The 72,089-nt window shown below is 33.3% G+C and overlaps 4 protein-coding genes across 6 annotated transcripts; all 4 read left to right on the forward strand.

Annotated features, from left to right (window-relative positions):
* Nucleotides 1–17,606: 17,606 nt before the first annotated feature.
* LOC116132007 lies at nt 17,607–26,027 on the forward strand. Of its 2 annotated transcripts, XM_031417687.1 has the most exons (5): nt 17,607–19,294; nt 19,627–19,932; nt 20,338–20,429; nt 23,379–24,239; nt 25,911–26,027. In XM_031417687.1, the coding sequence occupies exons 1-5, from the start codon at nt 18,323–18,325 to the stop codon at nt 25,915–25,917; spliced, it is 2,238 nt and encodes a 745-aa protein (XP_031273547.1). In that variant the 5' UTR covers nt 17,607–18,322; the 3' UTR covers nt 25,918–26,027. The 2 variants fall into 2 exon arrangements, with proteins under 2 accessions (XP_031273547.1, XP_031273548.1); XM_031417688.1 differs by lacking the exon at nt 25,911–26,027 and having other exon boundaries at nt 17,612–19,294; nt 23,379–25,022.
* Nucleotides 25,697–32,315, forward strand: LOC116132008 (calreticulin-3). Its single transcript, XM_031417689.1, has 14 exons — nt 25,697–25,848; nt 25,948–26,055; nt 27,318–27,510; nt 27,815–28,073; nt 28,349–28,405; nt 28,503–28,550; nt 28,897–28,983; nt 29,068–29,125; nt 29,871–29,938; nt 30,137–30,232; nt 30,350–30,406; nt 30,509–30,592; nt 31,314–31,343; nt 32,017–32,315. Exons 1-14 carry the CDS (start codon nt 25,740–25,742, stop codon nt 32,026–32,028), a joined length of 1,266 nt encoding a protein of 421 aa, XP_031273549.1. The 5' UTR covers nt 25,697–25,739; the 3' UTR covers nt 32,029–32,315.
* Nucleotides 32,316–37,882: 5,567 nt separating this feature from the next.
* LOC116132033 (probable hydroxyacylglutathione hydrolase 2, chloroplastic) lies at nt 37,883–41,434 on the forward strand. The gene is made up of 7 exons (XM_031417715.1): nt 37,883–38,087; nt 38,633–38,836; nt 39,237–39,360; nt 39,967–40,067; nt 40,358–40,432; nt 40,548–40,646; nt 40,991–41,434. The coding sequence occupies exons 1-7, from the start codon at nt 37,974–37,976 to the stop codon at nt 41,135–41,137; spliced, it is 864 nt and encodes a 287-aa protein (XP_031273575.1). The 5' UTR covers nt 37,883–37,973; the 3' UTR covers nt 41,138–41,434.
* A 2,534-nt stretch (nt 41,435–43,968) lies between these two features.
* LOC116132027 (3beta-hydroxysteroid-dehydrogenase/decarboxylase) lies at nt 43,969–50,346 on the forward strand. Of its 2 annotated transcripts, XM_031417706.1 has the most exons (12): nt 43,969–44,334; nt 44,822–44,911; nt 45,199–45,332; nt 45,424–45,594; nt 45,944–46,060; nt 46,152–46,231; nt 46,705–46,903; nt 48,066–48,183; nt 48,749–48,923; nt 49,289–49,445; nt 49,726–49,795; nt 49,885–50,346. In XM_031417706.1, exons 1-12 carry the CDS (start codon nt 44,082–44,084, stop codon nt 50,088–50,090), a joined length of 1,770 nt encoding a protein of 589 aa, XP_031273566.1. In that variant the 5' UTR covers nt 43,969–44,081; the 3' UTR covers nt 50,091–50,346. The 2 variants fall into 2 exon arrangements, with proteins under 2 accessions (XP_031273566.1, XP_031273567.1); XM_031417707.1 differs by lacking the exon at nt 49,726–49,795 and having other exon boundaries at nt 49,885–50,070.
* The last annotated feature ends 21,743 nt before the right edge of the window (nt 50,347–72,089 follow it).

The raw sequence follows: 72,089 nt of genomic DNA on the forward strand, positions 1-72,089 counted from the left end.
TTCGGCCATATTTTTAATTCATTTCATTTAATGTTACAAATATTTATTATAACAGAATGTATGTTGTTGTAATATTTATATGGATAAACATGTTTCACACACAATAAAAAAAATAATCCATTTTATAGATGTTTTCTACTTTATTCCACATAATATTATTTCATTAAAAATTTTAATATACATATCACACCATAAATTATATATAATAAGATTAATATTAAGCAAAATATATTGGTTGTATGGTGATGCATGAACCGACATTTTAATTGGGTAGAGATGCTTGTGTTGAATAAAATAGATCATTGATTTTATTAGACCCTACAAATCTTTTTAATAAAATTTTGCAAGACCCCACTGCTATAAACACTTAATTTTGAGATCCCACATGCTTCATTATTAATTAATTTAAACATGCTTGATAATTACATAGGTTTGTGTCTGAGTGATTTTGCTTTTTCTATTTTAGTTTCCTTTTATTAAAACAATATTTTTCTTCATATTCCATCAAACAATAATTTTTACTCTCATATTATTTGAAATAAATTTCATGACCCAGGTAACATTTTCCGTGTACTGTAATATGACCCAAGTAACGGTCTCCCTGTACCGTCATATGACACAAGTAACGTTACTCCGATACTATAATATGACCTAGTTAAAATTATCCTTGTTCCATAATATATGAACCGAGTAACATTATCCCTCTACTATAATATAATCAAGGTAACGTTCTTTCTCATAATATGATCTAGGTAACATTGGCTTGATACCGTAATATAACTCTAAATGAAATTACCCTTATATTGTAGTATGATTTATCAAAATAATTACCACGTACTGTAGTATAACTCAAATAACATTATCCTTATACTATAGTATGATTCAGTTAAAGTAATTACCCCTATACTATAATACAACTTAAATAATGTCATCCTTGTATTGTAATATGACCCAAATAACATTATCCATATACTATGACGTTGCCCCTAGTACTGTAATATAGTCGAAGTAAAGTTGTCCATATGTAATGTAATATAACCTATATAACGTTGCCGTTGTATTGCAATTATATACTCCATGTAACATTATCCATGTACTATGATATGACTCAAATAATATTTACCCTTATACTATAATATGACCCAAGTAATGTTATCCTTGTATTGTAAAATGACATTGATGACATTATTTGGCCCAATACTATAACATTGCCCCTAGTACAGTAATATAATCGAGAGTAAACGACATTTTCCCACCCAAGGTTTGGTGAATCTGCAAGTTCCCACCCTTGGTTTCATAAATTGTAGATTCTCACTCTTAAATTAACAGAAATTTGTTTAATTTAACAGTTAAAAGGGTAAAATGGTCATTTCAAATATGAAAAAAATTAAAATAACCCTTCGTTTCTCAAATTCACCCCACCGAAAAATTTCAAAATAACCCTTGACTTCTCAAATTCACCCCATTGGTGATTTCAGGTCATCTCAACCTGTTCCCAACGCAGTCGACCTCTCCCGACACCACCATTATAATCCCCTCAACCTCTACATCAAAACCCCTAACCTCCTCACTTGATTGAACCCCCAATCGTCGGTCGCCGCTCTTAGTTTTAGTCAGTGTTTCATCCAAATTTCGGCATGTCCTAGCACTAGAATCCACCTCCAACACCACCAATAGCATTACCGGCTTTCCCCATCAAAACCCCCAACATCGCCAACCGCAATTGCTCGTCGATCGTCGCCGCCTCTCCCTTAGGTTTCGCGTTTTGTCGTATCTTTCCAGCCAAATTCCAGTACCTCGCCATGGTGCAATTAGGTGAAAAAATTAGGGGTTTTGGTGAGGAAGATAAGGGGATGCTGATGGTGGTGTCGGGGAGGTCCAATGGTGTCAAAATCAAGTCAGATTTTTGGCTTGATCGGGATCCTCTCGAGGTTATTTGAGAGAAATTTTAGATGTATGGATTATTTTAAGAGAAAACTAATTGTGTTAATTTAAGAGTTGGAATCTGAAATTTATGAAACCAGGGGCGGAAACTTACAGATTCGCCAAACCTTAGGTGGGAAAATGTCGTTTACTCTATAATCGAAGTAAAGTTGCTCATCACCGTAATATGACCCACGTAACATTGTTGTTAAACTATAATATGGTCCAAGTAACGCTACCCATGTACTATAATATAATTCGGATAGTGATACCCTAATTCTGTAACATGAACCAACAAAGAGTCTTAAATACTACACATGTAATGTAAGGCCATTTTCGACTGATAGGTTACAACCACCATCTCTTCATAAATGTACAAATAGGTACCTTTCAGGTAAAGCGAATGTTAAGCCTCAAAAGTCTCTATAATCACATGCTCTCTCGCCTTTCAGCTTTTATTGTGACGTATCATCGTGGACCGCTCACCTATTATCACAGAAATTGACATCACAATATTTAGTCTACGTGTCACAATCACAGTAGCTGACATATGCTTCTAGAGCTCATTACAATCTTCACTGACTTGAAATATACATTTCCAAGGATTTAATTGCACACAAAAAGGGCTTTAAGTATTCCAATTTTGGGTGTTATAATTCTTTACTCATCTTATAAGGCCAATTCAAGGTCATACTAGAGTACCAAATCAATAACATTATCGATTTGATACAGTTTTTACATTCAAAATCGAAGTACCCACTTTATAAGTAAATAAATAAAAAGGGGAAAAAAACAAAAAATGGTTTTGAAAATCGTTCTCTCATTAATATCGATAACATTTTATTAAATCAGACTGATAATATTGTGAAGTGAGGTATTGATTATTAGGGTATGCAGGTTTTCAATATTCAAAAGGTTTTGAGTTTTTTATTTTTGACATTAATTATCTTATTTAACACATTTATAACATTCTCAAACCATTAGGTCTTCAATTATTTTCAAATACTGTATTAAGAGACTGATTTATGAAGCTATTCCACTCAAATTCATGTAGGTTTTTCTAAATTCAAAACATTTTGAAATTTTGTTTTGCCATTAATTAATATTACTGAAAACATTGAAAACATTTTGTTTTTAGTTATAGAAATCTCATTTATGGAAATACTCAAATCAAATGTGCTTTATTAAGAATTTTTTTTTCCCTCCCTTCCTCTTATTTCAAGATAATGAATGTTTATTTGAATTATATAGATATGAAGTACAATTTCAATGAAAAATTACCCCAAATTATGAAAAACGTTGAATTATATTTAGTCAATTCTTGATTAAAATCATTATTCTTGACTTATAATTGATCACTTTTTTACCTTTTCTGACTCTATATTACTATTATTTTTATTTATTTAAAATAACTATCAAATAGTTACTTTATTAAACATGTTTTGCTGCCAACAGATTAAATTAGCAAGATCCCATATAATTTAATAACTAATACGTTTAACCAATTTTAGTTATACTGAAATGATATCAATATTATAATTCTAAATATAAATATTAACTATAAAGTTTTGTGGCATTGAAAGGACATCTTATAAAATATTTTTAAGGCCAAACGATTTGCGCATACCCAAGGTTTGCTGCGTCAACAAAGTGGTACCTAAAAGGTTTGGAAACGACAAACAGGTACCTTTCGTCATGTGCTGTTAGTGATTTCTGTTTGTTAATAGTGAAAAGACTAAAATGCCCTTGAAAGTTTGATATTTTAGTTTTTTTATAAATTTAAAAATTTCTAAAAAAACCCCTTAGGTTTGCTAATTTAACTAAACACCCCCATATATAAAAAGTTTGTTAAATGACAAAAATACCCCCACCACCTACAGTGCCAGATTTCGGCCACCACCACCGGAATCTGGCTAGAAATCGTGTTACGACACAGACCTGTCAGATCTGTGTCGTAACGCATCGATCTAGCTGATTTGGTCGGAAAAGACCAAATCTACGACCAGATTTGGCAGTCGACACCGCAGATGGAGTTTTGCGACCTCGGCTAGATCTGGCCTTTTTCGATCAGATCAACCACGGATCTGGCCGGAAAAGGCCAGATCGACATGTTACGACACAGATCCGACGGGTCTGTGTCGTAACACAATTTCCGGCCATATTCCGGCGGTGGTGGCCAGAATCTGGCACTGCAGGTGGTGGGAGTGTTTTTGTCATTTAACAAACTTTCTATATATGGGGGTGTTTAGTTAAATTAGCAAACCTATGAGATTTTTTAGAAATTTTTAAATTCATAAAAAACTAAAAATCAAACTTTCAAGGGCATTTTAGTCTTTTCATTATTAACAAACAGAAATCACTAACCGCACATGACGGAAGGTACCTGTTTATTATTTCCAAACCTTTTAGGTATAAATTTGTAGTTGTGGCAAACCTTGGGTATGCGCAGTCGTTCGGCCATATTTTTAATTCATTTCATTTAATGTTACAAATATTTATTATAACAGAATGTATGTTGTTGTAATATTTATATGGATAAAAATGTTTCACATACAATAAAAAAATCGTCCATTTTATATATGTTTTCTACTTTATTCCACATAATATTATTTCATTAAAAATTTTAATATACATATCACACCATAAATTATATATAATAAGATTAATATTAAGCAATATATATTGGTTGTATGGTGATGCATGAACCGACATTTTAATTGGGTAGAGATGCTTGTGTTGAATAAAATAGATCATTGATTTTATTAGACCCTACAAATCTTTTTTATAAAATTTTGCAAGACCCCACTGCTATAAACACTTAATTTTGAGATCCCACATGCTTCATTATTAATTAATTTAAACATGCTTGATAATTACATAGGTTTGTGTCTGAGTGATTTTGCTTTTTCTATTTTAGTTTCCTTTTATTAAAACAATATTTTTCTTCATATTCCATCAAACAATAATTTTTACTCTCATATTATTTGAAATAAATTTCATGACCCAGGTAACATTTTCCGTGTACTGTAATATGACCCAAGTAACGGTCTCCCTGTACCGTCATATGACACAAGTAACGTTACTCCGATACTATAATATGACCTAGTTAAAATTATCGTTGTTCTATAATATATGACCCGAGTAACATTATCCCTCTACTATAATATAATCAAGGTAACGTTCTTTCTCATAATATGATCTAGGTAACATTGTCTTGATACCGTAATATAACTCTAAATAAAATTACCCTTATATTGTAGTATAATTTATCAAAATAATTACCACGTACTGTAGTATAACTCAAATAACATCATCCTTATACTATAGTATGATTCAGTTACAGTAATTACCCCTATACTATAATACGACATAAATAATGTCATCCTTGTATTATAATATGACCCATATAACATTATCCATATACTATGACATTGCCCCTAGTACTGTAATATAGTCGAAGTAAAGTTGTCCATATGTAATGTAATATAACCTATATAACGTTGCCGTTGTATTGCAATTATATACTCCATGTAACATTATCCATGTACTATGATATGACTCAAATAATATTTACCCTTATACTATAATATGACCCAAGTAAGGTTATCCTTGTACTGTAAAATGACATAGATGGCATTATTTGGCCCAATACTATAACATTGCCCCTAGTGCAGTAATATAATCGAGAGTAAACGACATTTTCCCACCCAAGGTTTGGTGAATCTGTAAGTTCCTATCCTTGGTTTCATAAATTGTAGATTTTTACTCTTAAATTAACAGAAAATTGTTTAATCTGACAGTTAAAAAGGTAAAATGGTCATTTCAAATATGAAAATTTTAAAATAATCCTTCGTTTCTCAAATTTACCCCACCAAAAAATTTTAAAATAACTCTTGACTTCTCAAATTCACCCCATTGGTGATTTCAGGTCATTCCAACATGTTCCCAACGCAGTCGACCTCTCCCGATACCACCATTATAATCCCCTCAACCCTTACATCAAAACCCCTAAGCTCCTCACTTGATTGAACCCCTAATCGTCGCTCGCCGACTCACCGCTCTTAGTTTTAGTCGGTGTTTCATCCAAATTCCGGCAGGTCCCAACACTGGAATCCACCTCCAACACCACCAATAGCATCATCGACTTTCCCCCCGTCAAAACCCCCAACATCGCCAACCGCAATTGCTCGTCGATCGCCACCGCCTCTCCCTTAGGTTTTCGCGTTTTGTCATATCTTTCTAGCCAAATTCTGGCACCTCGCCGAGGTGCAATCGGGTGAAAAAGTTAGGGATTTTGGTGAGGAAGATAAAGGGATGTTGATGGTGGTGTCGGAGAGGTCCAATGGTATCGAAATCAAGTTGGATTTTTGGCTTGGTCGAGATCTTGTGAGGGTTATTTGAGAGAAATTTGAGATATAAGGATTATTTTAAGAGAAAAATAATTGTGTTAATTTAAAAGTGAGAATCTAAAATTTATGAAACCAAGGGCGGGAACTTACAGATTCACCAAACCTTAGGTGGGAAAATGTCATTTACTCTATAATCGAAGTAAAGTTGCTCATCACCGTAATATGACCCTCGTAACATTGTTGTTAAACTATAATATGGTCCAAGTAACGCTACCCATGTACTATAATATAATTCGGATAGTGATACCCTTATTCTGTAACATGAACCAACAAAGAGTCTTAAATGCTACACATGTAATGTAACGCCATTTTCAATTAATAGATTACAACCACCATCTCTTCATAAATGTACAAATAGGTACCTTTCAGGTAAAGCTAATTTTAAACCTCAAAAGTCTCTATAATCACATGCTCTCTCGCCTTTCAGCTTTTATTGTGACGTATCATCGTGGACCGCTCACCTATTATCACAGAAATTGACATCACAATATTTAGTCTACGTGTCACAATCACAGTAGCTGACATATGCTTCTTCTGTTGACCCATCACTGCCGTTTATCTTTGACCCCGATGTAAGAGGATTTTTGCACTCAAATTTGGATGTCGATGCATACAAATATTATTTATTTGATCAGGTGCATCCTTACAAATATTATTTATTTATCAAATATATTAACAATAATACATTTTTTATTCAGTTTGTGCTCTTAATATATAGTTTTAAACCCATGTTTTAAAAGAATAATTTGAGTATACAATGTGATAAATTCGGATCTTCCATTCTATTAGCAATACAAATCAATCGATAAGGACTCTTGGGTGTATTACTTAATAAGTCCTGAGTTCGAGTTGCTTCTCAATTGCTAATAAGGGTGGTCGTTAGAGTTTTTATCCGACCAATAATTTCGAAGTCTCGAAGGATTAGTTGAGGTGTGTGTAAGCTGGCTTGAACACCTCCGATCATAAAAAAATTGTCTTTTAACCATGTATATATATTGTATGAAGTCTGCATTATAGATTTGTATTTAAAAATTTTCACTCCACCGCATAAAATAATGCAATACAAATTTATAAAATATATTAAATAAAGTGGGAATATTATAGATTTGTATTTAAAAATTTTCACTCCACCGCATAAAATAATGCAATACAAATTTATAAAATATATTAAATAAAGTGGGAATTTGATATAATATTATAGTATAATTCATATTAAAATAGTAGAATAATTATGATAAAATCACAAATTTCTTAAATTTTTTTGTTTAAATCAAAGAAAATGTTAGAATAAATAATGTGAACAAATGAACAAAATCTTTTAAGTTGAAAATAAGAAGATATTGTATTAAAATAATTAAATGTGAGATTGACCCTTTATACTTTGGGAGATTGCTTGCTAACCACACCAAAACTTCTTTGCTTTATCTTTAATTAATCCACCAAATAAGGGCAACCACTTTAGTATATTCCATAATTATCTAGTAATTACTTTAATTATTCTATTGTTTTGAAGAAGATTAAGTGGAACAATTTCCAAGCATAAAATATGATTAGGTAATTAGTCACTAATTAATTGATGTGTTGGCAAGCTTACCCATTTTATTTACCAAAAAAAGAAGAAATCATCTTGTCTTTGCTTTCTTCATTTTTGTTTTTGTTTTCTAATTGAAATTTGACTTATCCAACATTCATGATTTTTTTCAACAAAAATGCATATAAAAATATGTTTTTCTAAAATAAGAATAATATTATATTTTATATTTTTAAGATTTTAGATTAATATATACCATAATTTTAATTCAAAAAATGAATTTTGAATTAAATACTATCCAAAATCTTATAAAGACGAAAAAATAAAAGATTTATCATATATATATATTTTTTTATCTAAGTTCTTGAATTAGAAGATTTTCTTTTATCTAAGTTTTCACGAGTTTCTATAATAAACATATACGGTTGAGATTTGTTTCTGTTTTTCTTGTGTAGAAAGATGCCATCAGAAATCCCATCGTTTCTTCTTTTTGAGTTATTCACGTCTTCTCTTTTTGAGTAAACAACTTTTTCCCACCCAAGGTTTGCTTTAATGACACTTTTCTATTCAAAAAGTTTTAAAATATCACTTTTCCAACCCAACATTTATATTCTGTTAATACTCAAAATACATTTCACTTTCTTGACCGACGTTTGGCGAGTTACCAGGAGCCAAGATAAGAGGATTCTTTTAGAGTGGAGGCCGGATTGAATAGTGGTGACTGATTAAATATTCGTCATTAGAATCAACCAAAAATTAGTTAAAAACCAGAAACCCTAACTTTGTAGTGGTCAACAATCGACGATAATTTAGGTGCCAAAATAAGAGGGGGGACCAGAGGTTTAAATAGTGGTAACAAAGAGAATTTTCGCCGCCAAAATCTACCAAAATCGGCTTTAGGTAGTAATAAGATATTAACTTTGGATGAAAAAAATAGTATTTTGAAACTTTTTGGGTGAAAAAATGTCATTAAGGCAAGCCGTGGGAGAAAGTCGTTTACTCTATGTTTTTTTCGTTTTTCTTAATCCTTCTCTTAATGGCTTGTTCAAACCCCTAATCAGTGCAATTAACTTGTATCAAATCGTTTAACTAATTAAAAAATGAGCTTTCTTGGGTAATAGGGTAGCAATAGTAAATAATATGTACAAGAATCAACACACAATTATGATACTTAATTAAGTTGTTTTAACTTTTCATAACTTTAACCCAATTAAATTTGTTTAAGTCAACATAATCCAACAACCATGATCTTAATTACACTATTTAATGAATTATCATTTGGAATGCTAGATTTTGTGTTGTTTGACTTGGTCATGTCAACTAGAAAGTAAGCACACAAAATATTGTTCATGATGTGGGTTTACTTAGAGTTGACTTTGAAATTTAATGTGTTTTTGCTTTTAATTTTGTTGTTTCTACTTTCTCCCCAAGAAATTGCATATGACAAAGGTGCTTGCCTCACTTTTTATTTTTTATTTTTCCAAATATACAAGTTAGGATTGCTTAAAAATAATTATTTAAAGAAGATATTTACGATGCAATTACTATATCGATATTTTTTCTTAAGTTTACTAGTGTTACATTTTTTTATAAGTTTATCGTTGAATTTACAAAATTCTAATAGTAGACTTGTAACTAAAAATGTATGAACAGCAATGACGAACTTATAGTGATAAACGACAAACTTATGATGAACTTATACTAGTGAACAATATTGTTCAAATGTTAATTAATATAGATTTTATATAAAACTAAATGATAAATTTGTAATATTCAATGATGATTTATTTTAAAAAAAAAAAATTCTTCAAAAGAATAAAAAAATTATAGGCAAATCCTTATTATAAATTATCTTACATGAACTATTGAATATATTATTGATTCGATATCACATTGTGACAATCATTTGAATATTGAATTGATATAATTTTTATATTTAAAAAAAAAAAAAAATTAACACTACATGTGTTTAATAATAAATTTGACTCTTTATGCATGTGAACCACAACTATACTCATGTGTCATGTTCAACTTAAACAATTAATAATACATCATGTTAGGTTAAACCCAATCTATTTTATTTTTTATAAGTCAATTCATAAGCTTTATGAAATAGAATATATACTTATTTGCTTATAGAAAAGTCTATTATAATTTTTATACATTCAATTTCAAAAATTTGCCCTATTTGAGACTGCTTAGTATGAAACGTGTTTACTGTTATTAAAAAGTATTAAGTATTTTATTGAAGGACTTTTCATTCTTTTATATGAGGACCTTTTTCTTTTTTTAATTTTGTAGGAGGGATTTTTATATTTTCATGGGACTTTTGATAATTCTAAATGGGTAATGATGGTGATTTACATGAAGCAATCTCAAGTGAGATAAATGAAATAAACCTTCCAAATTTAAGTGTTGCTTATTTGCTTATAGAAAGGCTATTATCGTTTTAATACATTCAAATTCAACTTCAAGATTTATTCCATTTGCCCCATATGAGATTGCTTAGTATGAAACGTGTTTACTGTTATTAAAAATTGTTAAGTATTTTATCGAAGAATTTTTTATACTTTTATATGAGGATTTTTATATATATATATATACTTTTAGGAGGGATTTTTATATTTTCACAGGATTTTTGATAATCCTAAATAGGTAATGATGGTGATTTACATAAAGCGATCTCAAGCGGGATAAATGAAATAAACCTTCCAAATTTAAGTATTAAAATCTCTAATCTTAACATAGAAGATTTGGAATAATCAAATCTTACTTGGAGGGTTAATATAATTAATACTTATTATAGTTCATTTATATATTAAAAAGGAAAAAGATAATGTTTATGACTTGGCATAGTAAAAAAACTTGTGTTACACAAAGGGAATTGGAGAAATCTCTACTTGAAAGCAAATAATTGAAACAACTTTTTACCTTTCTAAACTTTTTATGAGAGAGATGGAGGAGCTCTTAATTGTCATAGGGAAAGTGAAAATGACCATAAATCTTTCCAACCAAGTGATTCATCTTGCTCTCATAATCTACAATATTGATGACTTCTAGGTTACATAACTAGGGTTTATTCTTTCATGTTTTGGGGGAAAAAATAAATTCCATAACCTCAATTTTCAAAGGAAAATCATTAGATTTTTTTTTTTTTCCGAAAAGATTATTTAATGTGACATGGGTTCAATTTTAAATTTTAAAATTAGATATGATAGAAATTTGTTTAGTTAAAAGTATATCATAGTACCCTCCCACAGTACTGATCGGAATTCGATTCCCTGGATGCACAATTCTTATTATTTAACCACCCCTGGGTGGCTGGATGAGACGATAGGGACTTTTGTGTGTATTATTCAAGAGGTTTTGAATTCGATTCCCCTCAATTGCTAATAGGGGTAGCCACTAGAGGGTTTACCCAGTTGTTAACTTCAGAAACTCAGGAGATTAGTTGAGATGCGTGCAAACTGGCCCGGACACCCCCGGTTACCCAAAAAAAAAAGTTTGAGCATGAGACATTGGATCTAATATCATGTTAGATTAATATTTGATTCAAAAGTTAAAGTTAAAAAATTTAGAATAAAATATTTTGTTTTAGATATTGTAAATGTGTAACATGGGTTGGTTTTAAATTTTAGAAATATATATGGTAGAAACTAGTTGATTAAGTACTAACTAAGTTTGAACACTAGACATTGGATTTGATATCGTGTTAAATTAATATTTGATTTAAAAGCCGAAACTTAAAGATATTTAAACTCTAACAATCACTAAATTGATTTAAAGATTCATTTGAAAGTGTATTTGACGTTTGTTTGAAATATTTTTGAACTATAACTAAAAGCACTTTTTTACCGGTATTATTATATGCTCGATTGAAATAGACAAGATAAAAGTTGAAAGTTATAAAAATGTTTGGAAAATGATTAATGTTTTCTTAAAATACAATTTCTAAAGTGCTTTTATATGAAACTTTTAACTTAATAACACTTTTTTAAACATGTACTTTAATTAATGGGTCAAGAAATAATAAATCATTTATTCTTATCAATTCAATAATATGAAGAAAGAAGTTAAAATATAGTTATTTTTAATATCAATTTAGTATCTTTAGACATTATTGAATTGACGAGGATAAACAACTCACAAACAGTGTCAATAAATTAAGTAAAAAACTGAAGCCGTAACACCCCAAGTCCCAACGACCCAACTTGTAATTAATACTTATACCCTAATCTATCCGACTCTTCTCTGGAAAGAATCGAATAAATGAGAAATATAAAATAAAAAAGGTCGAACCATCATCTTTTTTAGAATATAATTAGACTGATGATTGGCAAAAAAAACAAAAAAAAAAAAATTTCCAAGCTTGGTGTCTAAATTATTTGCATTTACATATAGGCCAAACTTTGTGGGTGGGTCTAAGACTAACCACCCAAAACCCTAATTCAAAATATTAAAATAGGCAACTAGCTCTATTATAAAGTCCTTTTTTAAAATAAAGTATTTTAATCATAATATGTCAATTATTCTTCTTCTAAAAGTTAACAAATAAATATAAAGTAATGGACTAATGACAAATTGAGATGGCCCCAAATCATTGGCTTGCAATGTGGAAATATTGGTGGATGATTTGGATTGGTTGATTATTGGGATCCAAAGTGGCCTAAACTTTCCAACTTATTTGATCTAATAAAAACAATTGGAAATTAATTATAATAATTTATATTGGTGTAACTTAACGTTTATAATTATTGATAAAATCACATTTTAAAAAGGAAATTAGTTGAGGTTCTTGGAGGAAATGGTACTCAAAATATATAATGCAATCTACAAGATCAACCAATTAATTTAATCCAAGATTATTCATTTTGTTGATTAATTTGATTATTCAATTAATTAAATTCAAAATATGTTTTTACCCTTTTTTGACATTAATTACACACTGACTTGTGAAACCTGTTTTACCATTTCAATATAGTTCGATAATAAAATATGTATTTATTTAAAATAATTAGTAATGATTGTAATTAAATATTATTGGGTAATACTCTTGAATATATTACTCAAAAAGTCTTGATTTTAATTCATCTTGACCCTAATAGAGATGATCATTAAAACTTTTATCTGATCGGTAATTTCAATGTCTTAAGAAATTAGTTGAGATACGCGTTAACTGATTTGAATACTCCGATAATAAAAAAATGATTATAATCTAGAAAAACATAAATATTACATCAATCAATAACTAAATTATCAAAATTTCTTTATTATATAAATTAACAATCCCCTTCATTATTGATACCATATCAAATTGACGGAGACTTGAGAGTGTCTAAACTAAGCCATGAGATCTCATTTCCAATAATCTATGATTTTATTAATTTATTGTTATTATTTTTTTTTTTTTTTGTTCAAGTTTGTTGAGAGAGGACCCACTTCCCAATGCCTACCACATGCTTGGTATTATGCCCGAGAGCCAAATTCCTCTTAAAATAATGTGGAAAATAAAAAAAAGCAAAGAAAGTGAAACATATAAAACAAAAACAAAAATAAAAAAATGAGCAAAATAAACAAGTACAAGTGCAATTATCTCAGGGATGTGACACCTTTTCTATGTAGCCGACACCCCATTTTCTTGTTTTTAACACCCCCCCAACCTTTCCACATGCACCCATTTACATTGCTAAATTAAATATTTCCCAATAATTATTAAATACATTTAATATTTTGAGATTTTTCTTCCTTCTTTTTTTTTATTAGAAAATAAAAAGATTGTGGGGTTAAATGTTCGATCATTAGGTTAATTTCATTCCTCTTTGATATAACCTCGAGTCTCAAGCATCTCGAAAACTATTAAACACCTTTATCATAGAAGTTAATAGTTTTACAAGATTATTTTTAATATATCATAAAAGAATTTAATAGATTTAAAAAATTGTTAGAGGTTTTTTGGACTTAACAACCATTTAGAAGCAATGAATTTAAAGGGGGCATTTGGTTCAAGGAATGTTGGATTACTAAAAAGATAGATTATCTTGAAGATTACTGAGAATCTTTAGGAAAATGTGTTTAGTTAATTGGTGGGTATGTTATATTAATATATTTGGCTGGAATGAATAAATTGGTGGGTATGTTATATTAATATATTTGGCTGGAATGAATAAATTGGTGGGTATGTTATTTAAATTGAGTAATACTACATTTACAAAGTCCTTATACAAAGATATATGTACAAAGTGATGTGTCATACTATAATTGGACAATGAATTTAACTTTAATTAAAAAGTTGACTTTACAAATTCACTCTCCCAATCATAGTATGACACATCACTTTGTATATATTTCTTTGTATGAGGACTTTGTAAGTGTAGTATTATTCTTTAAATTACTGAATTGTCCTCTAATTAAATATTATTATTATATTATTTTTTAATATTATTATTAGTTGGATTACTATAACCCCCTACATTTAAAAACTTAGCAAAAACAACCCCAAAATAAAAGTTTGAAAAATCAACAAAACACCCCCCACCAACCCAACCATTGTCGGCTGCCAGAAACCACGGTAGGCCACCGGCTGCAGGCAACCTTACGGTGCACGAAAGGCTGAAAATGGCCGTCGTGCGTCGATATGGCTGTTTTCGACTAGATCCGTTAATCTGGCCGTTAACGGCCAGATTGATTACGGATTTGGCAGTCAACGGCCAGATAGGCGCACGACGGCCATTTCTGGCCTTCCATGTGCCATTCCGACGACGGCAGTTGACCGTCGCGGTGGTTGTCAACGGCAGGTGGCTGGGGGTGGTGGCTTGAGTGAGCTGTAATTTGTTTTGAATTCAAGGGTAATTTATTCCAAAAAATTAATTAATTGGGGGTGAAATAGTAAAAGCCATATTCATATAAATAAATTTAAAAATAAGGGCATTATTGTCCTAAAATTTTATTAATAAGGGATATAATTGTAACAAAAAAAGATAACTCTGGTAATCTTAGAATACCTAAGAAAATTGAGGTAATCAGATTACCTCAAATATTACCAATAGTAACTACTATTGGTATTTGAAGATTACCGGTATCTTATATCACTTGACAACCAAACATGGTAGTCAAGTAATATAAGATGACTTAACCTTAGTAATCTCAAATAACCCCTAAACAAACGCCCCTTAGTTATTTGTGTGTGTGTTTTTTTTTTTTTAATCACCGAGGTGTCTGATCAGTTTATACACACTTCAATTAAGCTTTCAGGGTTTTAAAATTAGAATAATTATATCATTATAACTGATTCATACAATCAGGTATATAACCTGACAAAAAACATAAGATAGAGTAGTCATTTTACTTAAATTTCGTAAAGTTTTTGTATGATTAAGTTGTAAACATAATAAGAGCTCTAATGACCGTTGATATTTATTTATTTTTGAGGCAGATATATATAAAAGAAAGAGTTTGAGTAGTTAAAGGGTTTAGGGTTTTTTATTTTTTTATTATTATTATTAAATATCCTTATCAACAACTCTCATTTATTTTTTACATAAATCACAGGAATGTTTTTAGTAGAAAAAAACAAACTCAAAATTGACTTTAAATTCAGAGAAAAAAAAAAATAGTGAAATTAAATGTATATTCTCTGCCAAGATTCAACTCCAGTTTCTTATAAGAATTCCATTAAACTTCTGCCTTGATTGGTTCATCAAAATTTGCCAGGTTCCATTTTTTATTTTATTCTGTCACATGTCGTATGTTAGGTATCAGAAAATAAATTTTCGACAATGTTATCCATAAAACTATAAATCAGGGTTATATATTAAAGTCAAATATTTTAGTTAATGCATCTTAATCCATCAATTAAATTTTGAGTTAATCTCTCAAAATCAGTTCTAAATTTGTGTCTACCAATCCATAACTAAACATACGTGATTTAGGTGAATGATATTTGTGTAAACCTTAAAACAAATTTGTGCGAATTAAACTCAAAGTAAATAAATATCGGGTTAAAATGGACAAAAACTTATTAGTATATAATAGAATAATGTATACTTAGTTGAGCTTATCAGATAACAATATAAGCTCAATATTTACTCAGTTGAGTTGATACGAATAACATTAAGATCAAACTAGACGAAGTGTACCCTGATAACATATTCAATTGATTCAGTTGGATATCATTAGATTTGATTAGACAATATTTATTAAGTTGAGTCGATTGAATAACATTATATTGACCTAGACAATATGTCAATATCTACTCCGATAACATATCCAGTTGAGTCGATTGGATAACATTAGATTAAACTAAAAAATATTTCTTTAATATCTACTCAATATGTAACAGAACGGCATTCGTTAAATATTTATTCAAATTGAACCAATTCGATACATATTTGTTGAGTCATTTGGATACCATTAGATTACACTAGACAATATGAACTCACTATCTACCAAATTTGTTAAGATAATATCTATTAGGTTGAGTTAAATCGATAAAAAATCGATCTTTTAATATTATATTTAAAAAAAAAATGATCCTATAATATTATCAATTAAATCATCCAATTAATGAGTAATGTTATAGTCATCGAAGGTTGTACATCGAATGACGTGACAAAATCTTAATTATTGATTTATTATCAATTAATATTAATCAACGGTCAAGATTTTATCACATTATTCGATGTATAGATTTGATACGTAACCTACGGTAACTCTTTCATTTTCCATTGAATTACCTAACACCATTCCAACAGTGGTCTCCTGTGTGAATGATGCAGTTGTAAGATAATATAGGGTGCGTTTGGTTTAGTATTTTGGATAGGATTTTATGGTTATTATTGTGTTATTGGATATGGGAGTATTACGAGGTAAATTTTAAAAATTTATAAAAAAGCCCTTAGGTTTACTAATTTAACTAAAGACCCTAACATGTAAAATGACAAAAACACCCCCACCACCTGCACTGTCAGATTCCGGCCACCACCGCCGGAATCTGGCCGGAAAATTTCGTTACGGCACAGACTTGTCGGATCTGTGCCGTAACACGTCGTTATGGCCTTTTCCGGCTAGATCCATGGTGGATCTGGCCGGAAAAGGCCAGATCTACGGTTTGTTATGGCCGTCGTTTGCCGGAAAAGGCCAAACGACGGCCATCTTTGGCCGTCAGGGACGGCCAAAGATGTGGCCGTCGTTTTCGGTCAACGACGGCCAAGATTTGGCCGTCGTTGACCGTCAACGACGGCCATTTCTTTGGCCGTCGCTGACGGCCAGATCTGGCCTTTTCCGGCCAGATCCGTGGTGGATCTGGCCGGAAAAGGCCACAGCGGTGAACTTCCGGCCATTTCTGGTCGGAAGTTTGGCCGTTGTACAGATTCCGGCTATCACCGACGGTGGTTGCCGGAATCTGACAAGTTGGGTTGATGGGGGTGTTTTTGTTAATTTTTAAACTTTTTTTTCAGGGGGTATTTAGTGAAATTAATAACCTTATGGGGTTAAAATGTAATTAAAAAAAATAGGGTAATATTTTGAGAATATTGTACCAAACGCTATTTGAAAAATAGGATCCAGAATAGGGATAAAAATATTAAACCAAACGCATACATAGATTTCTGAAATGAGTGTCAGTCTCTGACACGGCTCATATGTGAATGTGAGAAGTATATCATATTCATATGCAATTCATTCATTCAATTATATGCACTTTGTGGCATTCAATTATTCCTTTTACCTTTCTTTGTTGTTTTCTTTCTCCAAACAAAAACATTTTCATTCTCCTTCATTCACCCCATGTTACACTTCATTCATTTCTTACTAAATTTCCTTCCTTTTTCTCTCTCTCTCTTTCATCTCCACTCATAAAGTTGCCTTTTTACACTTCTGGGTTGGCCTATTTTTCATCTGTCATTATTTCTTTTTCTTTCTTTGTTTCTTTTTTATGTTTATTGTAACTTGTGAGTCCAGCCAAAAGATTCAAGTCTTGTACTTGCTTCCTCCTTCTCTTTCTGTTTTGTGTTTTTTTTTGCCATAAAATGCCACTCCCCCTTTGCTTTTAATCCATTTTTTTTTTTCTGTGTTGGTTTGGTGAGTTTTTAGCAAAATTCATTTTGTTTTTGTTTGTTTTTTCCAAGCTGTACACCATTATTGTTATTATTGATTTAATTGCTTACCAAAATTTGATGCTTCATTGTTTAATCTAATTTCTTCCCATCATTGGTAATAAATCTCGTTTGTTTTTCCATTTTTGTTTATTACTCTTCAACCGCTTCCTTTCCTGAATCTCAAATGTTTCTGGAAACAAATATTTTCTGGGAATAAAGTGTTTTCATCTTTATTCTAATCTGGGTTGTCATCAAAATCCAGTCTTTTCAACTGTTTCTTCAAGATCTCTTGTGTGGTCACTTGAAATCTTGAGTTTTTCCATCTGGGTTGCTTCCAAAAGTGATGCAAATTGAGAGTCTTGGCAATGGCGAATCTTGTGCCTGGTGTGCTGCTCAAGCTTCTACAACATATGAACACTGATGTGAAAGTTGCTGGTGAACACAGGTCATCTCTCTTGCAAGTTGTGAGCATTGTCCCTGCATTAGCAGGAGGTGAGCTTTTCCCCAACCAAGGGTTTTATTTGAAGGTTTCAGATTCATCTCATGCTACTTATGTATCTTTACCTGATGAACATGATGATCTGATTCTTAGTGATAAGCTTCAATTAGGGCAGTTTATTCATGTTGAGAGACTTGAATCTGCCTCTCCTGTCCCCATTCTTCGGGGGGTTAGACCGGTTCCCGGTAGGCATCCTTGTGTAGGGAACCCTGAAGATATTGTGGCAACTCACTCTCTTGGGTTCCTTAGTAATGATAATAATAAGAGTAGTAGTAATAGTTCTTCAGGGTCTAAACCTGGAGAGAAAGTAAAATCGCCTTTAAAAGTAGTGATAGGAAGTAATCAGAATCATGTTGGTGAGAAAGAGAAGTTGGGGAACAGAGCTAAAGATGATTTGTTGGAGAAGAAGACAGTGGCGACTTTGAGTAGATCAAAGTCTCAGTTGTCAAAACAGGCATTGACTATACATTTGAAGAAGGAGGGTATGGGGAAGTTGAAGACTTCAAGTTCTAGGTCAATCCCTTCTTCTCCCACGAGTTGTTATTCGTTGCCTACTTCGTTTGAGAAATTCGCAAATGGGGTTAAGCAGCATTCAAAGATTAAGGGGTTGGATAAGGCTACACCGTGGGTGGGATCAGTTGAAAAGGTGAGTTCTCTTCGTGCAGCAAGTCCCACCACAAGGAAGGTACCGGTGATCAAGAATATAGTGCAGGGATTTGAGCTTGGGGCAAAGGCTTTGAGGAAGAGCTGGGAAGGGAATATGGAGGTGAAGACTAGGGAGAATTCAAAGTTGAGAGCTGCCAAACATGATCCCAAGACTGAAGCACGAAGTACTTCAGTGAGTTTTATCATTAATCTTTAAATTAAATAGCAAAGTTTCATAATTTTATTCCTTATTGTGATTAAATATAAGGTCTATCAATTTTGTAGAATTTCAGATTAAAAAAAAAAAAAAAAAATTGTACAGGTTGTGAGTTGTGTCAAGCATCTAAATGATGCTTCATCTCTGATTTTTTTTCTTTATTCTTGTGATGCAACATTACAATTTTCTGACTCTTGTCCTTAAACTTAATGTTTGCTGGGTTCTTTATTTTGTTTTGTTTAATTTTTTTTTTTACCACTAATGTCAAACAATTGTGTCCTTAAATATAATTTAATCATATTTTCCAGGCTCCTAGGAAAAGCACATCAAGTGAGAGGTTGCCATCAAAAGAGGAGAATAAGGTTATATCTGCAAAGTCATCTAAAGAGGAGAATAAGTTTCAAGTCTCAACCAAGAAAGTTCCAGCAAATGGAACACTGGATGATCAAGAAAAATCAAATAAACTAAGAACTACGATTGGGAGGAAATCGGGAGAGCTTAATAATAATGGTCTACCAGGAAATTTGGTCAAGGTTCCAATAAATAGTAAAAGATTAACAGATGGAAGTGTTTCATGGACTGCACTCCCCTCTTCACTTTCGAAGCTTGGAAAGGTATAAACCATATGATGACTTGGATCCTGAATCTTCATAACTTCCTTAGTCTTGGTCAAAGTGTCTATTTGAAGTTTCTGCCTGTTAAGTTATTACGCATGCATGCCTTTTTGGAAATTTTGTTCTAGTGATTTGTAAAATCATGCAGCAGTGTAGAATTGCTTAAAAATCTCAAGGTTTAAGCCTTTTGCTGAGATATGTTGGATTTATTTATTAAAAAATGGTGTCTAATCCTGACTAGCAGGGGCTTGAGCCTTCTGTTACTTGATTTATTGGGCTTTGTTTCATTTCCCTTAAACAAACATATATCAGGTAACCATTTTATGAAAAGTAATAAATGTGTATATTTTTTCTGCTTTACACTTCATTATATCTTATCGCTTGTTTCCACATTTATTATTGCAGGAAGTCATGAAGCACAGAGATGCTGCACAGACTGCTGCAATAGAGGCTATGCAGGAGGCTTCTGCTGCAGAGAGCTTGCTACGATGTTTAAGGTACAGCAGTCCCGTAATAAAAGAAAGTTTGGTAGTACAAGCATTTTTTTTTCTTTTAATACTTCATTTACTGTCTTATAAATTCTGATAATAATATCTCCTAATATGTCAAAATTAAACAACATTTCTGCCATTGTTCAAATTATAATTCTAGACTCTAGAGCGATGGTGCATTACTTATATTTGCACCTGAAGGCTTTAGGAGGTACTGCACGATATGTGGAAGACGTCTTTATTAGGTTGGATTGGAAACAGGTCTCTGAGGTTATACCAGGTTGATTATATTAGTTTCTGGATTCTTGAAAAGTTAGTTGGTAACCGGTGACCAAGGAATATCACATAAATTTGTAAAACAAACTCAACAGGGTAAATTTAAGCTCTCTGGCACTGAAAACAATTTTGCCGATTATGTCATCTGATTAACTGTTTGTTAAATCTGTGCTTGGCCAATGTTACACAAACATGGGCCAGATGTATTGATTTTCTATTAGTTTGTGTAGATTTTTTTCATCAAGCAGATATATTTATCAAAATATTGAGTTAATGAATGCTTTGACCTTAAGGTCAATAAAAAATGGTCGGATTAATATGGAATGTCTCTGTTTGTGTGTTATCCTGTGGACGAGCATAAATTTATGATCTCCACCAAAATGAGCTATTAATGGTTTTTTTCTGCCGTAATGTAGGAATCTAGAATTTCCACAGGTGCTGGCATTTTGATTTTCTTGGCTAAAAGAAACGTGAGAGCTGATGATTCGTAGTTGGCTTTTCTTGTTCTCATATTCCCTTCTCTATACTTGTAACTCATACTAAACTCTACCTGGCCTGTTTGTGAGCGAATTAGAAGATAGCTGAGAGCACATACTCTTTTCCTTCTGGATGCAACTTTTTTGTGCTGGTGAGCTGTTGTGACATTAGTAATAGCCGGTAGAGGGACTGCTGACACCTTAATTATTTCTGCTGTCTATATTATGAGCTTCATGTACAATTTTGCCCATGGCGGATCTTGTTGGTTATATTGATACACTTTGGCTGATTACTCTAAAGAAGTTAATACTAATATAGGTTTACAGGCCTATGGCAAGACATGTGCAAGTCTGAAGTTGCTTTATGCAACAACAAATCCTACCTGACACCTTAGCAGCATGGTCAGTATAATGAATGCCAAACCAAGCAGGAATTGTGATAGATGGTTTGATAAAACCATAGACTACTTGTATGACAAAGGCTTTTGATTATTGATAGATGAAGGTTCAAGGATACATAATCATTATAGAATTGTTGTGGTACTCGGGAAATCTGTTCATGGACGTATATATAGAAACCAATGTCCAGGACATATTGGGCTGCAAATGAGAAGTTTAGGAGTTTTTCTGCCTGAAGTGATTGTTGGAAATTCAAATTTTTNAATCTCCTAATATGTCAAAATTAAACAACATTTCTGCCATTGTTCAAATTATAATTCTAGACTCTAGAGCGATGGTGCATTACTTATATTTGCACCTGAAGGCTTTAGGAGGTACTGCACGATATGTGGAAGACGTCTTTATTAGGTTGGATTAGAAACAGGTCTCTGAGGTTATACCAGGTTGATTATATTAGTTTCTGGATTCTTGAAAAGTTAGTTGGTAACCAGTGACCAAGGAATATCACATAAATTTGTAAAACAAACTCAACAGGGTAAATTTAAGCTCTCTGGCACTGAAAACAATTTTGCCGATTATTTCATCTGATTTAACTGTTTGTTAAATCTGCGCTTGGCCAATGTTACACAAACATGGGCCAGATGTATTGATTTTCTATTAGTTTGTGTAGATTTTTTTCATCAAGCGGATATATTTATCAAAATATTGAGTTAATGAATGCTTTGACCTTAAGGTCAATAAAAAATGGTCAGATTAATATGGAATGTCTCTGTTTGTGTGTTATCCTGTGGACGAGCATAGATTTATGATCTCCACCAAAATGAGCTATTAATGGTTTTTTTCTGCCGTAATGTAGGAATCTAGAATTTCCACAGGTGCTGGCATTTTGATTTTCTTGGCTAAAAGAAATGTGAGAGCTGATGATTCGTAGTTGGCTTTTCTTGTTCTCATATTCCCTTCTCTATACTTGTAACTCATACTAAACTCTACCTGGCCTGTTTGTGAGCGAATTAGAAGATAGCTGAGAGCACATACTCTTTTCCTTCTGGATGCAACTTTTTTGTGCTGGTGAGCTGTTGTGACATTAGTAATAGCCGGTAGAGGGACTGCTGACACCTTAATTATTTCTGCTGTCTATGTTATGAGCTTCATGTACAATTTTGCACATGGCAGATCTTGTTGGTTATATTGATACACTTTGGCTGATTACTCTAAAGAAGTTAATACTGATATAGGTCTACAGGCCTATGGCAAGACATGTGCAAGTCTGAAGTTGCTTAATGCAACAACAAATCCTACCTGACACCTTAGCAGCATGGTCGGTATAATGAATGCCAAACCAAGCAGGAATTGTGATAGATGGTTTGATAAAACCATAGCCTATTTGTATGACAAAGGCTTTTGATTATTGATAGATGAAGGTTCAAGGATACATAATCATTATAGAATTGTTGTGGTACTCGGGAAATCTGTTCATGGACGTATATATAGAAACCAATGTCCAGGACATATTGGGCTGCAAATGAGAAGTTTAGGAGTTTTTCTGCCTGAAGTGATTGTTGGAAATTCAAATTTTTTGGTATAATGTAAAAAGTGTTTTAAGTTATGGCAGAAGTTCCAAATAATTTTTTTTTTTTTTTTGGGGGAGGGGGGTGGGGGTGTGTGTGTGACCATGAGTTGATCCTTTACTTTTTTGGCCAGGTTGATTTTGTTATTTATTCAGAATTATCTATACAGTTACGCATCTTCAATTTCCCCCTTTTCTGTCCAACTGAATTGTTTTCTGTTATTTTTCTTCTTGCAGCTTGTATTCTGAGCTAACTTCATCAGCCAAGGAAGACAATCCACAGCCTGCTGTGGAGCAATTCTTGACACTTCATTCAAGCTTGAATAATGCTCGAATGATTGCCGATTCTCTGTCAAAAATTATACCAACTGGTTCATCCCCAGATCATGAAGAAAATCCATCAGAAGAAGCACTAAAGATCGCATCAGATAGACGGAAACATGCAGCATCTTGGGTCCAAGCTGCATTGGCCACCAATTTATCATCCTTTTCTGTTTTTAGTAAAGATCCTTCTTCAACTCTTGTACCTCCTTTGGCCTCTGCTCTTGGCCAAAAGATTGTCTCTGGCAATCAACCCATGTTAGTGCTAGAAAATTCCAGGAATTCCTCAGCAAAACCGCAAGGGAAACCCCGTGTAACAGTCTGCTCTAAACTCGTCGCATCAGGAGCTCTTCGCAGACCAGGAGATGGTCCAGCCAGTGGTCAAAAGGCACAGGTCCAACCCTTGCCAGACTGGAATAGGGGAGATGGCCTAGATGAGGCAGTGGACTTGGCAGAGATGTTGCAAATGGAGTCCCAGGACTGGTTCCTAGGATTTGTTGAAAGGTTCTTGGATGCTGATGTTGACACGTCATCTTTGTCTGATAATGGTCAAATTGCAGGGATGTTGACTCAGCTCAAAAGTGTGAATGACTGGTTAGACAAAATCAGTACAAGCAAGGACGAAGAAGCACCCCATGTCTCGGCTGAGATAATCGACAGGCTAAGGAAGAAGATATATGAGTATCTCCTGACACATGTTGAATCTGCCGCCGCCGCACTTGGTGGTGGATCACAATCATCGCCTCGGATTCGACCAACCGAAGCAAAATCAAAAAGGTGACTTTCCCTTCCCCACCTAATATGCAGTGTTGTCAGTGTATTATATGTGGTATTGAGCTATAGCATCTGTGCTTCGAAACCACCAAGTGGTTCCAGGAGCCCAGTGATATGATTTATATGTACATAAATCCTACAGGGGTTTGAGGTATAGATGTAGTAGTCACATTGATTATGAAAAGAAAAAGGCATTGAAGATGTGAAGCATGCATGGAATTTTTCACCCTCTAGTTTGCATTTGTTTATTGAAATTATACAAAGGAAAACAGTTTGGAGAGTAGAGAGTTGATCTTCTGAATGTGTGTTTTGTTTCCATTCAGAATGGAAATTGTTTTTCTTGATTCTAAATTTGGTTTTACAGTTCCTCCATTGACATTGCAATGTATATAGTTCCAAGATGAAAGTTGTCAACTTTGATTTCCTTTAATCTTTTCAACATAAGACTTGGCATTAAGGATGCATCAGTTTTCATCGACAAGATATTTGTCAGGTGGGCGAAGGTTGGCCGAAACCCTTCGCCGCTGTGTACAAAACAAAGTCTTTTGTATAATCTTAAAGGATCTAACCAATTTAACTCTCGAAGTTAATACTTGCTTCAAACTCTCCAAGTTATGACCTTAACCGCATGCAAAGCGGCATACTTGGATGCTGAGTTTGATAATGTTATTGAATCGATAACCATCGAATCTGATCAATGGTTAAAACTAAGAATGATCTAATGTTGTTGCTTATCTATGACATAGTTTTGCTTATCTATGACATAGTTTCAGAGGATTGTTAATTTCCTTTTTAGTTTCAGAGGATTGTTAATTTCCTTTTTATTGAATACCAAGCTTTGGAATTTATTTTGATTATTGAAAATTAATTTCAAATCATGATATATTATCCTCTTAGTTTAATTTTGAATAAATATATATTAACTTGGAACACTGAACAAGTACTACACAACATTAACAGCTTAATGTTTGTTGTAACACTTGTGCAATTGGGGAATCAAGAAATTGCATTTGGGATCAAAGTGTAATGTTCAACAAATGATGGGGACTGATATAGTTTAAAATTGCATTTAAGAGGTTAAATTAAGTTCAACAAATAAGAAATTAAAGATGACAAATGAATTATAAGGGATGAAATTAATACATTTATACGTAGAATTAAAAATTGCACTTTCACAAAATATTTTTTCTTAGAGGAGCGAATTAAATTAAGCCTTTGACCATATTACTCGGGTGTAAATTATTATGGTTAATAATATTCCCATGAACTGTAAAATCAAATTTAATAAAATGGAATTACATTTCATCCCAATGGTTTTACAAAATTCCCTTAGTCCATAAGAATCTAAAAGTAACACTATAGCCCCAGGATGAAAATGTAGTTTTTATAAACCTGAGGGATGGAAATGTTACTTTTCCGAACGCATTGTGCGCTTACTATAAGATGCCAAATTGAGCGAGCTGATCAGCTTGCTCTATAGTCAATTCGAATATTTTAGCAGAAATGTTACTAAACAAGGAGAAGAAGAAGAATCTAGAACTTCTCCTCCTACTTTCATCTCTTCTCTTCCATTGCGTTTCCTCCGAAATCTTCTTTGAAGAGCGCTTTGAAGGTAAAACTTTCTCGTTTCAGTGCACAGACTTGATGATTAGCTGATGAATTGATCATAACCAGGGTTTGAAAATCGTTTTTTTGGGTTCAAACTTGTTAGATGGGTGGAAGAGCAGATGGGTTTTATCAGACTGGAAGAGAGCTGAAGGAAAGGCTGGAACTTTTAAGCACACCGCCGGGAAATGGTCCGGAGATCCTGATGATAAAGGTATTGCTTTCACTAATATTATTACGAGGATGGTTCAAGTTCAAGTTCAAGTCAGAAGTTAAAGTTCCAAAAAAAAATGTTCTGCTCAATAAAGTTTTTTTTCTTTTAAGTGTTCCTTGTTATTAACTTCATTATTGTGTAATATTCTGGGTTTGATTCTTTTCTGCATTGTTGACATGTTTTGTAGATCATGTTGTTTGTGGATTGAAGTAGTATTGCGTTCTTGGTAGCATTTTTTTTTTTTTAACTGTTTTCTCGTCTTGATATTAAAGTTGTTTACGTTTTCTTTGTGGTTTTACTTTGTTAAATGTTCTTTTTTTTTTTTTTTTTTTTTTGAAGAATTATCTCAAAAGGGCAATATAAAATTCAATTTTGGTATTTTAAGAATTGAGGATATGCTTGGTATGGTTTTCTGAAAGCGACAGTTTGAAGAAGAAATTACTGAAAGGGTAGAGTTTCTTGAAAATAACAAATGTATGTATTTTATATATGAGATATTTTGTTTGATATTCTTAATAATTTTGGGAATCAAGTTAAAATGACTTATAGAATATTAATTTAAAGTAAAAAGTTAATTTCTTTTTTGTTGCTTTTTAATTATAAATGGAGAAAGTAAGATCTTGCATTTTCTGAAAACGGAAATTGAGAACATGTTCCAAACGCAGATTCAGCATTTTACTGGAGGGAAATTAAGAAAGAAAGTAACAAAATGCTCCTATCAAGCCTCTATTTTCTAACTGACTAGAAAATGAAAAACTTTATACTGGGAATAAATATGTAGTAAATTTGCGTATATATTAAATCACTGGATTTTTGAAGAACTTCGTGGGTTTGATTGTGTTGCACATTGATGCATATTTCATTGATCATTTAAAAATTTAAGTATATTGAAGTTGTTATGTTTTCTTCCCTTATGCTTATTTGTACGGGAAATATGAAGGACTTGGTTTAGTAACTTAATAGAAGACAAATGGTTTAAATAGTTAATTGTTGTTTCAACAAACTAAGAGCTACTAGTAAACTTATATTTTGTGCTTTGTTGATCGTTTGAAACCAATTTAGAAATGATTGATTAATAACTTCATTGAAGCTAAGGCTTAAGTAGGAAATTCTACCATACTGGGACGTGAGTACCATATTGCTATGGGATGTTAGATAATAATGAGAATATTAGGATAGGATAAAGTAACACCTCCATGTGTTACTGATTACCTAGGATTGCTGATCATAGCAGATACTGATGATGCCTGGAAATCTTGCAGGTATTCAGACATATAATGATGCCAAACATTATGCCATATCTGCAAAGATACCAGAGTTCAGCAACAAGAATAGAACTCTAGTGGTCCAGTACTCTATTAAGTTTGAACAGGACATTGAATGTGGTGGTGGTTACATTAAGCTTCATTCTGGTTATGTGAATCAGAAGAAGTTTGGTGGTGATACCCCTTACAGGTGAGTCAAATTGTTGTATGTTCTCCATGCCTTTTTTTTTTTTTTTTTTTTAAAGTTCAGGCCCCTTTTAGTACATGAAATTGGACTGGGCTATGTAAAGTACTCTAGAGTTCGGTGCTCGATGGTAATGTATTAGATAAAACTTTACCTTGTTATTATCAATTCGGACTGGACTGTAATACTTGTAAAACATTTTTTAAGGATTTTAATTTTAACCTATATCCCCTATGTTTTTCATACATGATATTACTAAATTGCAGTATACACAGATATAAGTCCTCTGATTGTAACTTTTTTTGTGCAGTTTGATGTTTGGACCAGATATATGTGGCTCTCAGACAAAAAAGCTTCATGTTATACTGTCCTATCAAGGTCAAAATTATCCCATCAAGAAGGATCTACAATGTGAAACAGACAAGTTAACACACTTCTACACGTTCATTCTTAGGCCTGATGCAAGTTACAGCATCCTAGTTGATAACCGAGAAAGAGATTCAGGGAGCATGTACACAGATTGGGATATACTTCCCCCACGGAAAATCAAGGATGTTAAAGCGAAAAAGGTACAACCATGGCTCTGTAATATTCGTGTTAAACTGTGGTACTTCAAATTATGGAATATTGTTACCATACTAGTTTTTAAGTTGTGGAAAAAAAAAAATTAGAAGTGTTTTATTCTGAAGATTGCATTTATCATTATGAAAACCACAGTTTATTTGAGTAGAATTTTCAGTTATATGTCTAGCTATCATTGTTTCCCTTCTCATTAGTAGGCGTCAAGTATTGCTTATTTTAGGCTTGCCTCTTCTCTTACTTTTTTATATATTTCCATTCACAGCCAGCCGACTGGGATGATAGAGAATATATAGATGATCCTAATGATGTAAAACCAAAGGTGTGATGTATGATTCTCTTTCATATTAATGGTTGAGATTGTATTAGTCATTGTTCCACATAAATTACACTTGTATTTACCTCTCTTATTGTTGCAGGGATATGATTCAATCCCAGCTGAGATTCCTGATCCAAAAGCTAAAGAGGTTCGTTGATTGGCTAACAATTTCATCCATTATGCTGTCTTCCATTCCTGTCCAGTCTATTTAGTGAGATTCAACACATAAAAGTTACTAAACCCACCAGAAATTTCTCTCTCTCTCTTTCTCTAAATAAAACCTTCTAAAATTGATGCGATAGATTGTGGTTATATTTGCTTAGGGATTTCTACTCATTTTTTTGCCGCCTAGTTTATCTTGATGAAAGGGTGACTCTATTATCAATTAGAAGATTTTATTTGATCTTTGTCTATGTTTATTTGTTGGTAGAAAGCCATAGGAGGAAAAATAAATTTATGACCTTGCATGACCTTATCTTGCTGTTGTCGAATAGCCTGATAACTGGGATGAAGACGAGGATGGAATATGGAGGGCACCTAAGATTCCAAATCCAGCTTACAAAGGACCATGGAAGCGCAAGGTATGCTCAAGTTTGAAATAGAAAGCTCAAACCAGATATTTTTGTTGCAGTGTCTAAATTATTGAAATTTTTGTGGTACTGCAGAGAATCAAGAACCCCAACTACAAGGGAAGGTGGAAGACTCCATGGATTGATAACCCAGGTAAATCTCTATCTCTACAAGATTCAGGGACTAGATGGTTTCACACATTGAAGAGTTGAGGAAAACCATTTAAATGTTAATCAAACAAGAAATAAAAATATTGTATGGAAATGTTGATCAGACTATCCAGGTAGAGTAAATTTATGTTTAGACTTGAACCAGATTGTATGGTCAAACTGCTGCAAGCAAGTTCAGTTGCCTATATACTATTGAAAACTCATTTTTAAGTTCCAGATTAACCTGCAGCCTGACATTCTTGACACATCTTGCTTAAGTTAAACTCCTATGTGCACTGCTACGAGCCAGTGGTTTGTGCTAAAATATCAATAAGCGATTACCCAAAGTATCTTACCATGATTTGATCCAGCTGAAGGTAGGGTGCATACTAGGCCTTGGCCATGTGCTTTTGAACCTTGTCTTGGGCCCAAACACAATAGTAATGATTTAAAAAGTAAAATTTGAATGTGAAAGGCCACTGATTTAGCTGGTTAGAACCTCTTGAAATCTCGTATAGACCAATTGTTAGACCAAACTCAAAAATATGGTAATATCTTTTTAATTTTATTTTTATTTTTTGAGCAAATATTCATCAGTATATGCACCTGTATGTCATGAATTGTATGTCTGTCTACTTGTTTGGGTACACTTGTTTTCACAATCTGAACAATCTTGCAATTATTGAAAACTTCACTCTCCAAATTTAATGCAAAATGTTAAATATTTTCCCCACTTAATTTTTGTCCAGAGTTTGAAGATGACCCTGACCTTTATGTGCTGAAGCCTGTAAAATATGTGGGAATTGAAGTTTGGCAGGTAATTATCATGAATGTTCTTGTGTTCTTTGATAAGATTAACAGTGCAAATTAAAGTTTATGATATCTACAGATTATAATGTCATTCCAATAGTTCATGTCATAGGCCAACATTCTTCAACCTATGGCATCATATTGTACTTTTTCTTAATTGAAATTTAGTTATGTTAGAATAAGTGGATCAATCATTGCATTGCAGGTGAAGGCTGGCTCAGTTTTTGACAATATCTTGATTTGTGATGATCCACAATATGCAAAACAAGTTGTAGAAGATATTTGGGCCAGTAACCGGGAGGTGAGCTGCTGTTTTCTGATATTTCTTTTTCCTAAGTTTTCGTTTTCTTTTTTTCACGAGATTGATGTTAAGACCTCTTATACATATCTGTTATTTCCCACTTCTAACCTTTTTCAGGCTGAAAAAGAGGCATTTGAGGAGGCAGAAAAAGTGAGGAAAGCTCAGGAAGAAGAGGTTTAGTGAACTTTCCGTACTGGGTTTTGCAATTGATGTAATAATTATTCTCAATTTTACTTTCTGAATCTTTGTAAAAGTAATGTGGATTATTTTGTGTAGGAGGCTAGAAGAGCTAGAGAGGAAGGTGAAAAGAGGAAGAGAGAGAGGGATCGCCGGTATGAAGAAAGGAAGCAGCGCAGAAGGGTAATGTGTCTCATGATTTCTTCTAATCCATGTTCTTTTTTTATTTAGACTGTAATTTGCTTCTTATTGTAATTGTTAATTTGATTTAAGACAATCATCCCTAGTCTTAATTGATTCTTTTTGCTCTTATTTGTTTCGAGGAAGTGAAGTCCTCTATTAATTGCTTATTTGATGTCTCATTTAGCCAAGTGTCTTTGGTTCATTACATTGAATTTTTTGTATCTTGTAGAGCTTCGCAACAATTTGGTTTTTTGGGGTAGAAGTATTTGTCAAAAGAAAAAAAATGAGGAACCACATACATGAAGAAATTATGGCTTGTTTTATTTTCCTATTGGATTAAGAAAAGAGAAAGAGAATCTTTAGACCATCCTTGAAAAATCTTATTTTATAGATGAATAAGTTTGATGAAAGCAAATTGTGAAAAACATGTTTGGAGAAGACTAAATTGGCTATTATCTTTGAGTGAATAACCCGTACGGGTTTGTTCTGTCAGTCTCTTGTCAGGAAAAAAACAAAAAAATTAATGGCTAAATAAATGAGGATGTAGGTTTGGAGGAAAACATCTAGTTGGTTGAATGGTCCTTTATTTGGCCTTGAAATATTTAACATATATGGTTCACATGTGAGAATTGAATATTTGGTTATAGTAATTACAATGACCGTGATGCTTCTATTGCTTTTGATAAAACATGAATTTGATCTCAAAAATTTTGTTTTGCAGCGTGACCGCTATGACTTGGACGATTACCATGTAAGCATGAAAGAAACTCTCTCTTCTTCGTTTTTTATTTTCCTCATTCTATCCATCCAAAGAGTATTTTGCTATTTCTGGTGATTGATGTGGAATATGGGGCTGCTCAACCTTCACCTCCCATTTATTTCGTGCGATGGAGAGCCTTATCTCTGCACCTCATTTAATTACTTATCATAAAGAATAGGGAAGTAAAAATGAAATCAATTAATAAACTTGTAGTTAATGTTTGGATTGAGGGCAATAGTGTATTCAGTACAACAATGCAGGTGATGAAACTAGCATATTTTACATTACACCCGAAATACAAGCGATTATTGCTAACTATTTCTATTGGCACTTGTGTTGAAACCTAAAATCCTTGGACTCTTATGCTATTCATTGAATACAACTAGAGTGAATTCTGAGGGCTTGATAAAATACCATATGAGATTTTCTACTTCCTTGAGATTTTAGCATTTAAAAATCCGCTAAGTGAGTATGGGGGTTTTCCAGGAGCGTTTGAAGTGAGAATATCATCATGCTAATATTCCCCTAGGCTTTGTTAAGTGGGGTCAAGGGATTTCTGGCAACGAGTGTAAATATTGTTATGCGAGTGACTGATGTTCATATAGCTCTAAAATCAAGTACTCTTGACAGAAACCCTGAAATATTTCCTTTTTTGATCTTGCAGGATGAACTATGAGCTGGATGTTCTCCAATTTTCAAGTATGTGTTACACTACTTAAAAACCAAGAGTGTTCCACATTTCCTGAGGCAGAATTGTTCAGTATGTGAAATATTTAAAACTCAATTGTTGTATAATTCTCTTGTTGTTTGTTTTAATATCATTGTCAACTTGGAAATAATTTCCCCATTTTGATAAATTGATTCACTTACTAGGTTTTATGGGGACTGGATTCCATGTATTTTCACATTAAATTTAACATTTATATTCAAATATTAAAGGGAAACTTATCATTATTGGATATTTGTGTTTTTAAAATTTATACTATATATAATGATAAGTGTATTTCCCTCGGGCTGATGTCATGTACTCGAATTAGAATATTGAAATAAGAAAGGGTGCGTTTGGTTTAGTATTTTGGATAGGATTTTAGGGATAATATTGAGTTATTGGATAGGGGAGTATTACGAGGTAAATTTTAAAAATTTATGAAAAAGCCCTTAGGTTTACTAATTTAACTAAAGACTCTAACATATAAAATGACAAAAACACCCCCACCACCTGCAGTGTCAGATTCCGGCCACCACCGTCGGAATCTGGCCGGAAAATTTCGTTACGGCACAGACCGGTCGGATCTGTGCCGTAACACGTCGTTATGGCCTTTTCCGGCCAGATNCCAAAAAAAAAAAAAAAAAAAAACCTTGCATACTTAGTTAGTTTGACTATGTAATTAAAAAACAGTGTCTTTCACTAGTATAAAGTACATTTGCACACTCATCTATACATACAAAATATAACAGCATATGAGGAATGAGAACAATCTCGTTTTTTATGTTATTTATTATTATTTTTTTTTTTATAGAGGTACCTAGTTATACAATATATAAATCTTAAACATGTATAGCACAAGAAAGCTCATAGATGTAACTCTAAGATAGAACCAGAGTTTGTCCGCGACTTATATATTATGAGACCTATTGTTTTGCAAAATGGCCTATATATATGACAAACTTGAGGGTTATTTGTAATGGCGTTTTGATTTAATATTTTGTGAAAAACAAAAAGTCACTACCAATAAGTTCTTAACTAGATAACAAAGAGAATATACAAGTAGATTATTTTTTTAGTATGCTCTAAAGATTCTGATGATGTAAAGGTAAAGAGCTCAAGAAGAGAGAACGACAAATATATTTCTTTTAATTAGAGTACAAGGTAATTATTGAGATATTAAATTATTAACAAACATAGTATTATAAAATTAAAATATCAATAAAATCTATCATTTTATTAAAACAGATGAATTTGGTAAAATCTCACCTATCATGTGGGATTTTAACACCCAAGAATTGAAAGATTCTGGAGGGTGGTGGATTTTCCAAAATCCATGTATTTCAATTATTATTATTTTTAAATCAAACGAAGGATTTTACCAAATCCATGGATTTAACGAAATCAGTTATTTAGAATCTCTCAATTCAGATGAAGCTTTAGTGTACTTCACTCATGTTGATGTGATATACTCGAATTAGAATATTAAAATAAATAAAAATATCATATAGTGGCAATTTTTGTTCCTTTGGATTAGAATGAAGACTTGCAGCTAAATATAAGATAATATTTGTTTAATGCTCTTTTACCAAATCTATGTTCATTGATGTTGTTTTGGTCAACTGAAAATTGAGAAAATCTAATATGGATATTGGTAGGGATTCTCTTTTCTTACCTACTTTTATGTAAATCAAATATATGCAAAATGGTTAACAATAAAATTACAATTAATTTGTAATAAAAAAAAAAAGTTACAATTAATTTTATGATATTGTAAAAAGATATTATGTATATTCTTTTGTTAAAGAAATAAGAAAAATATATTTTATATCAATTAGAAAACGAATGGTATATATCATTGAGTGCACCCAAACTTTTTAATAATTATAGAAAATTCCTTATAATTATTAAAAATTCCTCAAAACAAAGAGATTTTTAATAATTTTATGGAGTTTTTAGAATTTATAATTTGACAATTTCGGAAAAGCTTTAATATGCTCAAATTAATGATCATTATATGAAATCAATCTAAGAAATAAATATATCAAATATGATTTACTAAATAAAAGCACCAGCCTCCTTGGATTATTATTTAAAAATTTTATTATGGATATTTAAAATTAAAATTTCCCTTAAAAAATAATTTTTTAGGATAATTCCCTCTAAATAAACGTATTTTATAAAATAAAAATAAAAATAAATAAATAATGCTGTCGGTGACAAACTTACATCCTAAAGTTGGTGACACAATCATAGCTCTACCCCACCCAACATGTAATGTTTTTAATTAAATATATTATCTCCCATAAATTCAATTACAATATTTTGAACATTTTAAAATTTTAAGAAATATTTTTGATGAATTTCATAACTAATAATTTTTTTATTTTGATAAATTTAATTAGATTTCAATAATATTTTAGTAAATACTAAATAGTGAAACCTTGGTGACGCATCTCCCATGGAGCATTATGAATTTCAAGATAAAAATTAAAAATCTATATATGATAAATTAATAATTTTATAAACTAATATATATGAATTAATTTAGTTTTTTTTTTTTTTTAATGGTTTTCATCATTAGAAGTAAGGTTATCAACAAATTATATTTAAATTTTGTATAAATGTTTACCAAAATATTCTTAAGGATTATTTAAACAAATTATAGAATCAATAAAATCTGTATGAAATTTTAACTAAATCTTATGATTAGCTATTAATAATCAAAGTTCGAATTACTTTTTGGTCCTTCAAGTTTAGTCTATGCAATTAAGGTCTTGTAAAATCTAAAAGTAACACTTAGGTCATAATTGTTTGGGGTGAATGGACAAAGGAATGAGAATCTTATTCATGTTGCATAAGGAATACAAATCTTATTCCTTAAAAAAGAGTAGAGTGGGGTTCCTCCCAAATTATGATTTTTACCTATAATGGATAGCTAAAAAAAATGCTTTATTTACCCCTTCTTACAATTATGATTTACAATTTTACCCCTAAATCAATTTTTTAAAATTTTAAGTTATTTTATAATTCAGTAATTATTTTATTAAAATATTAATAATTCAAAATTTTGAAAAATCTTCAAATCGATCAACGTCGGACAGATTTGTTAGACTTCAAATTTTTGTCACGTAGTTGGCATGTGAGCAATCAGTTGTCGATGAGCTTGCCGAGACCGGAGGCTTTTGACTCTCCACATGTCGACATTGATGTTGGAAGCGTAGGGCAAATTTACCAACCGACGAGTTTGACCAGCGTTGACTGGTTTGAGGTTTTTAGAATTTTTTGAAATTTTCAATATTTTTAATTTTTTTGAAATTGAAATTTTACATTTAAACAAAATAAATATATTTATTAAATGGAATAAATTAATGACACTTTCTTCCAAAAATGACAAATTGTTTTCCATTCCATCAACATTCTTTATTTCAAGCAAACAAAATACCTTTTATCCCATCTATTTGTAATCCACAAACCAAACATGGTCTTAGGTCCTTCTTAGTTAGATTTTTTTTCTTAAAAGTCTAAAATACCCTTACTCTAATCTTATATAAATGACATAAAAAAATTATAAAAATTAAAATGGCTTTTAAGTTTTAACCGAATATTTCATTAAATGTTTACAACAATTTTGTTAATTATAATAAAGTAAAAATTAACATATTAGAGGTATTTTAGACTTTTACATTAATTTTTTAAACAAATGCTAACTAATCTAATAAAGAGCTAAGTGTTACTTTCACATTCTATTGGACCTTATTGTTATTTAGGCTAAACCTTGATTCAGTCTTCCTTAATCTATGGCTCAAGAACACGAAGATCATTGTGAGATTCTTTAAGATGGCTTTAATTCTCTTCATCAATTATTGAAGCTCACATTATATGATAAAAATAAAAATAAAATATAACTCATTGATGCCTTTAATGATTCATACAAAAAGCTTAAATTATATGATAATATCATCAAATTAAAAGAAAAAAAAATGATAAAAATAAAATAACACGATAATAACATAACAAAAGAATTTACAAAGAAACTTACGAAAACTAAAAAATTCTACATCCTATAGATAGGGATACCGAAAAATTTTCCGAATCAAGAGTTTCTATTAAACATCAATCGAAATTATTAAATCTTTCGATCCAATTTTGTTTAAAAAAAATTCATAATTCAAGTTATTAAGAGCAATAAAAGAGAAAATAGCGTATATTTACAGTGTAGTCATTAACTTGATTTTATTTCCAATTTTGTCCTTTTTCTTCACTCGGTGTACTGTTACCGGTAACACCCACCCATGTTTAAGTAGACGGGTGGTGGTGGTTCCTATTTAATAAATTCAATAAATAAACCCAATAATTTTTCTTTTTCTCTCCACCAAATAAATTAATCCATTAATCCAAAAATCAAAAATAAAAAAAATACGAAAATTCGCAACCCAACAAAAAAATTAAAATTAAAATAATAAAAAAGGGATTCCTTGACCCCCCTGAAATTTAACAANTTATAGTGGGCAGAAAAATCCTGAAACGAAGTGATACAAAATAACATTAACATATCCAACAATAACAAAATCTTGTTAAATGATTGATTTTGTTTTGATAGAATGGTATGATGATATGTTGTTCTCTTCATGATCCGCAGCATGTCCTGTAAATTTTGAGGAAAAGAACTACACCATCCTTACAAGCCAGTGCAAAGGACCAGATTATCCTGCTGAGACATGTTGTACAGCTCTTAAGGAGTTTTGTTGCCCTTTCGTGGATAAAATTAATGACATGAAAACTGATTGTGCTGCAACCATGTTCAGCTACATAAACCTCCGTGGAAAATTCCCACCTGGCCTTTTCTCCAGCAAATGTCGTGAAGGGAAATACGGTCTCACCTGCCAATCCGTACCACCTCCGGCACCATCACAAAGTCATGCAGCAGCTACTCAGTACACATTGTGGATGCTCGCAACTGCCTTTCTGGCATTGTTTTTCTTTATGCACTGAATGTCGAAAGGTGAAAAACCACTATACATAAGTAAATTCCTTTTCATTTATTAATTTTTCTCTTTACCTCAAATATGACTTCCTCAGGAACACATTTTCAAATGATGTGTTCACCAAATTGTACCAATGCTACCGAATAATATGATATCATAATGTTTTTTTTTTTTTTTCCAATTTTTTTTTTAATTCCAATATATATATATATATTTTTTTTTCTGTTAATGTTGTTACTAGATTTGCATGATAAGAACTGTAATTTGATGCTGTTTTAGTAAAGGATAATTTGATGTAAAATTTAAATTTCATTACACAAGTACATTATAAACAAATTGAGTCCAATGGGGTGTGATTTTGATATGATTCTCAGCTTAGTCTTTGGTAAATGGCTGGAATGTCAAATGGTTATATTATTGATATGCTCTCGTGAATTTTTTAATGATTGTATGGACAGAATGCATTAGTTATATACTTGTGAACCTCAAGTACGTTATAAGCAAAGTGGCTCTGATGGGGTGCTGTAAGTTTGTGATTTTGATATGAATCCTAGCATAGTCTTTTCTAAATGGCTGATAGGTCAAATGGGTATTTTGTTGATACGTTGTAATGAATTTTAGATGGTTTTATGGAGTACTTTATTAATTTGTGAACTTTCAAGTACACTATAATTTTAATGTTGTGATTTGGATGCAAACTTAGCATGGTTTTCTTCAATGGCTGATAGATCACATGGGTATTTTGTTGATGTGTTCTTATGAACTGCAAATGTTTTTATGGATAGAAGTCAAAAGTTATCTGCTAGATGATTTTGTGGTAATTAATTTTGGTCAATTTGTTTTCTTGTATTTTAGGGGACAAGCGGGCTTTGTGTATTGCCAGGGACAAGGCAACTTTGCTTTAGAAAGGGCCTCTTGTATGGTTTTATGAGGCTGTTATCAATACCATTCAAGACATTGCATTTAGCTACAAGTCGATCGCTTAGAGTTGCTCAGTTTTGCAGTGTTTCCAACATGTCTTCATCGCTGCAAATTGAATTGGTGAGTTTATATCTTGTTTCAGAATTTATGCATAACAGATGCTTCATGTAGGTTTTAGTTTTTTACTAACTGTTTTTACTTTGTTGTTTAGTTTGTGAAGGTTTCTCATCATCTTTTTGGCTTTATTCGATCAGAATGGGAGCGTCTTTTTTTATTTGTCTCATACAATACTTGAAGTACCTTTATTTTAATTTACAGAAGGATCTTCTAAATAATCTGCTGGATTTGATGGAGAATATTAAAGTTAACACTTCGTTAGCACTCCTTATTTGTATCAGATAAGTGATTTGGTCGTAGCCAAATGTCCCATGATTGGTTGTCAATATACTCCAAACGACAACTGAAATTGTCTTTTGTGGTATTCCTAAGCCCTCCTCTCTGTCCTTTCTTGTACTCTCTTAGGTTAGTGTAGTACGAAGAGGTAGTTCTGTTAGCTATATTATTGATAAGTAAAGCTACGCAGGGATGAAACTTCTGGGATAGGTCTATAGTTGCATCTCTATATCTTTTCTTATTTCCGCTAGATAATTACTTTCTTATTTCAGGTACCATGTCTCAGAGACAACTACGCGTATCTTTTACATGATGTGGACACAGGCACAGTTGGAGTTGTTGATCCTTCTGAAGCTGTACCTGTTATAGATGCTTTGAGTAGGAAAAACCGGAATTTGACTTATATACTAAATACACATCATCATCATGATCACACTGGTGGGAATATGGAGCTAAAAGCAAGGTACGGTGCAAAGGTATGATTATGTTATCACTCTCTCCTTTTCTTCCCCAAATGAAACTCCGAATGAGTAATTTACTCTTGAATGAACATCAACTTGTAAATCAAAAGAATTATTTGTAAATTAAGTCAGGGGTTCACGCATATTACATCTCCTGCAAAGTGCAAATTCTACTTCGAATTTTTGCGTTTATCCAATATTATTGGTTTTCAGTTCATGTGAAGAATGGTGCTTTTGTCCAATTTGTTTCTTTCAAAGAAAACCCTGATCTGTCTCTAAGATTGAATTCTCCATAAAGTTTGCAGATGATGATGGCTTGTGCTATGGCAGCTTGAAGTGGGACATCTTTTATATGAGTCTGTTCCATGATGACTATAAGTTTTCTGAAATTTATGCTTTCCTTTGTTGTTTGTAGGTGATTGGCTCAGCAATAGACAGGGATAGGATTCCTGGCATTGATATAGTTTTAAATGATGGAGACAAGTGGATGTTTGCAGGTCATGAGGTGCATGTGATTGAAACTCCTGGACATACCCGAGGTCATGTTTCATCACTCAAATCTCATTATGAAATCCTCTGATGATTTTAGAAGCATTTTATAACTTGGAAACATAGATGAAAAAAGTCATGTTTTTATTTTTTTTTTGTTGTGTGACTGCTATTCTTGACACATTTTAAATACCCAGTTTATAGTGTTATATTTTATGATTCCAAAGATTATTTGCTTGTATCATAATTTTTTTAATTTTTTCAATTTAGAATTCATTGATAGCTTTATAATTAAGCAATATACAAAAAGTGAAGATCGTATACCTTTTCCACAGAATGTTAATTTGGTACTTGTAGTTTTTTTTTTTTTTTTTCTTTTTTTAAATAGATAAAGAGGCATTGATGGTAAATGGTGATGGCATGATGCATTATGGCTACATCTTATCTATAATGGACATCCTGACCACTCATATTATGGTGGAGACTTAAAGTTTGAAATTGACATTTTCAGAGTGCCTTGAATAGTTGAATATTGCCTGACATAAAATTTTCTTCAAAAGTCAGCTCCTTATGAATGTAGTCTTACATGTCACCGTGGACCTTGGTACAGATTATTTCCCTTTTTCTAACTCACTTTATGTTTCAATTGCAAACAGGTCATATTAGCTTTTACTTTCCTGGATCAGGGGCAATTTTTACCGGAGACACTTTGTTCAGCTTATCATGTGGCAAGCTTTTTGAAGGAACCCCTGAACAGGTAAATATTTTACATGGACATTCTATTTTGATTGTTCATCCCTCTTATGTGAAGAAGAATAACTGCCACCCAATACTTATTTGAGCGTTTGGAGCTGAGAGTGCATTTACAAAAGAGTAGAGGAAAATAAGGTGGAATATTTGTTAATTATATGAAATAAGAAAATTGCAAGGACTTGAGCTATATTGATGATGTTGTTGCTAAAAAATAATAATATATAGTTTGTAAATGACTTCGCTTTTTTAGCGAAAACAGAAAACTCATTGTTATTATGGTTCTCTATGTTGCAGATGTTTTCTTCCCTTCAAAAGATCATGTCTCTGCCAGATGATACAAGTATCTATTGTGGTCATGAATATACATTGGTTAGTCTCTCTCTCTCTTAATTTTTCCCTTCTTCTTTGGCACTCTGGTGGTGCTCACTTAGTTATGTCAAGCTAAATTTATAATATCTTTAACTATGTCTACATATTGTGACAGAGTAATTCAAAATTTGCAATGTCTATTGAACCCAATAACGAGGCCCTCCAATCTTATGCAACCTATGTAGCCCAACTTCGCAACAAGGGCTCGCCCACGGTAATTCCTTTGACTTTCTTCTTTCACTAACAAATTATAAGTTTCTTAGAGAACTTAATTTCTTGCATTTATGTGATTTTACATTCTGAACAGGAGGCCTAATTGTTTGAAACAAGGGTTCTTTACTTTATCATGGATTTGTCTTAGAAGTGAGATAGAAACATTGAATATAAGGAGCTATAAGTTTACACGGTTGCAATTGTCACGTTCCATGTTACCAGTTTTACGACCCCATTTCATAACAAAATCCAATGAGATACTCGTCTTTCTTCATTAGTTTCATTTCACCTGGCCATGGATGTTTTCTTGTTCTTATAATTTGGCTGGCTTTGGTGTTGTTTCAGATTCCAACCACCCTAAAGATGGAGAAGTCTTGTAATCCATTTCTTCGCACTTCTAGTCTGGAAATACGGCAGTCATTAGGTATTCCGGATGCGGCAAATGATTCGGAAGCCTTAGGTGTCATCCGTCGCGCAAAGGATAACTTCTAAGACTTCTCGCTAAGGTTAGGATCAAGAGCGTTATTTTTTTTTTACACAAATTATGACACAACGCTTCCACTGAGGGATTTACGCACTCTAAAATGGATTAAATTTTTGAGATGCGTCTATTTTCCAAATTAGTGTCATAATTTGTGTAAGAAATTAAAAATGTTGCTGATCTTATTATTATTTGTAATATTATCTCTTTGTATAGAGAGGTGAGTTTTTGATACATATTTCAAATAGAACACCAATGTAACCCCTTTTTTTTTCCTTCTCAAGAATTTGAAGTTTTTTTTTTTTTTTTAATTATTTGAATTTTTTGCATTTTGCTTCATTTCTTGACCAATTGAAATCATAAATGTCTATATTTATTGTTGAATTTCTTTTGATAAGATAATGCATTTAGCTTATTTTTTAAGCTAGAGTTTATTTTACGAATGGGGTTTCTGTTAAAATTTTATATTTATTAGTCATTAAATTGCCAATTATAAAAAAGGATTAATCATTTAATTGCCACTTGTTTTCTATAATTGAGATTTGAAAATAGGGATTAATTATAAAATAAGTCACTTATAATATTGAATATGTAAAAAAAATATAATTACAGTATTTATATTTAACCTGTTTTTTAAACACCATTGGATTGAAAAAGATGAAAAGCTCAGAAAAAGTCAATTTTTTTTATTTATATATTTAATATTTTTCATTAACTATCATTGGGTGGTCCAACGGTTAATTAGGACTTTTGACTTTGAGTGTATTATTCAAGAGGTTTTAAGTTTGATTCACCTGAGTTATTAATATGAGTGATCATTGAGGGGATTGTCAATTTCAAAATCTCAGAAGACTAGTTGTAGTATAGACAAACTGATTGTTAATAGGGGTAATTACTGAGGGGATTTACTCGGTGTAAATTTTAGAGTCTTAGAAGATTAGTTAAGGTCCGTGTAAGTTGATTTGGATATTTCCGGTAAAAAAAAGAAAAAAAAGTTGATTTTTAAAATTAATTAATAAAAATACATAGATTTGTAGGGTTGTTGAAGAAGGTGGGCAATACTCAATAGCATAAATTAGTCAATTTTCAATCCCCTTTTGGTTTGCCAACCAACCAACAACCTTTGCAAAAAGAAATGGGAAAAGACATTGTCACTAATTTCATATTACATTTCACTTTATATAATACTAAAAGATTGTGATTATTATGCCCCATTAATTTGTATTGTGTTACAAAAACATTTAATAAAAATTATTAAAATTGAAACATTATTTATTTACAAATAATATTTAAAAAAAATAAAATAATTTAATGTTTCTTCATGCTTTCAAGTCAAGAAACCCAATTAATGAAATATTTATTTGGTGGTACTTTTTAGATGTGGATAGGTTCGCCTAACACAACCTCCCCTTTAGCTTCATTTATTTTATTTTATTTTTATATTAGTTAATTAATTAATTTATCTTCACCAATAAATTGACATAACTTTCTCCTTTTCAAGAAACTGACATCATATATTCCTATGATTGTGACTCCCATTTCAACCACTGTTTAGCTAAATATTTATAAATTTATCATCAAAATTTCATATATATATATCCTAAACTATATTCTAAAATTATCATCTTAATTGATGTGTCTTTTATGTATCTACTTGGTTAAATTAAAAATGGAGTTGTTATAAACTTATAATCCTACACACCCGATAAATACAAAAAAAAGTTTTTTTTAAACCTAGTATATTACACTCTCCTTCAATACAATAACCATTTTAGATATTTAACCATTGTTTATATTTATAAATTTATTTTCAGATTTAATATAAATACAAATAACAATCAACATATATATATATATATAAAATTTGGGGTGTTCGAGCTAGATTAAGCGCATCTCAACTAATCTTTTGAGATTTCGAAACTATTGACTGAATAAGAATTCTAATGACTATCTTTATTAGCAATCGAAGAAGGATTAATATCCTGAATTTTAAGGTCATGCCCTCGACCCCTTCAAAAGTGAGTTCATATATTCTTATAATTGTGTTTAACCTTTATGCATATAGGAAGATACTTGATTCTTTTAGAGGTTATTATTGTATACATCCTTTTTATCTACTTTAAGTTGGACTCAAATATCTTTAAACCTAACCATATAGAATATAATGTTAAAAATAACTTTTAGGTGCAACAAATAAATTATTTATAGATTGGTTTAATAGAATCTTATAATCGTTTTTTATATATTTTTAATTAATATTTTCATAAGAAATTTATAAGTTTCAAATGTTTTGGTAATTTTTGAAAACTATAAAATACTCTTACCATTTACAGAGGTTTTTGATAATTTAATAGTGAAGTTTTTAATAACTACAAAATTTTAAGGATTAATAACGATAATCTCTTATCGGTATACTTAAATAACATTATGATTATAGAAATAATAGAGATCTTCCTATCGTTATTTTTTTTATGTTAAAATAAATGATAAAAATGTTAGATAAATATTTATTAATTCATCATACTGTGAACTTTAACCATATACCAGCAGCAATTTTTTTTTTTGTTATTTATGAAATCTCAGACAAACTTTTGTTAACTGACTAAATTTCATGAGGGTCGAGGAAAGCTCCTTTTTAAATATTTAATAATTTTTAAAATTAATAAAATATTCTCTATTTTTTTTAAATGATCATGCAAACGACATTATATACGTTTGATCGTATCATTAAAAGCAATAAATTTCAAAGAGGCCCACAGTATGATTCCGTAGGCCCGCACCTATAAATACTCCACAGTCAACAAAGCAAAAGCGGCTCATAAAACGTCTCTCTATGCACTAAACACTAAAACTTCTTTTCCCCGCCAAACCGAAAAACACACACACACACACACAGAGGCTCTCTTTCGTCGAAACGACACGCTGTTTCGCTTTTTTGAAACAAAAAACGCGAAAATGGTGCTAAACGACGTGCCGTTAAACGCGATCCCTACCACGTGTGTTGTCCTCAACGGCCGAGGATTCGTCGGAAGATCGCTGGTGTCTCGTTTGCTGAGACTCGGCAACTGGATCGTCCGAGTCGCCGATTCCGCTCAGCCTCTCCAGCTCGACTCCTCCGAGTCCGACTCGCTCCTCGCCGATTTTATCTCCTCCGGTCGCGCTGAGTACTGGCGAGTCGACGTTCGCGATTTGTCTCAGATCAAACGAGGTTTGTTGAAATTAGAAGCGTTATTGGATGATGTATGTACTTAAGTTATGTTTGTATGTATGTATATGAATGTGTTTTTATGTGTTTTGGTTTCTGAGAAAATGGAGGAAAAGAATATAGTAGAATTTAATTGTTTGGACTTTTAATTGGATTTTATTATATTTTTTAAGTTTTAACTAAAGAGTATTTGGAGACAGAAAAAACAAATAAATTAAAAAGGTATATATATATATATTATGTTGTTCGTATGTATATTGCACTGGTTGCTGAGAAAATTTGATAATGGTATTATTGAATTTTAGTGATAGAATTATGATTTTTGTAAAGCAGTGTTTGGTTGCTTAGAAACTTGAGAAGTGGAGAAAATCAGAAAATGTTTTAGTTATTATTGTTTTGCTTTTGTTACTGTCTTTTTAGCTGTTATCCAGTTCCTAGACTTGCTGTTGAAGATAACTTGTGTGTTACACTTTATATCCACATTTTGCAGCTTTTGAAGGTGCTTCTGTTGTGTTCTTTATGGATAGCAGTGATTTGGACACCAGTGATTTCTACAATTGCTACATGATCATAGTTCAAGGTAATTAGGATATCTTGATGAAGTGAAGATCGTAAACATAAATTGTGGGTCGTAATAGTTTATTGAATGCAATGATAATAAATCGGTGTTTTGGTAACGTTCAGTGTCACACTTTTAACATTTCATTTGCTAACATATTATCATCAATTTAGCATGACATTATGTGTTAGAAGTGTTATGTTGTATGTTACCAAAATGCACCATTCTGGTGATTTTATTAGGATGGATATCCCTCTAAATAATTTTTAATGGAGTATTAATGGTTTGCAATTGGACCTAACATTCAGGTGCAAAAAATGTGATCAATGCTTGTCGAGAGTGTCAAGTTAGACGGCTCATATACAACAGTACAGCAGATGTAGTGTTTGATGGTTCACATGATATTTATAATGGAGATGAATCCTTAACATGCCATTGGAAAGTAAGTTCTTCTGCTTACTGCATTTCTCTTATAAAATGTTCTTCTGACATGTCTAATCATCCTTTGATCTTTTGACGTATACCTGATACAGTTTCAGAATATGATGTGTGACCTGAAGGCTCAAGCAGAAGCTCTAGTTCTGTTTGCTAACAATATTGATGGTCTTCTGACATGTGCTCTTCGTCCTAGCAATGTTTTTGGACCAGGAGATAAACAGTTTGTGCCTTCTCTAGTGAATTTAGCTAAATCTGGTTGGGCAAAGGTTTGATATTTTATGTTTGATTAACTTTTGCTTTCTTTTATGCGGAATTTTCTCTAAGTTGTCAAATGTGATGGAAATATTTTATTTGAAGTATACTTGATGATATTTGACTACAATAATAGACCTTTTTTCTTTTTTGAACTTTATTTTGTTTTTTTACTTTTATCCCCAACCCTGTATTATTGATGATTCTAGGATTTGCCCTCAGATCACAACCTGATTATATTGAAGTACATTTTTATTTAAGAAACTATAAACTTTGTATTAAAATAGCATTTGGTTTTGTATTTCTTAGGTCCATGTAGTGTTTTCTTTGGTCTTTTTTAAGTAACAGGATTTCTCATTTCAGTTTATCTTAGGAAATGGTGAAAATATGTCGGACTTCACCTATGCTGAGAATGTTACTCATGCTCATGTCTGTGCAGCTGAAGCTCTAGATTCACGAATGGTCTTTGTGGCTGGGAAGGTATCTATATTTTGGACATTACTGAATATTTATATTTTTTTTTTCCAAGATCAGTGCATAAGAAAGATTTCTTCTTTCAATTAACATGTAGGCTTTTTTCATCACCAATCTCAAGCCTATGAAGTTCTGGAAATTTGTATCTCTTATATTGGAAGGCTTGGGATATCAAAGGTAAAGTTGCATTCTGATTTTGTTATGTTAGAATTTCCGTAGAAGCATTAGCTGACATTAACTGAAATACTGCATTTACAATATCATTATAGTGGAACATTGCATTCTGGGAAAAATTTAAGTTGGTTCTTGTCTTCTTTCTTGCTTGATTTGATTCCATTTGTTAGAAACTGAAAATAAGTTACCAGTTACATACAAACTCATTCTTGCATACGTATATGTGGATGGTTAGAACAAACATCAACCTTATTTTTACTAATTCATCCGTTTGATAAATGAAACAAGGATGCTAGACAACTTGAAATGGGTAAATATATGATTATGATGTTATTTTCATTTGTGGCGTTCTTTATAGTCTCTTGTGCTGCTGTATTACAGGCATGGACTAATTCTTTATTTCTTTTTTATAACTACTTTCTTGGATTTTTTATTACAAGGATCTGAACTTGAGCTGCTTCTTCTTTTTATTGCAGACCGTTTATAAGACTTCCTATTAGTTTGGTTTCGTATATCTACTTGCTTGTCAAATCGACATGTGAAAGGTTGGGCTTGAGATCACATAACCATTCTCTGTCGGTGTTTTACTTTGTTCAATTAGCCACACACACCAGGACATTTGATTGCACTGCTGCGCAGAAACATATTGGATACTCACCAATTGTCTCCCTGGAAGTAAGTTTCTTTTTGGTTTTTGATGTCTTTCTTTATTCATATATAATATTTACCAACTGTTTAATTTTTCTTTTGTGTTATACGTTTAATGTGTTTGCTCTTTCTGTTAGCCTTTTTATCTAATTTTAAATACCTTGGTTTCTTGGAAAGTATGAAGTCAAATTCTATTATCCTTAGGACCTATATTACAAGACTTCTAATTTGATTAAAATTGGAAATGTTGGCATTTTTTATGTGGTTGCATCTTGTTTTCTGATCTTATTGTCATGTAGCCTATAGAAAGTAGAATTATATTATTGTATAGAGTACCTAAGGAAAAAGAAAGGTGACGAGGAATAATCGGTTAATTGATAATGACAGAAATGTCCAAGATGGAAGAATTGTCTTCTACATTCAGCTCTTTGTTTCTCAAAATTTTTTGTATTAAGAATCATTATGGTGGAAAAGGATGAATATCATTAGGTATGGTTGGATTGGTGGTTTCCTTCTCCACATTGAAGTTCTATACAGAGTTTGTACCCATCATATGAAGCTCCCATCAAGCAAACATAATCAAACACACACACACACACAAAAAAAATTGGATGTACTATAATTATTTTGTGACAATTTAATCGTATATTGGGTGGTTAGGTAGCACTATGTAATGGGTTGATTGAAAATTTGAAATTTACTCTTGGTGAGGAATTGGTAAAAAATAATAGGGAGAGGAAAGTGGAGTCGAGGGCACGATTTGGTGAAGACTACTTTCTTGTTTTCGTTAGAAGGAACGTGTTTAAAGAAATTTGTTTTACCATCTATAATTGGATAAAAATGGGAGAGAAATTAGCTGTATACGTGGGGGTTTTTGGATATTTCAGGCACTTGAGATTTTCTTTTTCTTTTTACTATACATCCTTCATCTAACTTAACAAATGGATGAAAGGACTATCATGTTCTCTTTCCCATTACCATTCTCTGTCTTCAACTTCTAGCCAAAATAGTTTTGGATCTATACTTAGATTAACTGATTCCACTGCATAGCACATAGTAATATGGAGGCGACTTCTCCATTTTCTAGATGACATATCATTAAGGAGTATTTTGTCATGATGTGTTTGAATAGGATGTGGAAATTTTAAGGTCTGACATCTTATGTTTGTGATAATTGTTGGTTATGCAGGAAGGTGTCTCTTCAACCATTGAATCATTCTCTCACTTAGCCAAAGACTCACCTTTAGCGCATTACAGTGACTTAAATGAACAATCAAAAGTGGAAAAACTGCTAGGCGGTGGCAAAGGTTAGAGCTTATAACATGAGAAATTTCTTTAAATGGACTCTAAAGTGACCCTTTTGAAATTGTATGGCTGAAGATTACTTTCTTACAAGTCTATTAGTGTTCACTTGGTTATGTTGGGTGGCAAACCTAGTGGCTTGATATTAACATGATAGGAACATCAAAACTGTTCCAGGTATATAAAAAATATTTTGTTGGGTTTTGCTTGGTACAAGCCCTAATAATTTGCATCAGCACTCAAGTTGCTGTCTGATACTTGATATCTAGTTATGTCATGTATCACTGTCCGAAGGATATATGTTAATTGGTTCTATATATTTCTTTTTGTATTGATGAACGAGGCATTTTTGTGTGTTATTGGAACTGAAAGCTTATGTGCAATAAATTGCCCAAATGAGGTAAAATACAACTACTGATATTCACTAGAAGAGCTTGCTTTGTGGAACACGTTTCTAAGTTAGATTTTATCAGTTCATCATTTTCGATATGGTAAATTTCAATGGGCTTTGTATATCGAGTTCATTATATGATTACTACTGTAAATTGACGTTGAACTTTGTTGCTACAGTTGCAGACATTTTGCTTTGGAGAGATGAGAAGAAATCATTTACATACTTTTTCGCTCTGGTTGTGTTGTTTTACTGGTTTTTCCTTTCTGGAAGAACTTTTACCTCGTCTGCAGCCAACCTTCTATTGTTGGTCTCAATTGGTCTTTTTGGATATGGCTTTTTACCATCGAACATGTAAGTACAAAAGTTTGTGGCATAAAATCTTTTTCTTTTCCCTGGTTTTATCAGTCTTCCAACAATTGGCCATTTTTTCACACTTGTTGAAAGCTCGTTATTTACTTTCTAAAATTCTTTGACACAATGCATCTGGGATGCTCTACTTCTTCTTTTCTTGATTTGTTCAGGAATTTCTTAGTTTATGGTCCGGAATCTGAAGTGCTTTAGCATTAAAATTTATGTTTATATGATTTTTATTGGAGATGCAAGCTTTTGCCTTCACTATCCTCTTGCTTTTATCAGTTTATGTGGTTATATCGTCAAGTTGATTGTTTGGAAGATTTTTCAGGTCTGCTGACCTAGTTGTTATGCTTTCTCTACAGATTTGGTCTCAAAGTTCCAAGCATACCTTTGTCTAGTTTTGAGATCTCAGAAACTCTAATAAAAAATTCAATGGCAAGAATAGCATTTTTATGGAACCGGGGGATTTGGAATTTAAGAACATTGGCTAAAGGAGATGATGTGAATAACTTCATCAAGGTATATTTTGACACTGATTCTTCTGCCTTGCATGTTACATTAAAGTTCTTTGTTCTCATGTTTCATGTAAAATTTGAATTTTGGCATACGATTACTGGTTAATTATAAGTTATTTTCTCCCTTGCTATTCTTACAATTGTAAATTGTTGTAGTAAATATTTGTTATTTGATGGGTGTAGATCCAACATCAAATTATGTTGTTATCCTTTATCTCTTTTGCTCTATGCTCGATATTTACTTCATCAAATTTTGGGCTTTCACTGTTTTGAAATCGATTCAGGTAGTACTTGCACTTTATCTTCTCAAGCTAATTCTTTTGCAATCGTCCTTAACTGCCTTGATAGCCGTAGGTAAGGAATTTTTAATTTAGTTGTTCCACCATGATTTGATATCTTAATATATTTTCATCAAATTGACCTTCTCTGGAAATTTTATGCAGCTTTGGTCTTCTCCTTCACTGCATTCTTTGTTTACGAGCAATACGAATCAGAACTAGATGGCCTAGGAAAGCTCCTTCTTAATTGTAGAAAGAAATCAAAAACATTGTTGATATGCTATCTACCAACTCCCGTTGCATCATTTCTTCGTAACTATAGGATATTGCATGAACCCAATGCCCATACAGTGGTAAACGATTGGCAATGATTCCACGACTCGATGTTTTTCTCGACTGAGTTTTAAATTGTTTGTATATGATCTGGTAGCTTAATTAGGCTTTGTCTCAAAACTGTAGAGATGATTGTGTCCCCTAAAAAATAATATAGATGGGGTATATATTCATATAGTGCAAATTCGTTGTTAATGATGTTCAATCTTTTAATTGACCATTAGGTATCTAGTGTCTTTAATTGTCTGGATTACTCGAAACGTTGAATCTTATCTCAGCTGCTTAGCCAAAAGTCTGAAGTAGGAGAAATATTCTAAGTATCTTTTCGTTGACCATTAGATATATTTGCATTGAATTTGATGTTGTAAATTATTGAGAAGATGATCAAGGATATGTGAACTCCAAATATTCCAACATCATAAGTCATCTCACTTCAACCAAATAACAGAAGTTCGTATCGTATCCAACTCAATTTGAATCAAATTTGATCCAATGTTTTTGATAAAAAAATAACGATGCTTTTGGTAGTTGGCTTTGATGTAGCCATAGGCAATTCTATGGGCTCTAACAAGGCCATGTTACATGCATTGTTGGCCATACGGGCAATTCTGTGGGCTCTAACAAGACCAAAACCATAAGAATGAGGTGAAATTAAAAATAAACGAAGGGTCTTTATATAGATATCAAGCAGAATTCTGAAAAGTTGCTCGCATTCTAAAGGTATTAGATGATAAAATGCTTAATGATCTTTTATAGCCACTCCTTTATCACACTGTCAAGAGAATGTTTACATAATTAATTTGTTCCTGTAACTTATCACTGTCGTGCAATTTGTTTCTCACAGTAATGAGTTGCATTGTATAAGTAAACATTTGAAATGTTTATGCAAATTATAATTGTTCTACTATCACTTATCCAATTATTGTAAATGGATATCATTGTTTTTAAATTTTGTTGGCAATCAGGGTCATAATAGAGACTACAATGTTATTGGAAACACATTCATAACAGAAATTATTTACCGATAAACTAATGTGAAACATTACAATAGTATCATAAAGAGTTAATATATCAAGTCAACTGTTTTGAGGTTTATTATAATTATAAAAATTCTCTCAAGATTTTTGAAATAATAAGACTCCCGTTGTTATTGATAAATTATTAGTTTGTAGTTAAAACATATATTTATAAATTAATAAGTATTATTAAATTGCGCTCCTTATATTATTTTAACCTTTATAATTTAATATTAAAGATTTTTATTATTTCATATATTAGATTATTTTTATTATATCACACTTCAAAACCGTAAATATAACTCTTTTATATAATTTAGAATCAGTAATCATAATGAATTATATATAATATTATTTTAATAGTATAAATATTTCAACAAATATAATTAGCTTGATAATTTTGTTAATCTGATATGGAAAAATTATTCATATAACTTCTAAAAAGTAAAATCAATATTTTTAATTTTTAATATATCACATTTCGTCTATGTGACATATAAATTTTGATATATTTAGAATTTTGAAGAACAAATAGAAAAAAACATTTTTAATATATTTGTAAATTAGATTCAAATTTCAATAGCAGGATTTATTGAAATCTTATAATCTTACAAGGACAAAAGTTAGCTGGTTTGGTTTGTATTTTGTTTGATCAACTGGATAATTTTGGAATTATAGAAAACCCCCTGAAACCGAAGAGCAATCATCCGCCCCTGAACCTGAAAACACTCCCTACATGGCTTTGAGATCCCCCTTTCGTTCGTCTTCAATCTCTCGAAACCCATCTCTGAAAGCTAATATTTCATCTTTGTTTGCTCACTTACACAACCTCACAACTTCAAGCTCCAATGATGAAGTTTTGTATTCTTTTAAAAAACCCCTTGAACGATCCTCACTTGCTAAATTCCTCGAAGAAAATTGTCGATCATGTAACTTTACCCTGAATGAAGCATTGTACTTTTTCTATTACATGATTAATTCGCAACCCATTTTTCCATTTCATATCACTACTTGTTTAGTGCACTTGCAAGAAGAAGCATTATTATGAAGTGATTTCGCTTTATAGTGGTTGAATCCAACTGGTTGTCTTCAGATTTAATGTCTTTGACCGTTTTGATCGATTGCTTGTGTAAAATTGAAAGGGTTTCTCATGGTTTTACCCTTTTTGGGGAGATTTTGAAGAAGGGTTTCAGCCCAAATACTGTGATTTTAATTGTTTGATCAAAGGTCGTGTGTAGAAAGAAAGATTGTGGAGTCGATGGAATTGTTTCAGAAAATGGTTGCTGTTGGTTGTAGGCCTGATGTGACAGTTACAGCACTTTGATTGACGGATTGTGTAAAATGGGGAAGATAAGTGTTGCCATTAGTTGCTTGAAGAGATGGTTAATGGGAATAAGAAATCTGGTGTTATTTGTAACCAAATGTTGTTACTTATACGATATATTGATGGTCTTTGTAAGGCTGGATTAATTGAGAAGGCTAGAGAATTGTTTTTGGAAATGAAGGGTTCTGGAATCAGTCCAGACACAGTCGCTTATCCCACACTAATTCATGGTTTTTGTGTGTGGGTGATTGGGAGAAGGTTAGAAGTTTATTTATTGAAATGATAGATCAAGGTGTGCACCTTCTGTGGTGGACGTTTAGTGTGCTCATAGATGAACGTTGCAAGAAAGGGAAATTGCACGAAGCAAATAGGTTGTTGAGCTTATGATTGAGAGAGGTTGTGATTCCTGACATTTATACTTACAACTTTTAATGAATGATTGTGTAAAACAGGGAAGATAAGTCCTGCCATTAAGTTGCTGAAGAATTGGCCAAGGGAAATGAGAATCTGGTGTTATTTGTAGGCCAAATGTTGTTACTTATAATACTATAATTGATGGTCTTTGGAAGGCTGGATAGTTAAGAAGGCGATAGAATTGTATTTCGAAATGAAGAGTTCGGGAACTACTCCAGACGTAGTCACTTATAACATTTTGATCAATATGCTTTGTACACATGGACACTAGAAAAGGCAAATGAGTTGTTGTCACATATGGAGAAAAGGTTTTGCTCAAATATAATCACATTTATTACGCTCATGTTAGTTTCCTCAAGAATAATAAGATACCAAAAGTTGTTGAACTCCTTCATAAGATGGCGGAGAGAAATGTGAAGCCAACTGAATGTACAATGTCCTTAGTTATGCAGTTACTAATGAAGGCCGAAAATTATCGTGAATGTTTGAACCAGCTTCCCCAATTTCCGGTCCAAAAGCGAAATTGAAGTTTACGTGATAAAACTTTAGTGAGTATTATACTTTTTCTGGAGTAGAATCCTGCAAAAGTTCATCCAGCTGCCCAAATGCTCTATTTTGGTTACAGTAAGAAGAAAGTTCAGAAAACACTTTCATCTGTTCGAATTTGATAGGGAGGGTGATGGGGATGATCGAGAATGATGGCTTCCCTGATCAGACATACGATACGTGATCTGTCTCTATTATAAGTGCAAATAGTGCAGGTGGCATCATTGCAGGCCGCATCAGCATTTGCACATGAAGTAGGTCTTAAGGGTCTGAGGATTATTTCTGGTGCAAATTTCAGTAAGCAAAAGTTTTATCTGAGAAATTGTGGAATGGTTCTTGTTTCAACTATGACAATAATGGTAGCCGCTTAAGTGCAAAGGATGATAAATTTCGTTATACAAACCTGTTTTCAACTAGGCTTTGCAGTGAAATAACCGGAATAGTGACATTGCAGGAGAATGAGAATGATTTTTGACCAAAGTGACCATTTGGAGAGAAATGTATGCCAGTTTGTACAAGTTACAGGTGATTGTCTCAACATAAATGTGAATTGTCTTTTAAGCAGGCATTCATTGATAATTTTTTACACAATTTACATTTTCATTTGTTTAAATAAAGTATTAAAGTCAATTCCATCTTTACATTGTTTTGACAAGCTGGATGATTATAGGCACCCAGAGAACCTCAAGTGTGAATGCAGAAATCCTCCTTCATGTTTCGAATATTTAAAAAGAGATATTGATCATAAAGTTGTTGGATGATGACTTTACTAAGGTAAAAATATTGTTGGAATTCATATAGCTTTCCTTTCGGAAGAATGGAGATATTGAAGTGAAACTATTTGTACATTTAAGGCAAACTGGAAAACTTATTTTGTATAAGAGTGACAAAATGTTGATTTTTCAACTTTTTTTCCAAAAATGGTTTCCATTGATGATTTATGACTAGTGATAATTTATTTTAGTTCTTGCAAAGCAAATAGTTACTCTAGTAGTATTTTTTGTAGGGAGAATGTAAGGATTTGTTTCAGAGAATGAAAGATGGCCTGCTAAAGAGGCCAACTGCATATATAGAAGTACCATTTAGTTAAGTAAAATAATTTATAAAAATATTATAGACAACCTTAATTAGAATGTGGCGATATCAGGTGGGGCTTGGTCAGAAGGCTGGCATTCTACATGAGGATATAACAAAACATTTATGTATTTTTACATATAAAATCCAAAATTAGGATTCACTACATTTAGAGTAAATAATTCTGGGGCTGTGATGAATGAACCATTGAACATGCATCATTTCTGCAGACTTGTATTGTGATTTTTGTTATGGCGTATTTGGATCTGTTATATTTAATATTTCTTTGCTAGCTTTTGACTTATTTGCTCTTCTATTCATTCCATGGATGCCAAATAGTGGATTGCTAGAGAGCTGGTTTCGTTGGAAAATTACATTGATCAAGCAAATGAAAGGAACTGCGTGGAAGAATATCTTTTAATGATGTAGTTCTTCATAGAAAATTAGACTATTATCAAACTGAAACAACAGTTTGTATAAGCAGAAAGTAATCATTGGAATGTTTGAAAGAAAGGACCAGTAAAGGGGAACTGAATTTCAATCTAAAGCATGTTCAACTGTGTTTCGAAATGTAATTGATCCTTAACCCTCATTTCGGTATCCTATTGTCAAGAACAAAAACAGCTTGTTGCTGCTTGATACTCCATCAGAACAATTGTGGTTATTGAATTAGGTTCCAGAAGTAATTGCTGACACTCAAGATCCTTAACCTGCCTACGAGGATAGTAAAACAGAAGAAGAGCATGATGTTGGCTCACTTGAATCAGCCCTATGAACAACTGAAAATCCTGGCTCTAATCTTGAAGGCAATGGAATTGCTTACTGCTCAAATGATATAATAGATGTTGCGGCTAAATTTTCCAGGCTCCTCCTTGTGTGAATTAGTTTGTATATAAGATTATCCAAACTGCTTCTTTCTTGAAAACAGCTCCACCATTAAAACCCATGACTAGTATCTTTGAGTCCGATCAAGAAGCAGCAACTTTTGAGGAGGCTGGAACGAAGGAGAAAGAGGACCTAAGAAAGCAACTTCAGCTGAAAAATGAATGTATTGCTTCTTCATAGGAGCAAGCCAGGTGTCTTGCGGAATCATTGAGTGTTAGTAAACAACCCAGTTATGCAGCGGAAAACAAAAAAACATAAACTCTATGGATCGTTCTTTGGAACCAAGATCTGGGTACAAAAAATTACAGTTTATATAAAATAATCGAATCTATAGAAAAATTATTTCAAGGTTTTAGAAACCATACCCACGTTTGGAGGCTCCACCAATATTGTCTCTGAATGTGTTTGCTACCGATCCAAGTGTAGGATCGAACCGTAGAGGTCCACACGAAAACAATCAACAAGAACCATGGAGAGATTTGCTAGATCCTCCTTGACCTTAAGAAATCAAGAAGAAAACAAAAGAAGTATTTGATTTTCAATCAACCAGTAAAAGTGGCTGGAGAGAGTTTTGGGGCTGAAGGTTTTTCTCCTTTTTAATCAAAATGAAATAATAAAAACAACACTCTCTCATTTTCAATTAAAACCTTTTCTTTTATAGTGTTATTTTAGTTGCCTTATTCCCATATGGAATGGGCTTGGGCTACAACCCAAACGCCCTATGTTGCCAAACACTCCCAATTTGATTTATTTTATTTTCCATCATTATCTCAATTAAAATCAATTTATATATATATATATATATATATTAACATTTAACAATAATGATAATTTATTTAAATATATGCGAACACATATTTAAACGGAATTTCACTTATTTAATTTTTCTAACAAATTAAATAAAGGCTACAACTTCAGCAAATTTAATTACACTGTGAAATTACCAAAATACCCTTTCACCCAAAAAGACAAAAACGCTCTTCTTTCTTCTTGAGTCTTAAATTATCTTCTATATGTGTGACCCATAGGCTCCTCATCATATCGGCAGTGTATAGTATCGCGATTAACACCAATTAATCATCTCACTAATACACAGACCAAGATTGGCCCCTAGCAAGGCATAATGGCCACCCGATAGATTCGGATTCAGCAAAGTAGTTACCTGTCAACGATATAGTTACTGTACAATTCGATCCTTTCATCATACATTATCTCTACGAGACGAAGACATATAAATAGTGTCAACTTTCGATTACTCTCGATATTATGTATTCAGTTTCTAGACCAATGACCTGTATTATAAACTGGACAGAGCAATAACTCAATCCCACGGTAGCCATAGTTTTAGTGTCATTGCTATATACTGAATTGCGTCGTGAGATAACTTCTCCCGTACCCGGGAGTGATGAATCCTTTGTCAATCCACCATAGTCTTGGTACACTCCTCGATGCAGCCAATCACCACCGTATTGACAGCTCTGAATAGAACTGCGTTAGACTAGTGTCAAACTGTACCAATTGGTGCACAAGGTGCCCCGGTGATCTCAAGTCTAAGGATCACATGCATCACCATTCGTTAGAGGATTTGTTCCATAGACACTGGGGTTACCATCCATATGGAATCCTCTGGTGGGTCAGTCCAGTGAACTTGCTGCAGTATATCCACCTACAACAAGCACCCATGTGTTGCACCAGGTTGTCACCAAACAACCTTGACAAGTGAGATCAGTCACTGCCTTTCAACAGGGTCGTTCAACACTATGATAGCCTTATCGTATTATCTGTGCCCTTACTTCAGAATAATACTGAGGCTACGGACGTTTCTAGAATGACCACCATATGTGCTCATAGGGTTCTCACTATCAAGATTTGAAACACTTGATACCCTCGTCACGGTTCTACCATTTTAAGGACATATATCAATATATATTGCAATAATAATGATTTACGCAATATAGAATAAAATGTCTTTTATTATTGATTAATGAACATTATTACAAAGAGTTAATTCTATAATAATTGATTGGCTCTAGGGCATTTACTCTAACATTGAAAACATTAAAAAATGCTCTGAGTCAATACAATCGTAGATTTGATGCCTTGGAGAAGGATAAGCAAAAATGTGATAACATCATGAATGACATTGATGCCTCTTGGGATAACTTCAAAGTGGAGATCTCAAAGCTAATATGAGACTAATACCATACTTTTCAAGTTGTATCCAGAAAATTTTATCAGTATCATCTTATGCAATATTACATGTCATTTACACGATGCATTACTTTGGAATTAGAATCTGGAGATTCTTCTCCAAGAATTTAATGCCCATTTTGGTTAAATGGTATGCTTGTGCATGAACAAGACTGATTGGAAAATAGTGATGGTTAATACACTTGTAACTTGTTTTTTTTTTGTATTTAATTTCGATGATGCTTTTTTGGGTAATCCCTTGAAGAATATTCTCATTTGTAGCTGGAGTTGAAATAATATTGCCCTTCACCATGAAAATAATGTTATAGGAGTGAGTTCCTCTAAATTTTCTTCATTCACTGAGTTAAAGGTACAAAACATCGAAAAATCCTGTGTTTGTTTGCTCTGCTTAGTGTTTCTAAACTGGGACATAATCAGTTATGGTTTTGAAGCCTCTAGTTCTACCAGGCACGATGAAAGATTGAGCCAAATTACAAAAGCATAGAAATCATTGTTGCTTTTATTTATCATTCCGTGGAAAAGCAACTTGATAGTGATGAGAAATTCAAGTTTAGAGCTAGTTTAGCTTAATTTGCTGATGGGTGATATGTTATTTTCTATTCCTTTTTCTGTGTCACAAGGACTCAATCTCTGAGTTTAAGAGGAAGCGTCAAATCTCTGCCACAAGAAATTCAAAACCTCTCCTCATTGGAATCTTTGGAGATCAGTGAGTGCATCAACCTTATAACTTTGCTAGAAGGTTTTCGAGGTTTGAATTCGGTGCGATCCCTTTCCATCGAAAAATTCAAAGCTTGAAAATCTACAGCTGCCCTGCTTTCGAAAATTTGACCAGATGGATTGGAAACCTTTCTGGTCTTACTTTTTTAGCATTATCAGATTGTCATTGCATAGTTTCACTCCATGAGGGTTGCATCTTTTGACTAGCCTCCAATATGTATCCATCAGGGAATGTCCAAGGCTTGAAAATCACTATAGGAAAAATCTCAGCAAGGATTGGTCGAAAATCTCTCACATTCCACATATCTACATTGGATCAACTGAACCTAAGAAAAACAATAATGCAAGCAGCCCATCTTGTTGATAAATGTATGGATAAAAGCAAGAGTTTCTTAAGGTCATCATCATTGATTGAGGTGTGTAAACTTGAATTTAGTATTTGGCGTTTTGCTTCTTATACAGAAACTTAGGAGATAAGTTGTCTCTCTCTCTTTTCTAATCAGGTTTTTCTTGTAATTTTTAGTTGCGTTAGACACGTTACGTTTGAGCCTACGGTTAGGTTGTAGAAAAGTTTTGAAGATGGAGAAGAACTATTGAAAGAGGAAGAACACATAATTTGAAGATGGTGTTGGCAATATGGCCGGACACGCCGTAGGAGACGGCGGCCGGTCAACCCAGTTGTCAGTTTTTTCAGATTTTGTCATTAAATTTCTTTTTATTTTAAAAAATTATTAATGTATTTTATATATATAACCTAATCAAAATTGATTATTTTAAAGGTTGGTTCATGAATATGAACAAAGCTATAACAATCCCAAACTAAGCCGCCTTCTAATCAATTTTTTAATTGTGACTTTAAGAAAAGCACTTAGTTTATCTTAGTTTCTTTTTCTTATTTTTTGTTGAGAAATAGCTTGATCTTTGTCATTACCTATTTTTTAACTTGGTGGGTCAATTAGACTTGAGGATGCACATTAACAAGATTTTTTTTTTTTTTTTTAATCCCCATTGGGACAGAGATGCTATGCTGACTGTTGAATTAATATTAAAGAAATCGTATTAAATAGATCCTCAACGATAATTGTGTTTAAAATGGAATGGTTTTTTTTTACTAAGAAATCAGTGCATAATACATGCTTGTTGCATTTAGATCTTCATGATTTATCAACACAGAGATGTTTATCGCCAAAAGAACTGATATTATTTGTCCATCAATATCATCGCAACTATAAACTAGACAGCAGGTTGCATACTCTTTTCTCTTCCTCTTTTATATATATATGTATATATTTTTTTTTCTTAAGATGCTGCCCCTTTGTAGCCATTCTTTTATCAGTTAGTGCTAAACACAAGGATTTGTTTTGTTCAGTTGGATTAAAGTGCTAGGTTGAGGCAGTATAAATTGGGAGCATTTTATTAAAAGGCCAAATCAAGTTCAAATTTAATTAAAAGGCCATGTAGTTTGAATGTGTTAAGTAAATAGCCTTATTACTGATTAATGTTGATTAAACATGATTAGTGGTTAATTAAGATTAACGAAGTATTGTATAATCTTTTAAAAATTACAATATGTTCCCAAAATGCCGAAATTCTTGCAAACAAACCCAAACACCTTCTTCTTCTTCCTTCCACCAGTAACGCATCCCTTCCCTGGTTGTTGTTTCTTCTAAGATTTGTCTACATCTTCTTCTTCCTCCTTCCCATACATCTTCTTCTTCCCGCCATTAACACTATCTTCTTCCTCTGCCATTAACATCTTCTCTGCCACAGATCCTCCTCCTCCTCCTCCTTCTGACATTTCGTCCAGGTATGTGTATCTCCCCTTTCCATTTTATATTTCAATTTACAAAGATTTAACGATAGATTATGTTTGGGTTATGATTTTGATTTAGTTGTTTAGGTTGTTGGGTTGTGTTTGACGTGATGCAAGTTGAAATGAATGAAATTTGTTGAATATTTTCTTGCATTGTGGGTAGCTGGGGGTGGTAGCATCGATTGTAGGTAGAGATGACTGAAAATGTGTTATGAATATGATGGATCGCTTAACCAATCTGGTGTATCGCTTAAGCGATCTGGTATGTCTGGTATAATGCAGCAGATCTTAGATCGCTTAAGCGATCAAGTATATGGCAGAAGATTGCTTAAGCGATTCGTTATAAGTCTGGTGTATGGCAACAGATCGCTTAAGCGATTAGGCTTATTTATACCAAATCGCTTAAGTGATCCATTATAGTGCTTAAGCGATTATGTAAACGATATACTAGATTGCTTAAGCGACACACCAAATCGCTCAAGTGACTCTGCAGATGCTTTTTAAAATCTTTCAACCCTTAATACATCAGTTAATAATATTTTTTTTCTTGCATTATAGGTATTTGGCTATTATTAGACATGAGACAAGTTGTTTTGGGTGTTGAATATTTTGGTGAGTGGGTGGAGGAAGAAAGTTGCTGGAAGTGGATTGGGAAGAGCAAAGAAGTTATACCAATTGTTGTGAGTACAGAGGTTAGTTTTGATGAGTTGATTAATGAAATAATTAGAAGAGGTGATTTGAGTTGCTCACGTAGTGATATAGTTGTGAAGTATGTTTTAAGTAGAGTTTCTGAACATTATAAGGTACCTCCTGCTATATTTAAGTCGGATGAAGGTGTGAAGTTATATATGATTGATGTGGGCAATAATGGTTCGAGGCCAATTTTAAGGGTTTCTTTTTTAGATAAACCGTTGGAAGTTGGTTCAAAGGAAGGGGATAACGAGGAAGTTGGCAGAGAGAATGCTGGTTTTAATTTGAATACGAGGGTATTGATTTCTTAGTTGAAAAATCAAGAGTAGGCAGTGATTTGGGTGGTAAGGAGGACACTATTAAAAAGGTTGGTCATGTGCGATAGAATGAAAATGTTGAGGAAGAGGACCCCATATATGTTCCCGCAGATGTAGAGATTCCTTTATATACAAATTATGCAAAAGGTGTAGTTTATGAGGAAGAGAACACTATGGTCCTTTATGCAAGTTCAGAGGGGGCAACTACAGGTTGTAGTGAATCAGCTTAGGTTTTTACGGATGGATCAGAGTTGCACATAAGGTATTTATTTGACAACAAAGAGGAAGTGGTGAGGAAGCTAAAACTTGTTGTCGTGAGAGGTAATTTTGAGTTTATCACCAAAAAGTCCAATTCATTGGTTATGACGGTTGCATGTCGTAACCGAAAGTGCAAGTGGTGGGTTTATTATAGAAGGTTGGCAGAATTTGGAAAATTTATTGTTAGCATATATACCCATGAGCACACGTGTGGTTTGAGATATATTTCAGGTGAGCATCGATAAGCCTCCGCTGACGTTATTAGACAATTCATCAAAAGTCAATTCGTTAAAGGGAAATGTCCATCTCCTAAAGACATTCTAAGACTTATGCACACAGAATTGGGATGTGCTGTTAGTTACTGGAATTGCTAGAAAGGGAGACAACATGTACAAGATTTTGTGAGGGGCATGCCTAAGTATGGGAACGCAGTATTAGAAGTGTACCATTATATGCTTGAGTTGACAAACCAAGGTAGTAAGACAACTTTGAAGTGGGACAAGAATATGAGGTTTAAATATTTTTTTGTTGCTTACGGTTCTGCTATAAAGGGTTTTGTAAACATGAGAAAGGTGTTGGCTGTTGATGGTTGCTTTTTGACAAGAAAGTATGGAGGCACATTGTTGGTAGCCACTACACAGGACAGCAAGAATCACACATATCCCGTTGCATGGTGTGTGGTTGACTATGAGAATGACAACTCGTGGACTTGGTTTTTTTTGTAATTACGTACGATAGTGCCTGATAGTGACGAGTTGTGTATAATATCCAATAGGCACAACTCTATAAATAAGAGGATTGCCACTATTTACCCTCAACCACATCACAGATTATGTATGAAGCACCTTGGTGAGAACATAAAACAAAAGTTTAAGTGTGCTGGTCTCCTTCAGACATACTATATGGTAGCAAAAGCTTATCGAGAGTTCGAGGAGCACTTCCGGCAAATTCAAATCATGGATGATAGAATTGCTAAGTATCTTGAGCATGACGTTGGTTTCGAGCGATAGAGTAGAGCTTACTTTCCTGGAAAAAGGTTTGATGTCATGACCATGAACATAGCTAAGTCCATAAATTCGAAGTTGTTAGTAGAAAGAGAGTTTCCAATAGTTGTCCTTTTTGATGCAATCTAGAGGACATTGTCATGGTGGTTCCATGAGCATCGTACGGAGTCAGATAATTTGACCACAACCCTTGTTATGTCAGTTGAACAATTATTGTGAGAACATATGGAACTTTCAAATGTACTGTTTGCATATCCTTTTAATGCTCAAGAGTTCACCATGTGTGGCTATGGTCTGGATGCCCTAGTTAACCTTCTTAGTAAAACTTGCAGCTGTAAAGAGCTTGACATTCAACGTTTACCCGTCCTCATGCGCTAGCAGCATTGAAACACCAACAGAATCCAGATTTTGGTTCAAGAATTTACATGGAACTTTACTCTCCTCTCTATATGGCAAATCACTACATGCCGGCTTATTCGGAAATGATATATCCAGTTCTTCCAGAAGAGCAGTTGGTGGTGCCGCTAGAGTTGGTTCACATTATCATCCATCTGCCATTCAAGAAGACAGAAAAGGAGAGAAAAATAGTTAAACATATTCCATCAATCTCTGAGGTTCCCTGGAGGATGATTAAGTGCTCAATTTGCAAGCAAGTTAGCCACAAGAGAAGCAGTTGCTAGAATCAATCACATGTAGATCCAGAAAATTAGGTTCGAATTGATCAGTAGCAAGAAAGCAAGCAATCTGCAGATAATATCGCCATCTGCAGATCTGAATAGCAGATCGTTTAAGTGATGCTGCTTAGATCAGATCTGGTGGCCACCAGATCACTTCAGCGAAGTAAGGTCACATAAGCAATCTTTTCTAAATTGCAGATCTGACAAGCAGATCGCTTAAGCAATCTGATGAAGTTATAATGTTTCTTTTTTCTGGTGCATTAAACTGATTTTATGTTCCTGTATTTCCAACTATGTCATCAAGAAGAAGGATGCAATCAAGAGAGTTGCCAAGGCCAACCGTTGAAGAGTTGTTGTTTTCAATTTTTTATGTTTTAAATTTTATTGTTACCTTGAATAAATCATCCTTTATAACGTATTAAATCAAATTAATAATTTCTCATTTTCATCAATTTTAAAAAGGGTTTAACTTAGTAAAATTTTGCATGTTGCCTCTGAAAAGCACTTATAGCTGCCCAAAGAAGCAAGCCAAGCAAAATAAATATTATCAACATCAATGTCATATCAAGACAATCAATCAATCAATCAATCAATTTACTGAATTAGTCATGAGTGTGGCACGTTAGTAGAAACGTACCTCATTTCACAAACATGGATGGTTATGATTGAATATAAAGCTCAGCCACAATACGGAACACTCAAACGTGCACAATATCAAAAAATTAGCGAGATAAGAAGAAAAATGGCCAAAAGTGAACAATCACTTAAGCGATTTAAGATTGCTTAAGTGACCAAGGGTAAAAGCAAAGAATCGCTTAAGTGAGACCTTAAATCGCTTAAGCGATCATGCATCTGGGCAGATCTTGATTTTGCCTCAGACTTGATGGCTTAGGCGATCCTAAATTGCTTAAGCGACCAAGGGTAAAAGCGAAGAATCACTTAAGCGAGACCATAAATTGCTTAAGCGATCGTGCATCTGGGTAGATCTTGATTCTGCCTCAGACTTTATCGCTTAAGCAATCCAAAATTGCTAAAGTGACCAAGGAAAAAAGTGAACAATCGCTTAAGCGAGAAATTAAATTGCTTAAGTGATCATGCATCCAGGCAGGTATTGATTCAGCCTTGTACATCGCTTAAACGACCAAGGGTAAAAGTGAAGCATCGCTTAAGTGATTCTGATCTTTGCTTGTACGTGATCACTTAAGCGACTAAGTTTGAACATACTGGATTGCTTAAGCGATCCACTATAGTCGGATGACCTTTACTCTGCATTTGACAAGATCGCATAAGTGATTTATTATTGCTTAAGCGATCAGGGCTAAATAGACAAGATCTCTTAAGCAAAACCATATATCGCTTAAGTGATTAAGGGTAAATAGATGGGATTGCTTAAACGACACTATACATTGCTTAAGCGATTGAGGGTAATTTACTTTGGTATTTTCAAAATATTCTATACTTTAATATTTCTTTTCGATGTTTATGTACCATGTTTAATACAGACGTAAAACAACCAATTTAATTAAAATATAATTTTGAAAAAAAATTTGATTAAGTGATATAAATAATCAAATCAATTGACACAAGATAGATCATGGTCCACTGAACTAATCGTATAGTCAAAATTGAAGCTTATTTCAATCTAATCATTCTCAAATATATCATCCATATTTATGAAGTCATGTACGTTTCTACTAACGTGTCACGCTAATGCGCTATGACATTCATCCATATATCATCTAGTTGTAACCTTAATATGTGTTGATGGAATTAGGTTGCAAATAATCCTTCTTAATTGGCCTTAATAAGTGTTACTAACTGATGTTGCTTAACATTAACGTTAATAATCTGTAATGTTGTGAACGTCCGAAGTTTACATTAACGTCATTACTTAAGCGGTCCAGTGTTGATAAGCTTTCATCGCTTAAGTGATAGTGTTAATCGCTTAAGCGATCTTGTGAAATGCAATAAAAATAATCCGAATATACTAGATCGCTTAAGAGATTTCATTTCTTGCTTAAGTGATCCTGTGTATTTAGCCTTACTAGCTTAAGCAATCTGGTATCATCGCTTAAGCGATCACATACAAGCAAGAATCAAGATCACTTAAGCGATGCTTCACTTTTACCCTTGGTCGCTTAAGCGATCATGTACAAGGCAGAATCAATTCATGTGTAGATGCATGATCGCTTAAGCGATTTAATTTCTTGCTTAAGCGATTTTAGATCGCTTAAGCGATCAAGTCCGAGACAGAATCAAGATCTGTCCAGATGCACGATCGCTTAAGTGATTTACGGTCTCGCTTAAGCGATTATTCGCTTTTACCCTTGGTCGCTTAAGCGATCAAGTCCGAGGGAGAATCAAGATTTGCCCAGATGTGCACGATCGCTTATACGATTTAAGGTCTCACTTGAGCAATTCTTTGCTTTTATCCATGGTCGCTTAAGCGATTTGGTATCGCTTAAACAATCAACTCCGAGGCAGAATCATGATTTACCCAGATGCACGATCGCTTAAGCGATTTATGGTCTCGCTTAAGCGATTCTTGGCTTTTACCCTTGGTCGCTTAAGCGATTAAGTCCCAGGCAGAATCAAGATTTGCCCAGATGCACGATCGCTTAAGCGATTTATGGTCTTACTTAAGCGATTCTTCACTTTTACCCTTAATCACTTAAGCGATACCGAATCGCTTAAGTGATCAAGTTCGAGGCAGAATCAATATCTGCCCAGATGCATGATTGCTTAAGTGATTTATGGTATGACTTAAGCAATTCTTCGCTTTTACCCTTAGTCGCTCAAGCGATCAACTCCGAGGTAGAATCAAGATTTGCTCAGATGCACAATTGCTTAAGCGATTTATTGTCTCACTAAAGTGATTCTTTGCTTTTACCTTTGGTCGCTTAAGCGATCAAGTCCATGATAGTATAAACATCTGTCCAGATGCACGATCGCTTAAGCGATTTTTTCTCGCTTAAGCGATCCTTTATAGAAAACCCTTTGTCGCTTAAGCGATATATGCAGTTGCTTATATATCGAGTAAGCGATCATAAGCAATACATATTTTTGCCAACTTTTCTCCTGAATTTTGACAAACTAAAATCACCAACACATATTAATTCCATATTTTCTCCTGAATTAGACAACCTAATTGCATCAAAACATCAATGTCATGTAACAAGAATACTAAATAAACTCGAATTCAAAAAAGGGAGTGAATTACTGAATTGCTTTATATTACTTTGAAATGTGTCAGTTACATTCAATTACAACATTATATACAACAAATCCTATATATACCCAAAATAAAAGCAGGGCCTACAGCCTCCATCCCCCCTCTTCATCATTCTCTTTAGCCACTTCCCCATCCTCCAAAATTATCCAGCACACCTTTAGCATCAACATCAACAACAGCACCACAACCCAAGTATCAATAGCCTAACGCTTAATAACACCAACTGATCCAATTCAAGATAGTCCAATTATTCAAGACAACCCAATAAGACAGCATCACATAAACTGCAAAATTCTAGGTCCAATTTCCATACCTTTTGATGACAGCATCAACAATGACTTGGATTGCGTTCTGGTCAGTCAAAAGGGATCCATATGCCCATGGAAGCACTCAACAGCCCAGCGCTCCCAACATTTGCTCATTGTTTCATCATTCAAGCCGTCCATCGGGGTGTTGGTCATGTCAAACTTAATAAATTTCAGTGCATATGTCCCGTAATCAGATCTATAATAGAAGGAAGACATTAGCATTAGAGATGGGAAGGCACTTGAGTAGCAACTTTCCCATCTGTACTTCATCACTAAAGTGCTGAAACATCCTGCTATCGTGCAACAGCTGCGGGAACAATACGCATAGTGGCTCCAACTCCGTCTCCAATTGCCTCTCTCGACAAAGACTTGGGTTGCACTCAAGGATCTATAGCAAGCCCTCCTCTGGAAGCACGATGACGGTTATCCAGTGCATATCCTTGATGTTGATGATGCAGTATACTCTTTTAACCTTTACCCAACTGTGGCCATGTTTAGGCCTTTCGCTCCCGTACATATTGCATCATCCTGTCATCAAACTGAAAATCATCAGGGACACTGTTGAAGTCATCTATGGCCAATCTTTTTCTCTTGCCTCCTCTTGCTGCACCTCTACCAATGACCTTTTTCATTAAAATGTCATATGTTGTTACTAGTGTTTTGCCAAAAGCCACATTGGTGATGACATAATCGGGATACAATATATCACCATTACTGCTCTATCATAGCCTCATGAGTGCCAATACCTCATCGATGTGCTACATCAAAAAAAAAAAAAAAAAAACATGATAAGTAAACAATACCTCATGGAAAACATAAGCAAAAATAAGGAACAATAAGGGAAAACAGCTCACCGAGTTGTCAAGCCACCTGCCCATTGTCAACATCTTTTCAAACCACTCTTGGGGATGATCCCCGGTCTTCCACTTCACATTGGCATCACCTCCAGATTCATTGTAATAGGCATAGAAGAGTTTTTTCTTTTCTTCCTCTATTAACCTATACAAATCGACCTTTAACTCCTCCGTTTTTGTTTGCCCACTTCCTTCCCTTTCCTCCATTTGCACATCCTCACTTCCTTCGCATCTCGCCTCACCCTCCTCCATTATCACTTCCCCATTTCCTCCACCAACCTCCTTAATCTCCTCAATTTTTGCTTCTCCACTTTCGTGGACTTCCTCAATTTTTTTTCTTCATTTTCCTCTTCTTTCCATACGTTGCTATGGTGTAAGGAGATTTGACAAACTTACTCTTTTGGCTCTCTTTTTTCAGCTCAAGTTGCACTTCAACTGCTTTCAATACTCCACCAACTTCCTTCTCCACCCTACCAACTTTCTCTATCGCCTTATCAACTTTCTCTTTCACCCTTTTCATATGCTCTTCCATCTTGTCAAACCTCTCATAAATGGCTATTGTAAAACTCTCAAACATACTATTTATGAGGTCAACCACCTCATTCTCCTGACCCCGACTCCTCGGCAAAGCGGTACTTGTTGTACCAGTTTGCCAATTGGGTGGAGGCGTACGAACCTCTTCATCCTCCTCCCCCTTCTCCCTCCCGCCGATTGGAGCTTCATCATCCTTAACATCAACAACATTTTCAAGTTGTGGCCCTGCAATTGTACTCACATGCGTGACCCCTTCTAGGTCTCGCATTCGGCTATCTATCCCTTCATCTGCTTCATCCTCTAATTCTTTGAACGATGTAACATACTCCTTTCTCGCTTCACCCCTAGTAGTACTGAGGAAGGGATGGACGACTCCCTGCAATAAGAAAAAAAAATCAATCAAATTTAAGCCACATTTAAAAGCAAGTGCATATTCAAAAGATTAATCCTTTAATCTTACCCGAGCTGTTTGAATTTCCATGTCTATTTTGTCATAATCCTAATGGGTACACTTCTTGATGTGCTACTGCAACATCGTAGGAAATTGTGGTCACTCATCGGAAGTCTTCATCCTCCCCCCTACCTTAGCCAGGACAGGGATGACCTGTTACATCTAAGCCTACATTGTAAAAAAACAGTCCATATTATAATTAAAACACATATAATACAAAAAATATAACAAAAAACTATTAACATTTACCTACATGGCCCATGGGAAGCCAAATAAATTGTACTTGCTGGGTTTATTCTTCTCAACAAATTGGCGATGCTTTAACGCCATGTCTTTTCCTTGTAGGGAGTCTATGGTTAGCTGAAATGATACTCATCCCCACGAATAAACATTAAAGAAGTCTAGGTTGCATGCAAACTTCACCAAATCTATATTAACGACTTTTGTTGAGTCTGAACCCATTAGGATCGAATGAACAAACCATACCAGACACATCTTGAACCTCTCTGAAGAGGTAAACCCAACTTCCCCTAGCCTCTCCTCTAAATCGCGTCCCATAATAGACGCCTTCCTCCCCAAAACCTTTTTAGTCAAGTTATCAACTGCCCTACTCTTTTTTATTCTCTCTTGCTTTTCCGCATTTGGAAATGCCCCGCATCTTAAGCCTGTCACATGGCATATTCCATCATCCCAAATCGTAGTGGCTTCCCATCCACTACGAACCACATCTCATTTTTTTTGGCTTTTTACTGAGTGCAGCAACATATAATGCACTCCCTGCCCCTAGAAAGCCTTTTTCCAGTTTTCTCTGATGTTCACTAAATGACCAAAGCAACTCTCTTTAAATCGGTCCATACTCTTCTCCTATTCCTTTAAAATCTCCATTATTCTTGTAAAAACTTGCCAACTCGACCTAATTGTCACTCTCACGGGGAAGTACGGTACCTTATCGCTTAAATCTCCATAGTCTTTATACTTTACGCTTTGTAAAATCTGCGCAAACTATATAAACTAAATATCAACAAAAAAAAGAGACTAAAACAACCAATAGGCTGACAATTTAGGGGATATGGCTTTCGAGGGCATCGAGGAGTGGGTGTTTTTGGCCTCAACAAGACCGGGGAAGCCAATGCAAGCCCTACAGAGCCTGTTGTGGCAGGTTCCATGAGGTTGGAGGGTTGAGGATGGCAGGAGATGGCTGAATAGGAGCGCCGGAGGGGCGCAGTTGTGCATGGCTAGCCATGCAATATGCAGGTTAGCCCTCCCGCCCCCTTATTCCACCACCTCCTGCCATCCCCAACCCTCCAACCTCCCACCAACAACCTCCCTTGCCTTCCCCCATCCTCTGGAACCCAAACAAAGCCACTCCCCCCATGCCCGCCAACTACTCGACAAAATGTCACAACCATCATAACAATAAAACCAACTACTCGACAAAACGCCATAACCATCATAACAATAAAACCAACTACTCGACAAAACGCCATAACCATCATAACAATAAAACCAACTACATATCCCCAAATTCGCACAAATCAATCAAATTTTTCATCAAATTCAAAACAAAAAGTAAAAAAAGTATCCTTTATTTACCGCCATCCTCCTCCTTGCCTGAATTCTCGCCGGCGTCCTCCTCTTCAGAACCATTTCCCGATTCTTCTCTTTTTCTTGTGCCGCCATTGTCTTATCTACCTCTGGACCACCTTGACTCATTAGATGATCCATCGGAGTGTCTTCTTCATCAACCTTTGAACTGCTGGCACTGCTGGAGTCTAGGATTCGGAGTGGGGTTGAGTTTTTCTCCTCTTTGTGAATGTCAGCCATGGTTTTGTGTAAGGAAGCTTTAGGATTGAATTTTTTCTAGAATTAAGGCACCGTCGTTGCCAGAAATCACAGAGAAACGAAATGTGTTCGTCGGTCGTTTTTTGGGTATATGGCTCGATGAAGCAATTTTGAAGGGTGGGGGCTCGTTTTCAAATTTCAAAATTTAAATAAACTTTCATTAATTATGATTTTACCCACATATGTTTAAACCTTTTCAGTTTAACCCGTTTTACATGTTTAATGAATCCTAGGTGTCCCACGTCAGCTTTTCTAAATTTAAAAAAATTCAAAAATATTTTTAGGGTCATTTTTTTAAATGCAAACTTGGGAGGTCCAAAGAGTTAATTTTTCTCGTATAAATTGCTGAAGGCTTAGGAAACATTGGAAACACCTTTCTCATTTCATGTTTCCTGAAAAGAAAAAGATGTGGAGGATAATGTCACGGTATCTACTTCTCATCAGCTTCTATTTCTTGCATCTTCGAGTTATTTATTCTTCGTCCTTCGATTATTCTTTCGTATCAGCAAAAAATTGCTTTCTTGAAGAAATCTCTACTTTACTCCATTACAACCAATCGATTCACTTAAATTCATTGTATGTAGCAACCTTGTTGGTTATCCTCCCAAGACAAACTCTTGGAAGAAGGGTAATGAGTGTTGCCTATGGGATGGGGTGACTTGTGATAGGTTGATAAGTCATGTGATTGGCCTCGACCTTAGTCATAGTTGGGTACATGGCACTATCCATTCCAATAGGCAATAGCACTCTTTTCCTCCTCCACCATCTCGAGGCTCAGTCTTGCTTGCAATGATTTTAGCCATTCTAGAATTGTCTCAAATTTTAGTCAGTTCACAGAGTTGACACATCTTAATATTTCTTCCTCCTTATTTTATGGTCATGTTCCCTCAGCAATCTCTCACTTGCCAAGATTTTGTGGTTTTGTCAGTGAAAGGAGTTAACAGAATGAAGGACATAAATCTGACCATTTTCACAACTATTGATTTGACAAACAACCAATTTCAGGGAGAAATTTCTCCAGTCATTGGAAAGCTTAGCTCACTTATAGTGCTTAACTTTCTAACTGGTTATATTCCACCAACTTTAATCATTAGACCTTTCTGCAAACAAACTAGCTGGAAAGATTTCTATCCAATTGGAAAGCTTACCTCGATCACCATTGTTCAAAAAAATGTAACAATGATGAGGCACCAGAGTCAACACCAACACTCCATGAAGAACACAATTACTCAAGCTGGTTTGATTGGAAAGTATATATTGCATTTTCAAACAAGAAAGCCAAAATGGTTTGTGAGGATTGTTGAAAGAGAGCAACTGAAAATTGTGAAAATGTTGAATGGAAATCATTGAGAAAGAAGAAATTTGTAACTGCAAATGGTGCTTTTGTCTAGATGAGTTTCTTTTTTTTTTTTTTTTTGAGTTTTTTTGGTCCTAATAGAATTGGCTTTTTTTTTATTTATTATTATTATTATTTGAAAAATGCCATTCTTACAAAGACCTATACAAAGAAGGCTACAAAGTGACATCATCCAGAAGAAAAAAACAAAGAAAAAACGGAAAGAGAGAGAGAGAGAAATCATGAAAATCAAGGATGGAGATTGTCTTTGTATGTCTCATTTATATGTGTCTTTATAAAATTAGTATTGCTTTTATTATTTATCAAGGCATAATTAGAAGCTAATATTCATTATTCTGGCACTATCCTTAGCGTTTGTTCGGTAACTTAAAAGGGTCCTAATAGAAAGGGCCCTTTTTGTAGCCGCTGTGAGGCTATAGGCCTTTCTTGGTCCCGCGGGGCCTTTGGTGGCCTCCAAAGGTTTTCGTGAGTCCCTTGGGGCCTCAAGCAGCATATGACCAGCTATGGATGACG

This window comes from Pistacia vera, unplaced genomic scaffold (genome assembly GCF_008641045.1).
Source record: "Pistacia vera cultivar Batoury unplaced genomic scaffold, PisVer_v2 Contig247, whole genome shotgun sequence".
Classification (NCBI taxonomy): domain Eukaryota; kingdom Viridiplantae; phylum Streptophyta; class Magnoliopsida; order Sapindales; family Anacardiaceae; genus Pistacia; species Pistacia vera.

Excerpts from the sequence above, each read along its gene's own strand:
- LOC116132007 (XM_031417687.1), top strand. The coding sequence starts at position 18,323 with ATGGCGAATCTTGTGCCTGGTGTGCTGCTCAAGCTTCTACAACATATG. Across the intron at positions 19,933-20,337 it reads CACTTTCGAAGCTTGGAAAG|GAAGTCATGAAGCACAGAGA; the intron begins GTATAAACCATA and ends TTATTATTGCAG. Across the intron at positions 20,430-23,378 it reads AGCTTGCTACGATGTTTAAG|CTTGTATTCTGAGCTAACTT; the intron begins GTACAGCAGTCC and ends TTCTTCTTGCAG.
- LOC116132008 (XM_031417689.1), top strand. The coding sequence starts at position 25,740 with ATGTTACTAAACAAGGAGAAGAAGAAGAATCTAGAACTTCTCCTCCTA. Across the intron at positions 28,551-28,896 it reads CTGATCCAAAAGCTAAAGAG|CCTGATAACTGGGATGAAGA; the intron begins GTTCGTTGATTG and ends GTTGTCGAATAG. Across the intron at positions 30,407-30,508 it reads GGAAAGCTCAGGAAGAAGAG|GAGGCTAGAAGAGCTAGAGA; the intron begins GTTTAGTGAACT and ends TATTTTGTGTAG.
- LOC116132033 (XM_031417715.1), top strand. The coding sequence starts at position 37,974 with ATGAGGCTGTTATCAATACCATTCAAGACATTGCATTTAGCTACAAGT. Across the intron at positions 38,837-39,236 it reads AAGCAAGGTACGGTGCAAAG|GTGATTGGCTCAGCAATAGA; the intron begins GTATGATTATGT and ends TGTTGTTTGTAG. Across the intron at positions 39,361-39,966 it reads AACTCCTGGACATACCCGAG|GTCATATTAGCTTTTACTTT; the intron begins GTCATGTTTCAT and ends AATTGCAAACAG.
- LOC116132027 (XM_031417706.1), top strand. The coding sequence starts at position 44,082 with ATGGTGCTAAACGACGTGCCGTTAAACGCGATCCCTACCACGTGTGTT. Across the intron at positions 46,061-46,151 it reads TGGTCTTTGTGGCTGGGAAG|GCTTTTTTCATCACCAATCT; the intron begins GTATCTATATTT and ends ATTAACATGTAG. Across the intron at positions 46,232-46,704 it reads GAAGGCTTGGGATATCAAAG|ACCGTTTATAAGACTTCCTA; the intron begins GTAAAGTTGCAT and ends TTTTTATTGCAG.